Source organism: Paramormyrops kingsleyae, chromosome 12 (assembly GCF_048594095.1).
Source record: "Paramormyrops kingsleyae isolate MSU_618 chromosome 12, PKINGS_0.4, whole genome shotgun sequence".
Taxonomy (NCBI): Eukaryota; Metazoa; Chordata; class Actinopteri; order Osteoglossiformes; family Mormyridae; genus Paramormyrops; species Paramormyrops kingsleyae.
The window spans coordinates 656480-728568 of record NC_132808.1 but is presented as its reverse complement, the minus strand read 5'-3'; the positions used below and the strand labels follow the sequence as shown (position 1 = coordinate 728568).

The 72089-nt window shown below is 43.4% G+C and overlaps 1 protein-coding gene and 6 long non-coding RNA genes across 11 annotated transcripts; 5 read left to right on the top strand and 2 right to left on the bottom strand.

Annotated features, from left to right (window-relative positions):
• Positions 1–5532: 5532 nt before the first annotated feature.
• Positions 5533–10651, bottom strand: LOC140593579 (uncharacterized). Of its 2 annotated transcripts, XR_011993980.1 has the most exons (4): positions 9780–10651; positions 7567–7788; positions 6277–6327; positions 5533–5927 (listed from the first exon to the last, which is right to left on the bottom strand). It is a non-coding gene; the product is annotated as an uncharacterized lncRNA (long non-coding RNA). The 2 variants fall into 2 exon arrangements; XR_011993981.1 differs by lacking the exons at positions 5533–5927; positions 6277–6327 and adding an exon at positions 6479–7428.
• Positions 10652–13544: 2893 nt separating this feature from the next.
• On the top strand, positions 13545–15462 carry LOC140593582 (uncharacterized). Its single transcript, XR_011993984.1, has 3 exons — positions 13545–14585; positions 14767–14878; positions 14983–15462. It is a non-coding gene; the product is annotated as an uncharacterized lncRNA (long non-coding RNA).
• Positions 15463–15671: 209 nt separating this feature from the next.
• On the top strand, positions 15672–60164 carry LOC140593578 (uncharacterized). Of its 4 annotated transcripts, XR_011993978.1 has the most exons (6): positions 15672–15736; positions 57940–57982; positions 58322–58417; positions 58742–58934; positions 59088–59159; positions 59953–60164. It is a non-coding gene; the product is annotated as an uncharacterized lncRNA (long non-coding RNA). The 4 variants fall into 4 exon arrangements; XR_011993977.1 differs by lacking the exon at positions 15672–15736 and having other exon boundaries at positions 57862–57982; XR_011993976.1 differs by lacking the exon at positions 15672–15736 and having other exon boundaries at positions 57862–57987.
• On the top strand, positions 15714–18070 carry LOC140593565 (THAP domain-containing protein 6-like). Its single transcript, XM_072718482.1, has 5 exons — positions 15714–15803; positions 16138–16232; positions 16557–16749; positions 16903–16974; positions 17768–18070. Exons 2-5 carry the CDS (start codon positions 16153–16155, stop codon positions 18068–18070), a joined length of 648 nt encoding a protein of 215 aa, XP_072574583.1. The 5' UTR covers positions 15714–15803; positions 16138–16152.
• Positions 47720–49858, bottom strand: LOC140593572 (uncharacterized). The gene is made up of 3 exons (XR_011993970.1): positions 49754–49858; positions 48464–48514; positions 47720–48114 (listed from the first exon to the last, which is right to left on the bottom strand). It is a non-coding gene; the product is annotated as an uncharacterized lncRNA (long non-coding RNA).
• On the top strand, positions 55752–57571 carry LOC140593581 (uncharacterized). Its single transcript, XR_011993983.1, has 3 exons — positions 55752–56769; positions 56951–57062; positions 57167–57571. It is a non-coding gene; the product is annotated as an uncharacterized lncRNA (long non-coding RNA).
• A 768-nt stretch (positions 60165–60932) lies between the features above and the next one.
• On the top strand, positions 60933–61855 carry LOC140593558 (uncharacterized). Its single transcript, XR_011993948.1, has 3 exons — positions 60933–61329; positions 61469–61612; positions 61755–61855. It is a non-coding gene; the product is annotated as an uncharacterized lncRNA (long non-coding RNA).
• Positions 61856–72089: the final 10234 nt, after the last annotated feature.

The following is a 72089-nucleotide window of genomic DNA, read 5'->3' as shown; positions in this document are numbered from 1 at the left end:
TGTGGCTAGGATACAGGAAAGATTTTCTCCTGCCGACTCTACCATGAAGGTTACATTTGTTCAGGTGTCGCTGCACAGTAGAACGGTGAACCACCACTCCAGAGTCTGCTAAATCCTCCTGGAGGTCGTTTGCGGTCAAATGGGGCTTTTTATTTGCCTTCATAGCAATTGAATGAGCAGTTCTTTCAGAAAGTTTTCTTGACCTCCATCATTCCTGTTAACTGCCATTTCTTAATAACATCATGAACTGAGGAGACATCTATCTGGAAACGCTTTGCTATCTTCCTGTAGCCTTCTCCTGCTTGGTGAGCATTAATTATTTAAATTTTACAAGTTAAACTTAAACGTTATCTAAGGGCTGATCTTGGACTGGCCAAACTTTTGCTTCAGACCCTTTACATTTTTTGTTATTTTGTACCTGTGAACGATGGAAATAAAATTTAATCTTGCTTAAAATATGAAAGAAATGTGTCATCATTAACTTTATGATTATACTTTTGGTGATCAGTTCATCTTCTGCTGACTTAACAGACATTTTAAGCCCAAACTTTTGCATGCCACTGTATGCTTTTGAAACAAATAACCTCAGAATTTCCTCATTTAAAATTTTTGGAAAACAAGAACAGGATGAGCTAAGAACATCAGAGAGCGCTGAGCCAGAAACCAGGGGCACCAGTGAAGCTGAGGTTGACCAAGAGGTTGGAGATGAGCTGTTGCACAGCGAGATGTTTGATCAGAAGGAAACAGGAGTCCCACCTCCTAACTAGGCAGACACTCTCGGGTGAGGAGAGCCTTCGCCAGGCAGAGTTGGAGTGGCAGGTCCTCCAGGCCCGGAAGCAGGAGGTGGCAGGACCAGCGTTGGCCTGGCATCTGGGCAAGGAATCTGCAAAGGCCCAGATGGAGCAGATCCAGGCAGCCGAGCGGCACAAGGAGAAGGAGCTGGCGCGTGTGCGTCTGGAGAACATCAAGCTGAAGGCGGCATCGCCAAGGGTGAGAGAGCACTGTCTGCCAAGAAGGGGCTGGCGGAGGGGCTGCACATCCTCGACTTCGAGCAGCTGAAGCTGGAGAACCAGACGTACAGCGGTAAGGTCGAGCGAGTCGCAGAGATTCTGTTGCTGCGCGACAAGATCGCAGGTGCGTGCACGTCACAGAGAAGCTGCGATGGGTGCAGATGGCACTTGCAGCTGACCTGGCAGAGATGGAGGTGGCGGTGGCACGGTCACGTGACTCTCTGACATGCGGCAAGCGGACTCGGGACAGGGTGCGGGCAGACAACCTGCGGCTGCGCCAACGAAGCGAGCTGCTGGGGAACAGCGTGCTGCTGCGAGACATGGAGGAAAGGGTGGGCGATGTCATGTCGCTGGAGCTCAGGCTGGGGGCGCTGAAGAGCAGGAACTGCAGAGCTGAGAGGAAAGTGGAGCCGGTCTGGGACACACCGTAGTGGGATGAACAGGCAGGCAGACAGATAGACACACACACACACACACACATGTAAACTGTCACACATGCAGGCTTTCAGATCTATTAGTGATGGACTAATATTTAGCATCATTACGGATGTCATTAGAGATTTTGGGCCCCTAACCCAGACCAATTGCATTTCAGGGCCCCTGTAATCATCCTAACTGCAACCCCCCCCCACCCACCCCCCTTTTTGGTGTCCCTGAACATCACCATACTTAAATATGAAAAAGGTGATTTGTAATTTAATGCAGTTTATTTTAAAAATCAGTTTTTGTAACAGATTGAGTGGTAGCTGAATCCTCAGCAAAGATGGATTCCTTTGCAGTACATTGCAGTTTAACACAGCAAACAGCATGTTCAACAGTGAGATTTCCCCCAGATGTGTAAGACAGTTACAAGATGATTATAGACGAATAAAAGACAAACTTGTGTCTCTCACTCTGCATGGTTCTCCCTCGATTCCTTTGTGTGAAAGTTTCAGGTTTTATTGTCACAAGTGTGCAGAGGAACACAGTGAAATTCTTATACCACAGTTGCAGGGGGGGGGGGGGGTTGAGCAGTGGGACAAATAGCAGTGTGATGCAGGACAAGACAGTGCAGTATGAGAGTGAGCAAACATGTAAGAAGTGCAATGGGGATGGAAACTGGCTGCAGTGTAATAAATACTAATAAAGTGCAGAAGTGGAATTTTAACAACGTGCAGTACAATGCAGTGGGGGGGACAGATGCAGGCCACTCTCTTGGTCACTGTCTTGAGTAGAGAAGCTGTCCCTGAAACAGGTGGGGGGGGGAGGTAATGCACCGGTAGTGTCTTCCAGAGGACAGGAGTGTTAAGGGGGTGTGAGCTGGGTGGCTGACGTCCCAGATGATGGATCCCCTTCTGTCAGTCTCACTGGACGCCAAATGCCAGAGTGGCTGATCGGCAGGATCCATGAGACACACAGACACATATATGCAGCTGAGCGTAAGCTTGGGGGGTCACAGCACAGGGTCAGACAGTGTACAGTGTGCAGTGCCCCTGGAGCAGGGATACTTTATTTGCCATTTGCACAAGTACAGGATCACTGGAATCCCTTAGTCTCCACATATCTCACCTTGCTCTGTTTGGGGCACAAACGCAGATCAAATGTTAGAGTACAAACGCAGGGTCAGTCATTTATTTTGGGGGATTAAGGACCCAACAGATATGCCAGTGAATTGTCTAGGATTCAATCCAGCGACCTTCTGTTCACTGATACAACCTCCTTATACTTGTAACACACAGTGTTGGAACCATTTTTAAATTGCATATCTTTATTTTATTTGATAAGCTTGTAATAGACAAAATATAGCCTGTTTTGTATATATAATGATGCCTAAATGTAATCTGTCTTTCTAAATGCCTGTATATTGCTATATCGTATATACTGTAGGTCCCAAACCTTATTTAAATATGAATTCATTTGTCATATTGGGGAGGGGCATGTTTTTCTGGCGGAGGGGGATACAGTTTTTGGACCATTACTGACGATCGCTTAGAAGTTTGTGTAAGTGCCCTTTTCCAGGAGGGATCTACGCTTCCAAAGATCTCGGAGTCGAAATTAAGTAGCCACTCGGTAAATTTAAAGCAGCTTCGGGTAAGACACAGTTAACGCAAACTGCGTCGCCTATAGCTTATACATACAGGTATAATGAATAAGTTTGTTTGTAAAGGCTATTTAACCAGGAGTTAATAATGAAGGCTACGCACCTGTTTATGAGTAAGTTACACGGAAAAGGCCGAACTCAGGCAGACGGTTCCGTTGCCTGATGTCCAGGACAGAGAGACTCAGGAAGAGTTTTTTCCCCCAGGCCATAAGGCTTCTCAACTCAAACTAACTCTGGTCCTTCTGTACACTACGTTCGTTTGTACTGGAATGCACATATACTGCACATGTTCACTTTACTGTACAAATAACTTTAGTCTGTACATCCTCGCCATTACACTCACCATTACACTATATTTTAGATTTTAGATTGTATATTTGGATTGTATATTTTAGATTATGTACTTGGTTCCATAGAAAACAGCCCGAATGTGCAGGTAGCTCTTGTCACACACGCAGCATTCTACAGCACCAATGCCATGATTTCAGGGAGGTTAATGTAACACTTTGGTTTAATTGTAAAATTTGCAGGAGAAAATTCAAGCTTAGTGTGAGAGAATGAGATTGGACCCAGTTGTGAGTGTCTCACGGTCAGTTATGGGACGTTTGACAGCCCTGGAGTCATTGGTTCTACAAAAGGCATTGGATTAATTTAATCAAGTGCATGAATCTGTTCAAATACTGCTGACTGACGATATTATAGAAAATGAGAGGATCGATCGGAATGAGTCCATAATGGTCACTTTTAAGGGCCTTGAAACTCAGGTTCATCCACATGTACTGGTAGATCCCTCTGTGCTTTCAGTGTTTCAAAAGGATCAAATCTGTGAAAGTCAGCCAAGTGTAGCTGTAATGTATCCTGTTCTATATCATCTGCTCCTGTGGCAGTTCTGGGTGGGCCGGGGGGGGGCACCTGCATTTTATAGCTTCATGACTTGGACCTACTGTAGGTGTTCATTACAAAGTGATTTGTAATTTTGAAAAAAACATCTAGAGTCCTCATTACACATTAACGGTTCATTTTAAAATGCAAAAATCTAATTGATGTCCCCCCCATTCAAATGGACCAGAACCTCCAGTGATGTGCTTGTGAAAGACAATGCAGCCTTAGAAGCGATGGACGACTTAGACTGTCTGAAGGGTAGGGGTAAAAAAATAAAACGGGCACCTTCCCAACACCCCACCCCCCCCCCACACACACACAGACACACACACACACAGACACACACACACACACTAGTAGAATCGTACGCTATGTGTGGTGAAGTAATGTTAGTCCCTGATTAAGATTATTCAACTAGAGTTTTGTCGGCTAAAGGAGACTGAAACTGCGAGCCCTTGGAAAATGTACCTGGGGGATCAGTCAGCTGAGCTCATGGATGCTGACCTGTCATCCTTACATTTTGTGACAATAGGAACAATCTCTAAAACGCAGCTTTGAAGCAGTGGCAGCTCCTGCCAAATCTCTCTCGGGGGTGATTGTTAAGATGATGACTAAGGTGACCCTTTTAATAGGTAAATTAACAGCTAACTAATCAGGCAAATGTTACATTGCATTGTTCAAATTAGTCAGCTAGCTAACATGATATTTTCACGCTGCACTGAACAATTAATATTTGTTTTGGTCATCTCAGTGAAACAATACCACCAGTAACCACTAGATGTCAGAATAACACACCTGCTCCTGGTATTTACTAGTGTGGCTCATCAGAAGCCAGGTAGGATAGAAAACTTGCTGGATAGTAGCTCTCCAGGACCGGAGTTGGTGACCCCTGCTGTACAGTGATTGTGGACAGCTATGTCCAAAATTTATAATTATTATCTACATTGACTGACCAATCTACTGTGGTTATAAACAGATAAATTGTCATCTATCAGTTTGCACTCAAAAAAACCTTCATCATGAAGAGCGATACCTGCTTTTCTGTTAATTGCATAAAATTGAGTGAAGTCCTTGCTCTCACAATAATCTGATTCGGTCTTCATCAATTTTTTCTGATTACTATGACCAGGGCCGGCCCAAGCCTTCAGGGGGCCTTAAGCAGAATTTTATTTGGGGGCCCCTCTGTGCCACCAATATGACTAATTATTGTCAATCCTTTATTATTCGCACACTATAAATCTAACACACCCAATATAAATTTTATTTTTTTGTAGCTGTGTTGCTTACATCATACCAATGTTTTTACCCTTGCTATGATCTTCAATTGTAACAGTAGCAAACCCACAGGAGCAGTCAGGTGTTAATTTGCACTTTAACATTCAAAGTCTTGCAGTACCAGTTGGCATACTTAATGTGGTGTACTGAAAAGTGGCAAAATAAACTAGTAGACAATGCTCTTACTGTAAACACTTTAACCACTTTAATTTTTTTTTGTTACAACATGTAAAAAGTGCAATACAATCAACACAAATAAAATAAATAATAAAATATAAGGCTAACGTTAACCACTTTAATTACTTTTGATCAGAAAATTTTGCAACATTTAAAAAGTGCAATACAATCAACTACAATATAATAAATAATAAAATATAAAGCTAAATACCAAAGAACTACAAATTAGTCAAATACAAACAGGATATTTTTATATGAAAAGACAAACTAACTCAACTTTACATTCCACCTCAATATTCCACTTTCCTTAGAATTTGTGTTTCCTTGCTTTTCTGGAGGCAAAGTCGTTTATGATATCATTATAAGATATCTAATGGGCAATTATGTTATTAATACTAATTAGTGCAGGTCCACTCAGTCTTTCTTGGGCCATGGAAGATCTCAAATAGTTTTTGATCAGTTTGAGTTTGGAAAAGCTCCGCTCTGCAGATGGAGAGTGCAGGCTATCCGGAGATAACACCAATAACAACAAACAACAGTTATTTTAACATCAACCTATATGGCACCGCAGCGAGCCATCTGTACACCTAAAACATTAAGACATAATGATATAATAACACAGACCCCAAACTTAGGCCAGTCCAGTGTAAGTAATGTTAAACTGTTATCAGTACCAAAGTTATAAAACAGAAGCTTATTTTTTATTACTCATCGGTAATTTTTGTCCGTCTCATCCTTTGCACGAGCATGAATTGACGAGCCGTTAGCTGCCGCTGGTGATCGCTAAGCGGAAGAAGCAACATTAGCTTGCAATTTAGCCTCGTTTAGTTTATACTCATTTTTTTAACTTACCTTTATCTTGCTGTTTTTTCTCTTCCTCGGATTTCTTCCGTTTTCTTTTCTCTGCACCAGAAAGATATGTCCTTTTTTGTGACATTATTAGTTGTTTTGCTGCAGTGACGCTGCTTCTTCAATGAATTTAAGTTAACTTAACTCAGGCATCGTACGGCTGTCATACTCCAACTGTGCATGCATCCTGCAGCAGCCAGTTAAAATATTATTGCGTTGTTTTTTTTAATTGAATAATGGATTTCATTACCAATATGATATCAACTGAAATATTACACATATATAAATGAAAAAAATTCAAATAAAAAAACGATGTAATTTCATGTACTCTTGGGGGCCCCGTGGCCACCAGGGGGCAGCCGCTTAGTTCGCTTATGCCTTGGGCCGGCTCTGCTATGACGACCAATAGCAGAGCCAGAAATCACAGCGTGGGTGGGTCAGCAGAAAATCAGGCCAATTCACATCATAATCACACTACAGACTCAACTACCATACATTTACAGTATTTACAGTTTTTAAATGACCTGTGGCATCACTAAGACCACATTAATAAAGAGAGAGAAAAATCTGCTTGTCTCTTAACAGCACATTTCCTCCAACTGATCTAACGACACACACATGTATCTGTCTGTCACAATCATTGCATTGTACTGTATGGCTCGCTTTGAGTGCTGAGGTGGGCCTGAGTTCCACATGGCTGCACCCAGGACTATCTGTGCCAGCATGGTAGGTGACAGCTGGACATGTTTCTATTAATGACATGATCAAGTCATTAAGTTCAATCAAGTCATTTGAGTTGAGGTAACGTTAGTCATGTTGACCTTGAATGTGACAGATTGCAGGCTGCCCCAGTTATAAAGCAGATTGCATTTGATAAAGCCAAATTAGTGCAAACCCTTCTCGAACCCATACAGAGTACAATACAGTGCCTGCAGTTTGAAAAAAAATGCCTTAACATGACAGAGTACTCCACAGAACATGGCCTGATGCTGATTGGACTATGATATTCAGATGCAAGGCAAACTGTCTACGTTAGAGTAACTGTCTACGCTAGAGTAACTGTCTACATTAGAGTAACGGTGTGGTAGATAATTCCCTCCCTTTCCCACTCTGGTCGTGCGTCGTCTGGTCGCCCTAAGGAACAGACTGCCCCTGCTTTAAAGGATGATACATGAATATGAAAATCACCAAATACATGCGTTAAATCAAACAGCACATAATATACTGGGTTCACCGTCCAATCAAACAAACAATTACTGCAGTCAGCTAAGAGCTGCTAATGATCGTACTTACAGCAGTAATAGCAGTTATCCAGGTACAGAATGACTTCCTGCAGGTACTTGCACTCTGCATGTTCTCCCCATGTCATGTGAGTCTCCTCTGGTTACTCCAGGCCTCTACTGGGTCCAAAAACGTGGACAGGTGCCTTCTGGGATGGGTTTGACCCCATAGTTGATAAGTGATTGAAATCTTGTTTCCTGTGTCTTTGTAACATATGACAATGGATTCTCTGACCTGAAACAAGAGTTAACACAACTTATTCAAACATGTCATCCATGATACCATAAGTATGCTTTCCCGATTAAAAATGTGCCATTTTAACAGTATGATTTAATATTTCTAGCTAATTATTGTTCCTTGTTCTGCTTCTACAAAACTATGAGAGATTTGTATCCACTAATCGCTTGACGTGCATTAAGTGTTGAATATCTGGATGAGGTGTTCAATTGAATGCTGTGCCTGTGATCAGAAGGTTGTGGGTTCCAATCCTAAGATTATGAGAGTCATTTCACCATTGGGTACTTAAGCCAGTGTCTCTCGAATCAGTGAATCGAGTCCATGTTTTTGCTCTCTCTCAGTTCACTGAGAGTTGGGAGGGAGCAAAAACCTGGACCGTCTCAGTCATTGTCATCATCATCATCTCGACTGGTCAGCTGTTTGGAGGAGATAAAGGAGTGGATGGGCCACAATTTTCTCCAGCTAAATAGTTCTAAAACTGAGGCCATCATGATAGGTACCCCCCACCAGGTTAAATCTTCATCCATAACCAGTATCACTTTCTCCGGTCATAATATTCCTCTTTCCTCATCAGTCACTAACCTTGGTGTTAAACTGGACTCCCACCTCACCTTTGAATCTCATATAAATCACCTTTGCAAGGTCTCCTTCCACCATCTTCGTAATATTGTCAAACTCCGACCTACTCTCACTCTACCAGATGCTGAAAAGTTGACCCATGCTTTTGTTTCCTCCAGACTGGATTATTGCAATGCTCTTCTCATTGGGATTCCTAACAAGAGTCTCCAGAGGCTTCAATACATTCAAAATTCTGCAGCCAGGATCCTGATGAGAGTACGGAAATATGAACATATCACTCCCATTCTGCATTCACTTCATTGGGTTCCCGTTTCCACCAGGATTGAATATAAGATTTCTCTTCTCACCCATCAATGTATCTATGGAAATGCCCCTCCCTACCTCAAAGAACTACTCATTCCACAAACCACGACTCGTTCCTTTCGCTCTTCCTACTCAAACCGACTTCAAATACCCAGAACCAGATTAAGCACCATGGGGGATAGGGCTTTCTGTGCTGCTGCTCCTCGTCTGTGAAATGCTCTCCCTGACACTTTGAGGGCATCGCAATCTACTGACAGTTTTAAAAGTTATTAAACCTTCTCATAGTAATTGTTTTTTTAATCTTCTTTCTTTTAAAATCTTAGTCTTGATAAGTCCTTTTTGTTTCTTTTGCTTTTTGATTCTGTAAGCACTTTGAGATTTTTGGTAATGTAAAATGCAGTATAAATAAAATGTATTATTATTATAATTACCGTCTGGGGGGCCCCAAGGACTGGCTTGAGAAACACTGACTTAAGCAAGGCTATTAACTCTAATTGCTCATGGTGCTCTGCTTTCTCAAAGAGTTATTGTTATTACTTATGTAACTCCTGCACTGCCAATTTTGCAATAAAAAAGGACATGGACGCCTTGCAAACCTTATATTTCAACCCCTGTATTAGCTTAGTCATATCATCTTCTTTGTTTGACTCATCTGAGTTTTTCCTTTGGCTTACTCAATGGGGGGTCCTTACGAGGCAGAAATGTAAAGCGCATTGAGACAATGTAATGTTGTGATAATGCGCTATATACAGGGTTCGAATTACAAAGTGGCTTTCGGGGAAGCCGTATTTACCGATCCTCCCTGACTGACTTTAACGCTTTTGGTGCATGTTCGGGCATTTAAAACAATAGGTTTACAGTAAACCTATTGTTTACTTAGTAAACCGTTTACTTCAAAACGCAAGCGTCAGTCAGTGTTGTCAGTGTTAGGGCAAACAGCTCTGTCCACGGTTCTGAATCAACCGCGCTTAGGCCTACATCATGCAAATCATGATGAAAACAGAATAACTCACATAACAATCATAAAAAAATACATCAATATTAAATAGGATTAGGGCCAATCCTCACAAACGCACAGATCAAGTAAGTAATTCCATGATTCTTACCTTAAATCAGAAGTGACCACAGAGGCCTGGGGTCTTCTGTCTTTGCTTTCCGTCCTGTAACCCAGGATGTTGAGGGTCGGTGACTGTCCCGATGCTTGTAAATCTTTTTCCGCAGGTTATTCTGTGACTCGCTGCTGACCTCTCCATTCATCCATTCCTCTGACAGATGTACTCCCGTTGCTCTTTCGGCGAGCAACAGGCTTTTTGCCTCCATGCATACTGTACATCCTAACTTCTGATTTTTGGAGTAGAGCCATGTATTCCTGATTCTCCACTCACTCCATTGCTTTGTTGTCCAGTTGAAAGGTGTTGCATGATCGCCTGGTCCGCTGCAGGTCGCAGCGGTGGTTTCTGGCGCCAAAGTCTCGCTATCCTCGGTGCTGGTGCTGTCACTAGAAGCAACTTTTAGCGGCGGCAGCGGCGGTAACACCGGCAAGCTAGTTGTAGCTGGTGCAAATGAAGAAAAAAAAATTCTGAACCAAATAGTGTCCTAAAATATTTTATGTCAACCATCCTTACCTGGCCACATCCCTCCCCCCTTTTATGGCGCTGATGGGGATGTATCTAGATCGCGTTTCACCGCTGCGTTGTTCAGCAAATTACCATGCGAATGCGATTTGAATACGCGCTAATGCGGCTATTTAGAATGTGAATAGCGATCTTCGGGTGACAGCGGTACTACACGCCCCCGATGCAGGTAAAACAAAGTAAGGTGACATGGTTTGATTTTTTTTATTTATTTTTTTATTTAACGTAATTTTGAAAAGACAGAAGCCAGCGTTTTTTCATTATTCTACATTAAGATTTCAGTGAGATATAAACTGAAATAGACGCGAAAAGTACGCTGTACAATGCACTCGAACCCAGAAGGTTAAAGCATGTGAGCAGAGCAATATTCGGACCATAAGACGCAGGGACTTTTTCCACCCACTTCTGGGGGGAAAAAAGTGCGTCTTATGGTCCGAAAAATACGGTAATTTCAGTGCAGCGCCGCCACGCATGGATGGTCACAGCAGGAGACAGCGGAAAATAGTGTTCGGAAATAGTACTGTAATGAGCGAATAAACACACAACATTGACACATTTTTAATATCATCATTTATTTCAGGAACCTTAATGTACAGAAAATCAAAATCTATATGCGACACAAAAAATGGAAAGTGTTTTAGAGCTCCCCCTAAATGTCTCAAAGTAGGCTTTCAGGGGAGCCCAGGTCCCCTTAGCTCCCCCGTAATTCGAACCCTGGCTATATAAATAAAATTGAATTGAATTTAATTGAATTGAACTGTTTAATAAGGTTGTCTGTAGGCTATTCAAAACGCAGGGAGCAGCCAAACTGTGATTTCATGGAAATTTTCAAAAAGGCATCAAGAAGGTAAAATACAAATATTCAGAACTACATCTGAACAGCAATCTCTGCTAAGTCTGTCACAGACTAAAAATGCAACAGCTCTCCACCCTCATCCAAAGGGACGCCCCAGTGCGTGAGAAATACAACAACTTCTTTGCTCACTTTGATAGAGGAAGCAGTGAACCTGCCAGCAGGACCTCAGCATCTGAGAGCTGGGCCAGTCAATCATACAGGCTGTCTGAGAGTGAGCAGATACTGAACCTCCACACCAGTCAGACACACACTGCACAGGCTCAGTGAGTCAGGCTGGATGGAGTTTGGACTAATTGGACTCTTCCTCCCCAGAGACGTCTTACTGTATGTGGAAAAACTGCTATCTGGCAAATGCTGCCCAAATGACAAGCCTAAAAAAACTTTTCCCACACAGCTGTAGCCAGACTGTCTCACTTCTCCGCCAATGTTTGGTTACTTATGGTTAAGGTTAGGGCTGGGTAGGGGTTAAGGTTGTCATGGTCGGAATTAGGGTTTTGCCCATAGAAATGAATGGACGATCTCCACAAAGATATGAGTACAGGTTTGTGTGTGTGTGTGTGTGTGTGTGGGGGGGGGGGGGGGTGTTGGGGGGATGGGGGGGGGGGGGGGGGTGGGGAAGAAGCTGTTTCTCTGTCTATGTCCTGATGGTCTTCAATCTCTTGGCCGATGGAAGGGGGACAAACCTTAGTGGGTTAAGTCCTTGATAATTTTGCTGGTCCTCTTGAGTTGGCGGCTGATATAATCTGTATCTAGGTTCAGGAGCCAGGCTTCCACAATCCTTGGTTTCCTGGCTCTCTTAAAGTCCACAACGATCTCCTTTGTTTTAGTAGCGTTGAGGACCAGGTGTTGACCCTCCACTCATCATCTCCTGATATCAGTCCCACTATGGGGGTGTCATCAGCGAACTTCACTGTAGTGTTAGAGGAGTGGATGGGTGTGCAGTCGTGAGTGAACATGGTGAATCAGAATCAGAATATCTTTATTGTCATTGTAATATGTACAAAGAAATTAGGTGCAGTCCTTGCGGTGTCAAAGAATTATACAATAAATTACATATGTGGCATATGGACTGAAGCAACGAGCAATGGTGGGCCTTTGATAACAGAAGGGATTGGCCTATGAGAAGGAGTGTCTGTCAGGGAGGGCACTAGATCAGGAAAGCTTGGGTGGTAGGGCCAAGCTGGGGGGCTGTAATGACACAGGTGAAGCTATGAGGGGAGATGGTGAGTGTGTCTCTGACACTCCAGATGGGGTTTTATTCACTGGCAGCTCGAGAGAAAGCTGAAGACAAAGTTACAAGTTACACATTTATCTACCAGACATTTACAAGAATTATTTCCAGTCAGCTGCTGGGATGTTCATCCCAGTCAGCAGAATCATTCTGGGCCGGATGTAGCCTGCATACACCATTTTCATCTGGCCCTCTGACGACATGGAATGAGCAGATCATTGCTGGTTTCCACTGGGACACTTCAGCCAGAAGAGGCACAAATGCAGATGCAGTTTCTGAATCTCACACAGAAATAATGCTTGTTAGGGCCACTTGACAGCCAGACCTCTCTGCAGTTAATTCCCAGCCCTGGTCAGGCTTCATTCATTTTTATATCACATTCACCTAACCGCCTGAATGTCTTTAATTATTAAGGCTCAGTTTGGCTTCAACACAGACTACGGTAGAATCTACCAAGTATAGCTTAGTTAGAAGGTTAGTTACCCCTGATTCAGTCAGGTGGCTCCATTTGGTTTGAAAAACAGCCAATAGCAAACATGCAATGCGGCCAATGTTAATATCTGCTGTTCTGTATAGGAAACACCCAGTATGGGGGGCGCCCGGTGCCTCCTTCCCTGCCTTCCTTGGGTGGGCGCGCAGCCGTCCGGTGGCGGGGGCCCGGGTACCTGGCAGCTGTGGGGCGGCTGGGTCCGTGACCCGTCGGGGCTCTCCCGGCCGTCTGCGGGCCCCAGGGCGGTGTTGTTGTGGCCTCGCACACACACTGGGAATCATTCCATATTAACCTGCACACTCATACATACACTCACAACACACAAACATACACACATACACATATGCGTACACACACACATACACGTATGCGTACACACACGCACATACACGTACATATGCACACGCACACACATACACACACTTTCATATCAACACACATACACTTAGAATGCACACACACACAGACATGCGGCACACACACACACTCACATACACGCACACACACAAGAGAGCCTAGGGCTCTCTTCCCCTATTTTATCCCTCTTTCCCCTTGTCTGGGTGTGTGTGTGTGTGAGAGTGTGTGTGAAAGTTGATGTGTGGCTTCCACTCCCTCCTCTCTGATGCAGATATGGGTACGACGATATTTAGACAGTGTTCCTGGTGGTCTGCTTATGCATATATATTTATTTTCTTTCATTGGTATTAACGTATTTAATTCCAGAAGCAGATACTGGCACAAGCACATTCCCATGTCATAATGGTACCACTGGTTTCTTTGTGTGTATACTGTTTGTGTGTGTCCCTGGATCTTATCTTTCAGATACAGCAGCTGGTGTGATGATACGGTGTAAAGCAGCAAGATGCAGAAGCTGTCCTCTTATTACTCTTTCCTTTTTGTTCTACTGTTTGTTATGTATTATTTCTCTTTCCCTGTCTCTCTCTCTCTCTGACCCCCCTCCTTATTTTATTTTTATTTTTATTATGTATTTATTTATTTTTCTACTTCCTCTGTCTCTCACCCCTTTCTCTCCTTTCTCACTTTCTCTCTCTATCTCTTTCCCACTAACCCCCCCTGTCAGCTCAGTCTTTGTGGCGCATTGACATAAAAATGATTAATAAAGAGTATACCTCAAGTAACAAGAGGAGCTTAAATCCGAAGCTCCACTTGGCAAAATAAAAGTGTTGGCACAATAAGGCACCCAGACTAACATCCTGCTTGCTAAACTGCCGGACACGACAAGGGAGAAAATGCATCCCAGAATGCATCCCTAGATTTGTCATTGATGTAGTGTCACGTTTGATGTCTTGCCCACGTGTTCCTGCCTGCCTGTTGTGGAATAAACCCCGTCTGTCCTGAGTCATGGCTCTGCGTGCCGACTTGACCGCCAGCTCGCTGCCCGGACGTGACACCATGTGACGTCAGTCCCAGAAAATTCTGTCCCGTCGTCTTCTTTGTGGTCAGTCTCATTTTGGTGCTTTAAATGCTAAATGTTTCTTCTTTAATCTTCCATCCACCCCCTCTAGCCACCTGCAGACACACAACCCCTATAAAAGGTCGTGGTTCAACTCTGCTGGCCTCAGTTTAGCTGCAGAAGCGACGCTGATCTTCACAAACGTCCAGTGGAATCATGAAGTCCTGATCAGATCTCTGCCTTCTTCCTCCTGATGACAGTGCTGCTGTCCTCCACTCTGGCTCCTAGTAAGTCTGCAGCATCTCACAGCTTTTATCAGGACTTAAGATTCATTAAATGGGAACCAGGTAACAGACCCAACTATGAGTTTTTTTGGTGTGCATTATTTTTTATGTTTATATTCAGAGTAGCTGTATATATTTTGTATGTAGCCTATACATACATTTTCTGTTCTTCATGTCTATCCAGAAGCCAAAACACCAGAAAAATGTTGTTTTACATACTTTTCTGGAAGACTGAGGATGGACCTGATAGCTGGATATGAAGAGACCAGAGGGGACTGCAGTAAACCTGGAATTAAGTAAATATTTACTTTATTCATGTACTGTTTTGAAGTATTACTGCTTTGGAATTTAATGTTTGTTGTGTGCAAAATGTCTATAACAGAATTGACTTGTATTTCAGGATCAGATATATATGGAGAAGGATTCTAACAAGTGACAAACAGACCCATGTCATTTTTTTTTCATTTTCGGATTTCACACCAAAAAGGGCAATGAAGTGTGTGTCGATCCCGGAGCTCACTGGGTTCAGGGGGTGAAGAAAAGGCTGGACCAGCGCTTCTTTCAGTAATGCCTCCTTCCTGCCTGGCAAAATATGAAAAACAATTTTATGAAATTACATTTCAGCCACTTTTTTATTCTCCTATAATATTTTTTCCTGTCATCTTTTGCTGCATAATATACCTCAGTATCTTTAATTTGTCATTTTTTAAAACAGTAGCCTAATTCTCCTGTAACTTTATTTCCTATCTTCCAAATCGTATATATTTTAACTGCATATTATTGTTTAATATCTAAAGTTTTATTTAGCCAGTAGTTAAATTTGAGTTGCACATATACTGTATTGCAAGCTTTTTACTAAATAAAGACTATTGAAAGGTTATGGTTCAGGTTTTTCATTTAAATCGTTTAATTTGCAAAAAATAACATTCTTGGTTGGGGAGCATGTGGAAAAAACAGTAAGAGAAATATACAATGTAAAAATGAATAATGTAAATGTATGCATGGAAAACAGACACATAGATCAAAAAAAATCATCAGGAGGAGGCTTCTGGGATTGCTGTAGAGGCTGCTGGGATTGCTGGGATTGCTGTACTCATAGATATATATATAGAATGACTAGATGTGTTATGACGAGGTCTAGAGCGTCCGCACAGGTCGGCCATCTTACCACAGGCTGGCTTTCTGGCGGGATCATTCGAACCTGAGGTAAACGGAGGTAAGGTAAGTGACCTGCACAAACGTTAATACTCTTATCTCGCTGAAATCTTGATGGATTTACAAACTGTGTGTTTTCTTACAAACATTATTAACGTGGTTATAGTTCTGGATGCTTGAACATGTTGAAATCGCAGCTTTTCTCCTCGAAAAAAAAAACTGACTTAATCGTGCAGTTTAGTTGTGTATCACGCCTAGCTAGGCTACTAGCTATCCAGTAATTTGGGGCGAGGCAGAATTACGCTTTCTTTTCAATATAATACACACATTATAAACATGATTTAACTGAATTTACTGTCTGGTTGGTTTGTTAAAATGTCTTACATTATGATTTCTACAGGAAATTGCTGACAAGATGCCAGACTTTTGTGCCGCCTATGGCTGCTGTAACCGCCGTTGTCTCGAAACGAGAACCCGAGGGATCACCTTTCACCTGTAGGATGTTACAATATTATGAATTATTTTTAGGATAATCGTTAGTTACTTAGTGGAAGTATGTACATATTACATAATAGTATTGCTAGATTGTTGTTGACACAAGGTTTAGAATATTTTATTTAACGTACATAATCACTGAATGTTTGAATATAGTTTGTGTGTTTATCTTATTCTTGAAGTACATACATACATGCTTACATACAGTTACCCCAACATATGATAATCTAGGTGTTTACTTGTGTCCTTGGCCTTAAATGGAAAGATGGATTTAAAATGTTGACAATAATTGATATATCTGGGTACATTTCTCACTTTTGTAAGGTTTCCCAAATCCAGAGAGAGGAGGAGGAAGTGGGAAGTTGCCCTAAGAAGGGACGGTTTTGCTGCCACTGACAGGACACTGATCTGCAGTGAGCACTTCAAGACCGAGGACTTCGACAGGACCGGGCAGACTGTGCGGATTAAAGATGGTGTTGTGCCATCCATTTTCAGCTTCCCAGCATATCTTCAAAGGGTATGTCCATCACTGACCAAAAATAATTTAAGGTGTATAAGACTGATATATCAATATACACGTGATTAAATGTGATCCGTTTTTGTTTCTGCAAGGTATACAATTTGTTGTTTATTACAGCACATTTAGACACTCAAAACTACTTTATTTTAGTCAGTAGCAATAAGAAGCACAACAACTTCAAGACAACTAGAAGACAACCTGCCAATGGACTTGATGCCTGATGTAAGTATTTGCAAGTGAAATGTCACAACTAATGATAGCATCATATAGGTAAGGGATAATGTATAGAATGCCGGTCATTATTGGGAAAATAAGTCCCGACAGGGTGAACAGGACCCCGACACACAGCGGAGGGACTTATTCCCAATAATGACCGGCGTTCTATACATTATCCCGCTTATTACACGGCTACTTTCCAAAACGAAACAATAAACTCTCCACGATATGACTCTTTAGCCTACATAGCCTAGGCTATAGCCTATTTGTTACCATTCATCGTGGCTTTTGCTGAGAAACAAATAGATTACAGATTTAACATAGGCTTGAATGTTGGGAAGGCCCATTCAAGTGAATGGAACTTTCTGCAGCCCTCTGAAAAGCCGTGTAATAACTTGTAATATTAAATCCTTTATCTTGGTGGTACCCAGAAAGGTCTATGATGGTGTTAGTAGTCTATGAGCCCAGTATTATTTGAGGTGGTACTCTGTTAAAAAAAAGTTTGAAAACTACTGGCTATCTCACTTTCTCTGTCACTCCTACACTAGAATGAATAAACATTTGTGAACATCGAAACTACACCCAGGGGTAGACAACCTTTACATTTTGTGTCCAGAGCCACAACACATATTTTTGCCTTACAAGTGGAGAAGCCTATACAATTTCTTAAAAGTATGCTGTTGTGTTGTTTGTTGAAGAACTGTAGAACCCAAAAATGTATTCAGGCTCGCAGAATTGAGATTGAATTGAAGATTGAATTCTTGAAAAAAAAGTTGTTATTATTTTGCCAATACAACAGGGAGCAACTGCAGAGAGGAGAGTGAGGAGGTTGAGGCACAAGCGGGAGCGCAAGCTGCAGGCCACTGAGCACTTGTATGCATTGCCTGCTTCCCCTAAGGCTATAAAGGCCAAATTGCAACAGGCCTTAGTGAGACAGAGGAAACTGCAGCGGGAGAAGAGTAATGCCTTGAGGAGAGAGAAGAGGGCCAAGAACAACATGCAGGCTCTTCTGGAGGAACTGAAGGAGAAAAATCTCATCAACGAAGAGCTAAAAGACAGGCTTGAATGCTACTCAGGTAAAGAAAAATATATATTCCATTGAATATTTTGTGTATTATATGTTATTTTTTGACTTCCTAGTTACTTTTAATAGACCTACTGAATCACTTTTGCTAATTGAATTTCAGATCTTCCGGTTCATCTCCTGTCGAGGCAGGGTGTAGAGTACACCAAGGCCCAGAGAGATTTTGCCCTTACGCTCCATCTGCATGGTCCAAAGGCATATAACTACCTGAGAGAGACTCTACATATTCACCTGCCACATCCCAGTTCAATGCAAAGGTATTCTATATGATGTCTACATTAACACTGAATTACATAAAGCACTACATACAAAATGATCATGAATGGTTAAATCACAGGCTGGCAATGATGATTAAAGGTGTCAAATATGTTGTTTAAAGGGGCGAACTGGGGAATGATCGGGTGAAAGTTACCCAAAGTCAAATGGGTGTTACCATAATCATATTACAGATATGTTTAGTATGTCCAGTGTCCACCATAGGGATGCTTGGGTAAGTGATTTAAATGTCTACATGTCTACTTTTTAATTATACAAGGTGGCTGAGCTCTCTTGACGCCAGACCTGGTCTCAATAAAATGATGTTGGACATGCTGGAAAGACGGCGTCAGGAAGATGAGGACAAATACGGACGTGTCACTCTGATGCTGGATGCCATGTCCATAAAACATCACGTCCAACATGATCCTCAGACACAAACAATGTTTGGATATGTGGACATGGGGGATCGATTGAATGAGACTGACATTGCTTCCGAGGTTCTTGTGTTTATGGTGGTTGGGCTTCAAGGTTATTGGAAAGCTCCAATCGCATATTATTTGACCAAGTCCCTCACACCAGAATCACAGAAAGTGTTAGTAGAACATGCATTAGAAGAGCTGCATCATCGTCAGATAAGGGTGGTGTGCATGACAATGGATGGTCATGCATCAAATGTCAGTATGTGCACCAAACTTGGGTGCGACCTAAAAGCAGACCCCTGTGAGCCCTTGAAGACCCATTTCCCACATCCAGTAACCCATGACAAAGTTTTTGTTATGATGGACGCTTGCCACATGCTGAAGCTGGCATGCAATATGTTGCAGGTACATGCTCATTATTGCCTATCTGCTCAGGTTGACTGTTCTGCTTTTTATACATTTTGATTGTGTTTACATAGTTATGCAGAATATGGTGCTTTACAGTTGACGTGTGCAGTGAAAAAAAAAAAATCTGATTCTGCAGGCATACAGCCCAATAACAAGCATAAGTGGCTGTATAAATTGGAAGTACATTGTTCAGCTGAACAATGTCCAAAAGAAAAGTGGTCTACATGCTGCCAACCGAGTCACAGACAAGCATGTGAACTTTGCTAATCAGAAGATGAAGGTATGTCTGCATGATGATTTATGTATAGAGGGCTGCAATAGAAATGGGCTCTAGGGCTTTATTGTGTTTTTATACTTTTTGATGATGTTTGTATCTTGTAGCGCTAATGTGCCCTTTATTTCTCCTTATAAACTCAATCAAGGTCTCCCTGGCTGCTCAGACTTTAAGTAACTCTGTGGCAGTGGCGCTCCGCACCTTGCAGGAAGTGGGCTATGCAGAGTTCAAAGACTGTGCGGCTACTACAGAATTTATTAAGGTAATATAGCTAGGGATTGGACCAAAATATTTCCCAACATTCTACTGCTCTTGCCAACATTTGAGAGATTCAACCCCTTTAACCTAAATGTGAATGCCTCCGGGATTAACCCGTTAACATTTTATTTTATTTTCATAAATGTGATCTGAGAACAGTGACTCCACATTGAAGTGAGACTGATTCAGTCTAATTTAGTGTGGAGTAACTGTTCCTAGGTCACGTTTAGGGTTCAAAGAGACCAAGTGTGAATCCACTCTAAGTTATAGTGATGTTTTCAGTGCTTTCAGTTAATTTAGATATTTCTTTATAGATAACAGACAGGCTGTTTGACATCTTGAACAGTCGCAATCCCAGAGCCAAAGGGTTCAAAGCCCCCCTTGGTTCTTGGAATTGGACAAGCACCAGGGAGTTCTTGATAAAAGCCAGGGGGTACTTGCTCACGTTGAAGATCGAGGATGGCACACCCCTTTACCGAACAAAGAGGTCTTTTAATATAGTGACTGTTCAATTAGTGATGCACTGACACCATTTGTAGTCACCAATACCCAGTACAAATTCTTAATTATAATTAAATTACAATTGCTGATTTAGAAAATAAGGGTTTATTTTAGTCTTTGTTAGATGTGTACAAGTTGTCAATTTACAAATCATTAAACTATCTAAGGTAAAACTCTACCGGTTTCAGTGCATCCCTCAAGTCCATGACCTAAGTTCAACAGATGTTCTGTTTTCTTCTGTATCTATTATCTTCTGCATCAAGTTCAGATGCTCTGTCCTCTTGTCTGCATCAAGTTCAGAAGATGCTCTTTTCTGTCTCTGCCAGGTTCATAAAGTGGTACGTATTATGTATTATTCATATGATGCTATCTTTCTCCAATGTGTTCAAATTTGCAAATTTGTCTGTGTTCCAATTCTCTTGTATTCAGTTTTTTTAATTTTCATTGTGTCACGCCCCGCTCCGTCCGCTCCCGATGTGTGCCACACCCACCTCGTTACCTTGTGTTCAGTCCTAATTGTGATCGCCTGTGTCCTGTTAAGTCTAGCTTGTCTTGTGTATTTAGTCCTCGTCTGAGTCAGTCTTCCCCAGACTTGTCATTGTGGTGTCCGTGCCTCCATTAAAAACCCACGTTTCCCTAACTCCTGGCTGCTATTCGCCTGCTTCCTTGTTCGCCTCCCCGTCTGGCGTGACAGAATGACAAGTCTCCTGAATAAGCTCAGCGCTACCGGGGAGGTTCTCCCTGTGGAGAACGAAGTGATCGCCTGGACGAACCGGCTTGATCGCCACCCGGATCCCGTAGCCCGCCGGCTGGTGGATAGCTGCTGGGAGCTCCTCGACAGGAGGTTCCACACCGGCGAGGAACAGCTGCTCCAGCAGGTGGGTGAAAACCTGCAGCAGCTGAGGGAGAAAGCGGCTGTTTGGCTACCCCACCCGGGGTATGCCACCCGGGAGCCGCCCCCCGACTCGCTACCGGCCACCTTCCCGGTCTCCAAAAGGGCTGGGAATAAGACGCGCAACCCTGAGCTTCACGCGGCTACGGCCGCTCTGCTTCCCCGCTGCGGGGAGCTGCCCTGGGTCCCAGAGGGCTCCGCTCTCCCCCACGCCAAGAAGAGACGCCGTGGAAAGGGGAGGAAAGCCCATCCGACGACGCTCTTCTTGGGAGCGTGCTCCCTTCTCCCCGCCTTGGAGGACGCCTATGTTACCGGTGAGCCCCATGACGAGGAGACCCTGCCTCCTTTAGAGGCTGGGGATGACCGGCCAGAGCGCTGTCCCGGAAGAGGGATCAGCGCCGTAAGAGACGCAAGTCCCCGCGTCTCAAGAGCCCTTAAAGGGACAGCGCCGACGTGCTCGGCATCCCTCCTGCCGGCTCCGGACCTGCCCGCGGCACCGCCGGCTGCTGCTGCTACCGCCTCTCCGCCCGCGGCACAGCCTGCTGCTACCGCCTCTCCGCCCGCGGCTGCGCTGCCTGCTGCCGCCGCCGCGAAGCCAGCAGCACCGCCTGACCCGCCTGTCCTGCTTGATCCGCCTGTCCTGCTTGACCCGCCTTACCTGCCTGCTGCAGCTGCCGCCGCTCTGCCCGCGGCACCGCCTGCTGCAGCTTCCGCCGCTTTGTCAGCGGAATCGCCTATCCTGCCTGTCCCACCTGACCCGCCTGTCCTGCCTGCTCTGCCTGCAGTCCCTGCAGCTGCCACCACTCTGGCTGCGGCACCCGCCGCGGTGCCCCCTGCTGGCCGCGTGATGGCGGCACCCGCCGCAGTGGCCCCTGCTGGCCGCGTGATGGCGGCGCCCCCTGCTGGCCGCGTGATGGCGGCGCCCCCTGCTGGCCGCGTGATGGCGGCGCCCGCTGCGGCGCCCCCTGCTGGTCGCGTGATGGCGGCGCCCGCCGAGGCGCCTCCTGCTGGCCACACGCCCGCGGCCCCGTCCGAGGCCGCCTCTCCCGTCCTGCCCGCGGCACCGCCTGCTGCAGCTTCCGCTGCTTTGTCAGCGGAATCGCCTATCCTGCCTGTCCCACCTGACCCGCCTGTCCTGCCTGCTCTGCCTGCAGTCCCTGCAGCTGCCACCACTCTGGCTGCGGCACCCGCCGCGGTGCCCCCTGCTGGCCGCGTGATGGCGGCACCCGCCGCAGTGGCCCCTGCTGGCCGCGTGATGGCGGCGCCCCCTGCTGGCCGCGTGATGGCGGCGCCCCCTGCTGGCCGCGTGATGGCGGCGCCCGCTGCGACGCCCCCTGCTGGCCGCGTGATGGCGGCGCCCGCTGCGGCGCCCCCTGCTGGCCAAGTGACTGCAGCGCCCGACGAGGCGCCCCCTGCTGGCCGCACGCCCAAGGTGCCCTCCAAGGTGCCCCTTGCTGGCCACGTGACGGCGGCGCTCGTCCTGCCGGCTCTTGAACTGCCTGTCTCGCCCGTCCTGCCGGCTCTTGAACTGCCTGTCTCGCCCGTCCTGCCGGCTCTTGAACTGCCTGTCTCGCCCATCCTACCCGGCCAGCCCTGCTCACCTGCAGCTGCACCGCCGGAGGAGGACGCCGATTTGCCCGCGGCGGCCCCTGCTGGCCGCACGCCGGTGGAGGAAGACGCCGCTCTGCCCGCAGTGGCCCCTGCTGGCCACTTGCCTGAACTGCCTGTCTCGCCTGTCCTGCAGGCTCCTGAACTGCCTGAGGTGGCTGCGGTTGCACCCCCTGCTGGCTGTGTGATGGCGGCGCCCGCTGTGACGCTCCCTGCTGGTCGCGTGATGGCGGCGCCCGCCGAGGCGCCTCCTGCTGGCCACACGCCCGCGGCCCCGTCCGAGGCCGCCTCTCCCGTCCTGCCCGCGGCCCCGCCCGAGGCCGCCTCTCCCGTCCTGTCCGCGGCCCCGCCCGAGGCCGCCTCTCCCGTCCTGCCCGCGGCCCCGCCTGAGGCCGCCTCTCCCGTCCTGCCCGCGGCCCTGCCTGAGGCCGCCTCTCCCGTCCTGCCCGCGGCCCTGCCTGAGGCCGCCTCTCCCGTCCTGTCCGCGGCTCTGGCTGCCACGCCCGCGGCTCTGGCTGCCCCGCCTGCGGCCGCGCCCGAGGCTCCGGCTGCCCCGCTGATTGCCTCCCTCCTGACTCCCTTGCCCTTACCCCGGCAAGGCCGACGCCCCCCAGGACCCCGCCTTTCGGTGTCCCGTAAGGGACGGGGACATAGGCGTCAGGCCCGGGTCCCGCCCGCCCTGCCCCCTGGCTCGCCCGTTCGGCCCCTGGCTGTGGCTCGGTGGCTGCCTGCGGGTCCTCCGGCTCGGGGTCGGCGGTCGCCGCCGGGTCCCCCCCTGGATCCTCGGTGCCGGTCCTCGGTCCCGCCTCCGGCTCCATGTCGGTCGCCTCCGGGCCCCCCTGCTCCGGCTGGGCGTCGGACGGCGCCTTCCCCGGCTTCGGCTGCGCCTCCGCCTGCCGCGGCTTCCCCCTCCTGCCTGCCTTCACTGGTGTTCCCTCCTGCTCCCTCCGTGTCCCCTCCGTCACTCCCTCGTCCCGTTCCCTTGGCCCCTGGGTGGTCCCCTCCTGCTCCCTCCTTCCTCTCCCCTGCGGCCCCTCCGGCCGCTGCCCGTCGCCCGCCTGGGCTCCCTCGTGCTCCCCTTTTTCCTCCTCCCTTTCCCTTTGTCCCGCCTGTCTCTGCTCCTCGTCCCTTTGTTCCTCCTCCGTTCACTCCTGGCCCTTTTGTTCCGCCTTTCTCCCCTTCTGTGTCTCCCTTCCAGGTCTGTCTGTCCGCTTTCCCTGTTCTTTGTCGGGTTCTGTCCTTCGTCTCGTCCCTGTTCCTGTTTGGTGTCTCTGTCTTGTTCCCTGTTTTTGGTTGATGTTTTGCTTTGTCTTTCAGGTCCTGTTCCCCGGTTCCGTCTCGTCCGTCGCCTCCTCTCGGGCGCGCCCGGTGTGCGCGCCTTTGGGGGGGGGTTATGTCACGCCCCGCTCCGTCCGCTCCCGATGTGTGCCACACCCACCTCGTTACCTTGTGTTCAGTCCTAATTGTGATCGCCTGTGTCCTGTTAAGTCTAGCTTGTCTTGTGTATTTAGTCCTCGTCTGAGTCAGTCTTCCCCAGACTTGTCATTGTGGTGTCCGTGCCTCCATTAAAAACCCACGTTTCCCTAACTCCTGGCTGCTATTCGCCTGCTTCCTTGTTCGCCTCCCCGTCTGGCGTGACACATTGCAGGTAATGTTTTGAATTAGTTCAAGAAGGTTTAGTGTCCTAAAAGTAATTTTAAGGATCCTAAACCTCACACTGATTTTATTTTAAGTCGGGATTCAAACGAGTTAGCTTAAAGCCCCCCAGATTTGTTTCTGCCCTGAGAAGTGCTGCTTTGGGAGCATTCACTATTTTTACTTTATACTGTTAGTTTGCATCCCTACTTTCTTGTGTCCTGTTTTCGCAGAATCATCTTAGTAATACAATATTTGCTTTTGAAGGTACCTCTCTGTCCTGGGCTTCATCATAAACATTGACACGTTGATATCGATGGTTCCTGTGCTGCTTGAAGGCCAGCGATATGTCCTGACCTACAGATTCAGCCAGGACCACTTGGAACTCCTGTTTAGTGGCATCATGCCTTCAGTGTGCATATTGTATGTAGTTCTCTGCAAACCTATGGTGGCATCATGCCTTCAGTGTGTCTTGAACAACCACACATTAAAGGTTGCGCACATTATATTGGTATTTTATCGTATTTGGCTGTAGATAGATTTATGAGTAAAGTTACCAACACAATAGATTGGCCGTAACACACTCACCCATTTTAAAATCACATTCCCTCTCTCTGTCTCTCTCTCTCACTTTCTCACAAACACCCATACAGACACAGGGAGAGAATGTTAACTTTTATCTATTATTTTGTCCGAATGCACCAGAATGCTCCGTTTGTATGTGAAAATGACACATTCACCAGCCGCCACTGATCATGAGTTATAGTAATGCTAACCCACTCTTATCAGGCCCAGCTGGATGAGGACCAGAACCAGCACCACTGGGACACCTTTGTTACTTCGCTAAATTTTTAATGAAAATGTAAAAAAAAAAAAAATCCATCAAATGTCTCTAACACCTCTGTCTAAACATTGATTTTAATAAATCTTCAAAAATCTTTGAAAAGTGCCTTTATAATGTCTAAACAAACTGTTTACTACCATTTTATGTGTAAAAATATTTTTATTAACAATTTGGAAATATGGACTTTAGTTCTTTGTGCTGTGTTATAGTCATCACTGTACAGGGTGGGGATTTTAACATGCAGCGTTTCTTGATGTATATTTGGTAAGGGAAATCTTGTAGGCTTAGTCTACCTATTCTAGAACATTATTCTATTTTTTAGAACATAAGATAATTATTCAAAAGTATTCAGTGTCATAACTACATATTTGACGTTTATAATAAATCAAACCGTTTGAAAATCGGTTAAAAATTGAGCACGTTATGGCTATTTAAAAATTACATGTTTTACTATCAACACAATATTTTGGGTGAGCGAGCAGCCTGTGGTAAGATGGCCGCCATATGCGGACGTTCGACTCCGTTGGCCAGCAACGCAGACGAGACATCTAGTCATTCTATCTAGTCATTCTATATATATAGAAAGACGTGAGTCTTGGGTGGTAGTTCCCAGATTTGACCTACATTTGAAGGGGGGATATGATTCAGGTCTATAAGATTCTAACGGGTCTGGATGCTGTTCAGCCAAATGACTATTTCAATATTAGTCTAAATACTAGAACTCGTGGCCATAAGTGGAAATTAGCGGGAGAACATTTTAAAACAAATTTGAGGAAGCACTTCTTTACACAGCGTGTAGTCAGAGTATGGAATAGTCTTCCTGCTATTGTAGTGGAAGCTAAAACCATGGGTTCCTTTAAATCAGAGCTAGATAAGATTTTAACAACTCTGAGACATTAGCTAAGTTCTCCCCAAACGAGCTTGATGGGCCGAATGGCCTCCTCTCGTTTGTAAATTTCTTATGTTCTTATGTTCTTATGTTCTTATATCAGTGTCCATGCTAACCCCATTCAGAGGGTCCATGCTAACCCCATTCAGAGGGTCCATTCTAACCCCAGTCCACTGTCAAAAGAGCCTACAATGGCCATGCAAATGGATAATAATAAATACTTTATTGATCCCTGTGGGGAAATTGTCTTTATGTCCCCCTCAACTTGCACTTTGTAAATTAAGTTGTCCACAAAGGGCAGCCACCCATAGCAGTACCTCGGGAGCTTGGGTTTAAGGGCCTTGGGTTAAGGGTTTGAACCAGCAACCTTGTGATGCAAGACACACAGGCTTAGCCCACTGAGCCACACACAGCTCCAGTTACGCTTTGAGGAATGACTTCTACTCACTTGTAACACAACATAATGACAGTATGATGAGCTGCTTAGCAGCCAGTGGTTTGATCACAGGCTCAGTTTGCTGTTTATCACACCTGAATCAGGCACCTGAGACAGGAACCAGGGCAGCCATGTGGGACTCAGCATGGAAAGATTAAGCACTCAGAGCCACTTCAGTTAGCTATATATTTACAGGGTTTTATTTAATAAAACAATATTTACACATCTACCGGCATATTTCCCTTTGGAAATAGTATAATTACACACAGACCCCAAGGGAATGCAGAGCACACAGAAGCACGACACAAAAACAGACACTCAGACAATACCAGTGTTATAGGTTGGCACCTCATCCTGGGTTATTCCCTGCCTTCTGTCCTTGTGCTTTTTTAACTGTATATATGAGGGAGTTAATTAGTAAAGTGATGGATGGGTTAAACCCTGCTGAAAATAGCAGGAATGAACAACAGATGAAGGCAGAAGAAGGTCCAGAAGAGACACAAACTGCAGAGAAGTTTGATGATAAATCACCAGGCAGCAGTGGCAGTGATGACAGAATAGAAAGTGCACTTGGCTACTGTAAGGAACCTTCCTTACAACAGGCAGCTGACCAGTGACTGTCCTGTCCTGACTGTCCCCCTGAACACTCTGCGGACCGGGTTGAGTAACTGTAGCTCCATCTGCTATTTCTGACACCAATGATTCTATGAGGATCCGCAGAGAGTCTGTTACTCCTTGTATTAATCCATTCATACTCGTCATTTTATTGTTATATTTTACACACAGGCTCCTCAGTGTGTTGTATCTGAACTATCGGGGACAGTATTATTCAGGGGAAAGTGGCATAGCCTACAACAGGAGGGAATCAATGAGATCTATCAGAGTTATTTCTATTTTTAACCCATTAATATGCAAGTTTAATTTAAATACACGGTGTCTGCAAAATCAAAGCCGGCGCTCCACCTTCTAGTCATTGGAAGGTACTGCTCCCCCCACAGGTGTGCGCCTATTACATACGTCTCGTGACTCAGCAAAAGAGGAAAGGCATTTTGTGGTATCTTTCGTGATTAAGCAAAAGACAAAATGCATTTCATGATTCCACAGAATCAGTTTCATCCATGAAATGTAGGCATGTAACGATGAATCGCGAATTGGTTAAAAATCAAGGTAAATGTATGATTTAAACCGGCTGATATGGAAATTGAATCGCTTCTTTAGGAGTACTTCATGGTAGTTTACTTAACAGGAAAAACTGGTGTAATATTACATTTGATTTCGTGGCGTCAGTTCGACATCAGATGTCACTGCGTATTCATGTTGACGTCATACGTTAGTTTGTGGTTTTGACCGAACGCGAGATGGCGAGTGAATTCGAAACTGAGGACATCCCCCCCATCTTAAATCGGCGGTGTGGCAGCATTTTAGCTTTCCGGTAATCACAAACGAAAATAGTGAGAAAAGCACAGACAAGATAAAACTTGTGCAAACATTGTAAAAGATTGATAAAATACACAAAACAGCACAGCGAACATGCTTCAGCATGTCTACCAGTGTTCTGTCGATTTATGCTGCCTTGTCGAAAAATGCTACCGTAGTGCTAATCGATAGCCCTAACCTTAACTCTTACCCTAAACCCTAAAACCTAACCCTAATCCCTAGACGGTGGAACTGCATATACGCGGAAAGGCTCGATAGCACGTCTCGATAGGTAGGATTTTATGACAGAACACCGGCACCACAGTGAGCTCAATTCACCACTGCAAGAGCGAAGGTTATTAAAAGGGCAAACTACGCTAAAAAGCTGCACATGCAAGCCTTAGTTTACTTGGTAACGCTTTAAATTAAGTGCTTCTTCATAATGCATTCATAGAACATTCAGGGCACCTTCATAATGCATTCATAGAACATTCAGGGCGCCTTCATAATGCATTCATAGAACATTAAGTGCACCTTCATAATGCATTCATGGAACATTAAGTGCACCTTCATAATGCATTCATTATGCATTTATAGAATATTCAGTGCACCTTTATAATGCATTCATGGAACATTAATAAGCAGCATGCAAGTACACTTCAACATCCTAACATCCCTTAACAGCTATAATATACATAAATAACAAACATTATATAATAATAACAAACATTATAATTGTATAATCATGTAATGTTTGTTATTAATGTATATTAAAGCTGTTAAGGGATGTTAGGATGTAAAGCATGTATACATGCATGATGTTTATGAATGATTTCTAAATACTTAATGAATACATTATGAAGGTGTACTGAACGTTCTATGAATGTAATATAAAATAATTATGAAGGTGCAATTAATGTAAAGCGTTACTGTTTGAAATCTTTTTTATTATTATTATTTCGGGTTTTTTTTTTAAGTATTTTATTCAATTTCAGTTGCACTGTTAAGAAAAGGACACGTTTTGTACAGTTTAGAAAGAAAAATAAAGGAATATTTTTAAATAAATTTGTCTGCAGCTCATTTTGTTAAAAAATCAAGAGAAAATCGTATCGTATCATGGCTATCAGTCTCAAACTCACAGAGGGCCATGTCGTCTGGTCAATGGGGGGGTGGATGCTGGGGGAGGACAGAGAGCCATGGCTCCCAGCACACCTAGATCCGTGTTAGAGGAACGGTCTCATTGTGACGGGGCGCTGCAGCATCCATACTAAAACTTTAAGCTTTTAAGATTTAAACCCAACACATTAGCAAGATAAAAAGTAAGTCAGACTCCAACAGTAAATACTCTTTCTGTATTTGGTTGTTATTGATTGGGGGCGGGGGGTTACGATGTGAGAACGTCGAGACCATAACTTCATGGGACATCGTGGAAAAACTATCATGCAATGCACTTCCTGTACAGCATAAATGGACAAAAGGAGGGAAAACAAGCCAAAAGTGATGTGGAGTGTCACTGTGCTGGCAGGCTGATTTCCTTACATTACCCAATAAGAATGGGGGGTGTATAAAACGTCTGTATCTGGAGGGGCAGTGAAAGCCCGTCAGGAAGGATCAGCCCCCACAGGTTAGGAGGCCACTTCCTAATATAATCTGGAGCTGCTAATAATTCCAGTTTCCTGGCTCTCACTTTCCACTGCTCTCACTGGGGGATGCAGTCGGGACTCTAGGGGTTTAGTGCACAGATTTTTCTAATACCCCAACCCCCCATCACGTATCATATTTTCCATACTTGGCCAGATGTCCCAACTAATCATTTAATAAAAGTTCATCTATTCATCATACATGGCCAACAGCCAAGCAAACACTTTTCACTTCGTCATTATGGGGTATTGTGTGTAGAATTTTGAGGTAAAAATTGAATCTAACCCATTTTGGAAAAAGGCTATAACAAAATGTGGAAATAGTGAAACCCTGTGAGTACTATCTGGATGCACTGAAAACTGTGAAAAGCAATGTAAATGATACGATAAGCTTAAGGCATGTATCTGATCTTTCAAAATCTATGAACCAGCAACCATGTGGTTACCATGTCCAAGAGAGGGACCGAAGTCTCTTCACTTCTGGGGTTGTGTAGTTCAGCAGTGAAGTAGGTGGGGGTCGCTGCTCATGCTTCAGTGAAGGTCTCGGAAACCACAGGGGCACCATGGCTGTAGACCTGGTGTGCAGAGAGGCGTGGGCTGCTCAGAAGGACAGGGACTGGGCTGCTGACCATTCACACGGGGTCTGCTCCTCAGGGTTTGCACCGGTGGTGTTTTCCTAGCAAAGTGTATTTAGGTGATGATGCCCTCTTGATGGTACAGTCGAACTTCGTTACAACGTACCTCGGGGGAATTAAGAATTTGTACGTTATAACCATAGTACGTTGTAACCAAGTCCCTCAAAATGAATGATAGAACACAAAATGTATATAAAAAAACTTTTAGAAAACACCCCTCAAGTTGACACTATGACATACAGCTTGTGTAGTTTGAAGAATATAATAGGAACTATATTCTTCAAACTAGGTTAATATCAGTTACTCATAGACAGCCGACATAACGCAAAATCCACTGCCGGCTTATCGTTCAAATCGCCTTACTGTAACCTAATGTCAAACCGAAATTATGCACCTGTATATGATTCAATTGGCTGAAATAAATTTCGATACATGTGTTAGATATCAGTCTTTTGTTAATTTCTTTCACTATATGTCACACAATTACCCCAATAACCACACAGTTTCAGAACTTAGTTCGCGTCGGCAGTATAAGGCTGCCATGTATAATTCTGAATTATTTCCACCTTGTCGGTCAGCAAAATCCGTTTCCTTTTAGCAGGCATCTTGCTTGATATGCGACAGCATGACACCATGCAAAACCATGAAAAAACGGGGGCTGCATGCAAGGAGTCCGGCCGGCGTGGAATGCTTCGTGAGGATAGGTTCATACAGTTAGGCGTTGTAGCGATGTAGATGGCCGGCAACAGCCGATTCTGAATTGTGCGCGTGCTCGGAAGATGAGGCTGTACGTTGTAACGAAGGTCAATTTGCCTATTTTCCTCTGAAAATCATACGTTATATCGAAGTTTACGCTGTAAAGGTGTACGTTCTAAGCGATACCGGCAAATGGAATAATGCATTACGCGAATTCGGGACATCGAAATTTGAACGTTGTATTGGTGTAAACGTTATAAACGGGGTACGTTGTAACGAGGTTCGACTGTAATACTTTTCTCAAAGACCTCATATGTTTCAGCATGTTTATAGATCTGTGTCAAGATTGCAAAACCCTGAGGACCAGGCCTGCCTCAACACCTGATTTGATGTTTGCTAAGGCATGAGCTTTTTTTGAAAGTGCCAAACTGGCATTTACTGTAGCTGGCCGTTCTGTCTTGGATTCACTCAAGCCCCTTTCAGTCATTGCACTTTTGTGCTTCTGGATCAAGACACAACATTGGGTTCTTTCACAGATATGAAGATGCTTCTGGTCTCGTGCTGGAGCAGTGCTGTGATAATTATGATCAACTTAATGTCTTGATGGCTCCACTTGGGTCATGTGACCCATGTTTCAGAAGTGAGGTTTGAAACCATTGGACCCCATGGTGATGATGATGAGGTTCTGTTTAACTTCCTGCCCAAATTAATATGCTGAATCCACCTGTGAGGGCTGTGGTACTCTCATGCGAGTCCATGGGCTGAGAACCACTGGGGCGCCATGATCTTCTCTGGCAGTAACAGAAATGAGTTTCTCCTGACTGATTGGACTGTGGATGTCTTTCTGCGGCATGGATTAAATTCAAGATCTGGCCAGACTGCGTGTTTTTGCCATGGTCTGTCTGCCCCCCCGTTCCGTGACCTGCATGTTTTCCCCCTGATTGCCAAACCCCAAACACCCCCCACCCAATATGTGGCCTGCATGTTTTTGTCTCGGTTTGACTCTGCCTGCCCCCCCGATCAGTCGCCTGCGTGTTTTTGCTCCGTCTGACTTCCTCCCCCTCGCAGGTAAAAGCCACCACCTGCAGCAATGGTGGTACCTGCTACAAGCATGAAAACGCTTCCTGCAGCGCCTGCCTCCTGCAGGGTTAAAGGTCATGTCCACCAGGGGGCCAGATATTTCGTCATAGTAATTTGTAATTCAGCTGCATGACACTTGAAAATATCAATTTCTGCAATAAGAATTGCAGTATTTATAATGAAAAAAGTTGTAAATAAAGCAATTTCCCACAAACATGTCTATTCATGAGTGATTTAACAAGCAAGGATGAAAATGATGAGGAATGGCCTGAAGAGCCATGCAGAGCTCATGCAAAAGTAGCGGCGGTGAACTTTACAATAATGTTAAACCTGTAGTAGATAATCCCGAAAAGGAGCGTCATTAAAGTTGCACGGCTTGCTAAGTTTTGTTTCTTATAACAATATAAATGTTCTAGCGAAACGTAAACCCCACGCTCTAGGTGAATTTTGTAACCAAGATTTATAAATACCGGACCTGTTTTGAAAAATAACATTGCTTATGAAAGCAGGCAAGTCAGAATTTCAAGTTAGAATTTCATTGTACTTCATACACATAATGCCGCTTTCTTACAATCTTAACCTGCCATTAAATTTTGAAGACGCTGTACACAGACGGACACAATAGTGCTCTCAATTTTCTCTTGCCTCTGAAAATATACAGCTCTACCGGCCATTCAGTCTTAAACAATCAGATGTTACTTTAATACTAACTGCCGTATATAAACAGATAATCCCGTGACAAAAGGTGACCGTAATGCCACCCCAGTTTTTGGTGGGATTGCATCTCGTGTACATGCATCTATGACGTGTGGAATGAACACAGAAACCATGTGGCAGCCATGATGCACAGGCGTATGTGTTGTGAGAGCAAGGTATAAATCAGCCCTTATGCTCCCTTCCAGATCCTACTGCAGGATTCCAGCCAATCTGCTGCAGTGGCATGTAGTGAGATTGGGGGGTTGGGGGTCACAAGACAAGAGCTGCAGAGATGACATTACTTCTTGTCCAGAAGATGGTTCCCTGGTAGATGCAGAGTAGATGCAGAGGGTCCTCCCATCTGCTGTATGTGTCCAGGTTTTGGGGCTCCTGAGAGACATCACTGTCCCCTTTTAGCCTGAATCTGCACTTTATTAACATCTGAAAGCCTCGTGTGTGTCTGACTCTAGTCTGGAGTTGCATCACTGAAGCGCTTGAACTGGCGACTTCCAAAAACAGCAAAGCAGAAATCCAGGCTATGCTGATGATGTCAGCATAGCCCACACTAGCAGAGCTGTAATGGACTGACTGCCGTCAGTGTATTCCTGCATCCTGACCCACAGCTCGGATGTTCTGCCACCAGCTTGTGTTTCCTGTGTACGGGGGAGGGTGTAGTAACATCTTGTTTTCCATTTCCCCCCACAAACACAAACCCTCATTCCTGGTAAGTAAAGCTCTCATCAGTGGCGTCTCTGACTACCCTCCCCATAGTAGCCTTTCCTTTTGGTGGGATGGTGACCACAAGCTGCCTGAGTTAATAGGAGTCTGTCAGGCTTTAATGGGATCTGTTTATGAGTTGGGTTATTTTTGAAAAAGTCTGGATGTTGGGGCAGGTATGAGCATGTGAAAGGTCATTAATCATTATCCATGTCTAAGTGTACTAGCAGGATTGAGTCTGTAGAGGGCACTGTAAAGAACTTTGTCCTCGGCGGGCATGCATGGTAATGTGAGGCTTGCAGATGAGTCCCTCCGCAGACTGTGGCTTGGCTATCAAACTCGCCCGTGATAATGGAGCACGGCTTTCACTGCCACCATAACTGGTCTGAGCCTCCCTGCCTCAGGATAGCTCCATTTCATCACCTTAGGTTTCAGCAGGTGGGATGTGGTTTCAGGCTGAGGGTCCTCACAGTCAGGATGGCCCCATCTGCTGTCCAAATGGCACAACAGCAACCTCATGCTGGCCATTATCGAGGTCAACGTTGAGACGCAGGTGTTCCCCAAATTAGCAGGTGAATTGGATCTGTGGGAGGCACAGTGTCAGCTAGTTGTGACTTCATGCTCAATTCAGCCTTCTCCTTTGGCAGAATCATGGTCTGTAGCTGCCTTTGTTAAATAAGTGATCCAATATTTTGATATGTATGTAGTAGAACAGGGCTCACCAACTCCGGTCCTGGAGAGCTACTATCCAGTAGGTTTTCTATCCTACCTGGCTTCTGATGAGCCACACTAGTTCTCAGGTAAATACCAGGAGCAGGTGTGGCTCATCAGAAGCCAAGTGGGACAGAAAACCTACTGGATAGTAGCTCTCCAGGACCGGAGTTGATGACCCCTGTAGTAGACTGACACACTGGGAGAACAAATGTGTGATCATTGTGTATGTCTGTGTAGGTCCAGTAGTATTGTTTACCTTTGTAAACAAGTCGAGCAGTTCTGTCTGTAGCCATCTGCCGTAGAGAATTCCGTTTCAAAATACTCTTACTCGTCTGCCTATATGAGTGCGAGCCTGCTTCCCTGTAGACTGTAACTGGAATTCTTGTGAGCCACTTCAGCCAATGGGCTGTGCAGCACGGGCTATAGTGTGTTCTGATTGGCTATCCTCCTGGGAAGAGTACCTGGTACCGGCCCTGAGCACATTCTTTTACATGCTGTCATTCTCCTGCCTGGTGATCTGCGTCTGGTGGAGGAACAAATGGATAAAAGAGTGGGATTGGCAGCAGCCAGCACGGCTAGACAAGAACGTCACCAACCAGTGGGAGGCGCTGTGGCCCATAGTGCAGCAGCAGGACAAGCTCAACAAGGAGGTGCCGCAGGAGTGCAAGAAGCTCATGTTCTCCCCTTATAGGATATGCAACAGGGAGGAGGAAGAGGAAAAGGGCGATGGACCAGTCACTGTAGAGGTGAACAAGTACTCCGAGTAGCACGCGTACCCTTTGACTGTACCCCTGGTGTGCACCATGCGCAGCTTTGCCCGTAAGCAGGCCTCCGGGACACTCAGCCCCAAGGACAACCACAGGAAGAACATCAACCGCATCAGCGAGAACCTCAAAGAATAGAGTGACTCTGCCCGGCCAAAAAAAAAGTTGCCATTTGAATTTTTCATTGGACCTCCTTTAGCTGTGATTATGGTGCACATTTATCATGGCATTGTTTCCACAGGCTTATGCAACATCTCACCCTTTTATTTTCATCCAGATTTGCATTCATTTCTCACCGATAGCCTGTATACGCCATCGGGGGAGGTGTGGTGGTGCGGGTCCAGGGTTTGAGCCTCTTCCTCAGCTCCACTTGTGTGGAGGTCTTGTGTTCTTCCTGTGTCATCATGGTGTTACTTCTGGTCTCCCCCCCAGTCAAAACACATACCAAAGTGAACTAAAGCCAAAATATCCAAGTATGGGTGCCCATGGCCTCTGGGATACGCTCCGCCCTTTTGTGAGATACCAAAACTTTTTGTAATGAAAAGTAAAAAGGCAAACCTTGTTCTGGGGGGCAAATAAGTTTCTAGATGGGCTGGATCTGGCCATTTGCTGACCTTTAATAGAGGGCAGGCTGGTTTAGAAGATGGATGGAAAGGCATACAGCTACAGTTTAACCTTTTCCTAAAGCAGAGTATAAATTCCAAAAACAAGAAGGAAGAGGTGGTTCCAGTATTTTGTGGGAAGAACACCATACAACACTGGTAATGCATATAATCAGAGATCCCCAGTCAGATGCTTTCCAGTATTTCTGTTCTTTTACTGAACATCGGACTCCTGTTAACTCTACTGGAGGTTGGACCATACATAGTTAGGTTTTATACACATATGTAACTGAAGAATGCGTTATGATTGGCTCGTGAAGTGTTTTCATAAACCACGTTACCGTACACACACACACACACACACACCAGACAAACAATAATAAATAGACAATAATAAATATTAAAATCCCTCTGGGTTAAGAATAAAAAGCCAATAGACAATAATCACAGTAAAAAAATCACACTGATTTATTTAAGACACATATGACAGCCAGGACAAATGAACATTTAAATTTGATTGGGGAGAGGGGCATGATATAAACACATTAAATTATTAAGCATAATTATAATTTATTGACCAGATGTGATTGATTGAACAAAAGATACAAAAGAGATGAGCCCATACATAGCTGACATCTAGTAAGTTGGCCCAGCCCTCGGAATATTTTTCCGTATGTGGCCCTCACTAAAAAAAGTTAGGACACCCCTGCTGTAGACGAAAGGGCCGCTGTTCTCTCTGCTGGTTTTCATGTTCAATTCACAGTGGGGCATATCTGCAAGAAAACATGGGAAAACCAGGTATCTGAGCCTGATGAACTGAGAGATACTGGACTAGCAAGGTTTGTGTTGAAGGAGCTTACTTACCTTTGGGTCTCCTTTGTCCAAATATGCGGCGGAACAGCCTGACGAAGAAGTGCTTTACGCGTTTCACTGCTCTGAATCTTGGCACCTTGTGGTAGCTGTTTGATGGAATTTCCTCCGGAGTGAAGCCCTAGGGTTGTAGTTTAAGATGTTTCGGTTGAGCAAAGCAATTCCTCAGGACGCATGAATACTATTGAACTCAGCAGACCAGCAGTTTGCATGTACCTTAGTGAAGAACTTATGGTTTAGGATTTGCTCCAATGTGGGCCGATCCTGTGGATTCTTTTGCAGGATCCAAGAAATCAATTTCTTGGCTGATGAGGAGAGGTACTTGGGTAGAGTGTACTCTCCTTGAGTGACACGCAGCTTGATTTCTTCAGCGTCGCCATCAAAGGGGTATGCACCAACAAGCATCGTATACCTGTATCGAGAAAGTCAGCAACGGCATTTGAGTTTCATTTGCATATAACAACATTCTGCATTGGTGCATTTCAGATATCATTCTTGACTCTGGCTCTGACTGTGAGGACGATTGAGAAGGTATACATACATGATACACCCCAGCGCCCAGACATCTGACTCTGGCCCTTGTCCCTCCATCTTCCACACTTCAGGAGCCGCATATTCTCTCGTCCCACAAAAGCGTCTACAACACACCCAAAAGGAAAACAGTATACATGTGCTTCAGCCTGCTGCATGAGCAATTTGAAAGATTTGCTGGAGAATCTAAGAAAAAGAACCCACTTCTGCCTCCTTTCCAGTGGCTCCAGCTTGGTGGCCAGTCCAAAGTCGGCCACTTTTAATCCCAAGGCCTATATAATAATAAGTTCTCTGAAAGACCAATGACTCAAATATTTCACCTAATAACACCAGACATTAAACAGTTGCAGAATACAACAGCAGGCAGCAATCATATAAACCACACAGGAAATGCCATGTAAAATGCCAACACTAACATGCGAAGAATTAAACAAATCACGTGTGCATGCACACATACCTAATTTGAGGTCCCTGTGGACAATGCCTTTGCCATGGATGTGTCGTAATGCCCCAATGAGCTGCCTCATGTAATAGCGCACTTCTGGCTTGCTGAGGATTTCACGTTCTTGAAGGAGGTCTAGCATCGACTGGAATGGGAAAAGAAAGGATGGCGTGAGTCGACATAGAGTCTTAACCTTAACAAACTGTCTGCAAAGGCCAGAAACAGCTGGGCTCACCCCCCTACTGCACAGCTCCATGAAGATATAGAAGAATTTCTCATCTTCTACATGATGGGAGAAGTTTACAACTTGCTGGTGTTGCAGCAGCTTCAGCAGCACCACTTCTCGGAGACTCTGAAATGTCAGACGTGTTACCACAATGAGCATAAGGGAAATGCAATTTAACTATGGAGGGGGCTGACTTCAAGCAGGATTCAGACCACATACCTCTTTTATTCCATCAGAGTGCTTTATCGGAATCACCTTCACTGCAAATATCTCTCCAGTGAAAATGTCCATCATCTTGAAGCATTGGGCAAAACCTCCCTAAAAACACAAGTACAGTAGAGGTCAGCGCGGGACTGATTTTTCATCCTGATCCCGCAGAAATGTGTAATATTTCGACCCGCTCCCGCCCACATCTGTTATGGTTTGTCCAGCTCCCACCTGCTGAATCCCACAAGCAAGGCTGGTGTAGTATAGAGTGTGCCAAAAATACCGGACACATTTTAAATGCTATAATATCTTGGCTTATAAAAATTAAATAAGGTACCAAATTTTTTTTTTATCTAACTAGGCTACAGACCTGAATTACAAAATATCTAAACAGTCTCAATAGAAACATTTCACAGTCAAAATGACAGAAATATAGGGAAACATTGAAATTTGTGGCGCGGCTCTGCGTTTATTTCAACTAGAGGTCTGCGCAGCACTGATTTTTCATCCCGCTCCGGTACAAGAAACTCTCAAATGTAGACCCGCGCCGCATCCCAGGAGTCCCGCGGGCGTCCCGCCCCGTTGCAGAGCTCTACGCTACAAGACAAATTGCAACTTAATTATCTACGGTATCTTTATAGTACATACTTCTCCCAACAGTTCGAGTCTGCGGTAAAATCACTCATTTCTGTGATCAAAGATGATCTCAGGAACTTCGTGTCTCCGCTGAGGACAAGCCATGTTGCAGTAAGACAGAAACCGACGAAGTGGCGTCCAGTAACTAGGCAACGGAACAAGGTACGTTCCATACTTACGTAACGCATCGGAAATTCGAACGAAAACATGAAATAACTTTTTTTCCCCTCCAAGAAATCACAGGTATTACATAAAACTATTCTGCAAACACACCCACTGGCATTAGTTCGACCAAAAAAAAAATCAGTTTCAATAACTCACAATATACACCTCTAGTTTTCATGAGAATATTAAATCAGCCATCCTACACGCTTTTAATGTCAGGTACCCAAACCCAAGGGAGGGAAACAAACACCACGCGCAGCGGCTGTAAATGGCGCATGGAGCGCTGCGCAGAGAGGAAGCCGGCAATTAGCCAATGTAGCTATTGCCACGATATTATTTTTTAAAGGGGAATCTAAGTTGCATTTAGTTAAGTATATTTATAATTTAATTTAGTAATCGCACTCTTATTGTACTGGCGTAATATATTTAATATACGATTAATAACAAAAAAAGAAAGGTGAATAAAATATATATATATGCGATTCCTATGATAAGCAAGTCGCAAACACGGACATCGTTGAACTCTGGAAATGAAAGTTAGTTACAATAACGTAGACCGACAATTTCCCTTTGTGGCATGCAGCGAAGGATGTATTTAATGTTTCTTTGCAGCTTGTTTTACTAAAATGTAATTCCGCAAGCTGTGCATTCTATTGATTTGTGTGTGGAGTTTGCATGTTGTCCCTGTGTCATCATGGGGCTTCTTCCAGGTTTCCCAGTTTCCCCCCACAGTCCAAAAACATGTGAAGTTATTCAGAGTTACCAATCAGCCCATAGTGAGTGACTGTGTGGCCTTGGTGATAGGTTGGAGTCCCATCCTGGATTGCTCCTTCCAGGGCAGGGTGTGCCAGTGCTTTTCCTGGGTGCTGCCTCACAAAAAAGATCTTGACCTGGTTTCATTTTGAGACAAATTGGCCCAAAATTGAAACAGCAGCACTAGGTGGCAACAAAGGAAGGATTGGACGGCTATAGACGACAATTGACCTTGTGAACACAGAACCTCTAAAAGTATTCAATGGATCTTTTCCAAACTCCCCATGAACATTGTGGGGCCCAAGAATTTATCTGTAACAATCTGTGAGAAGGTTGGAAAAAATTATCACGGGAAACCCCCCCCCCCCCATTAAGTCACACAATGTTGGGCTTTAGGTGTTGCAGGTATTTTATACCTCCCTTTGTAATTAGATTGATAATCAGGTACTTTGAGGCAGCATTCAATGATTTTTCTAATCTGAGATAATAGTTAAAACATACTGTATTAATTGTCACCCAAACATCTGAACATGTCATCAATGAATATGCTTTCCAAGTTAAAAGTGTGTCATTTAAGTCTGAGGTAATATTTCTTCCTAGTTATTGTTCTTTGTTCTGCTTCTATAAACACTGTAAGAGAGATTTGTGTTTACTAATCTCCTGACAAAGTGAGTGAAGATCATGTCTGTGGTCAGAGTTTGTTTCACGTGCATTAACTGGTGATTGTGTGGCTGCAGTGTGACTCAGTGGGTTACGGTGCTGTGTCTGTGAGCCTAAGGTTGCCTGTTTAAATCCTACGACTTCACAGTTGGGCCCTCGAGCAAAGACCTTAACTCCAATTGCTCCAGGGACTCTGCTTTTTCAAAAAGAAGTTTGTTGCTTTGGATAAAAGCGTCTGCTAATACATATAAATGTTTATTCCTTTTATCTATCATCCACCCCCACCTCAGACACACAACCCCTCTAAAAGGACGTGGTTAGACTCTGCTGGCCTCAGTTTAGCTGTAGAAGCGGCGCTGATCTTCAGAAACGTCCAGTGGAATCATGAAGCCCCATCAGATCTCTGCCTTCTTCCTCCCGACGACAGTGCTGCTGTCCTCCACTTTGGCTCAAGGTAAGTCTGCAGCATCTCACAGCTTTCATCAGGACGTTGTCAGTATCTTGGATTTTAATAAAGATCATGGACCCAATTGTGAAACATGAACACAGTTTCTCTGGGCGTATTTCTCATGTATGTATGTATGTATGTATACATGGCTGTATATACTTTGTATATAGATTGTGTATACATTTTCCGTTCTTCATGTCTGTCCAGATGGCTGCAGACCATTTAAGTCTAGGACTTATAGGATTCTTTAAATTTCTTTGATACAAGCAAGGTTACTGACCCAATTATAAGTTTTTTCGCTGTGCATTTTTCATGTATATATTCAGTGGTGGCTGTATATATTTTGTATGCAGGCTGTACATATATACATTTTATGTTCTTTATGTCAATCCAGATGGCAATCTGTCGGTGTATTGCTGTTTTATGTACTTTCCTGGAATACTGTGGATGGACCAGATAGTTGGATATGTAGAGACCCGTAAAAACTGCATTAAACCTGGAATTATGTAAATATTAACTTTACTCATGTATTGTTTTGAACTATTACTGTTTTGAGATTTAATATTTGTTGTGTGCAAAAAATCTATAACAGAACTAATTTTTAGTTCACGGTAAGATGCATATGGAGACAGATTCTAACAAGTGAGAAGCAGAACCATGTCATTTTTTTCCCTTCAGTTTTCAGACTTTACACCACAAAGGGTAAAGAAGCGTGTGTTGATCCCAGAGATGACTGGGTTCAGCAGGTCAAGCAGAAGCTGGATCAGCAGTAACGCCTCCTGTCCACCTGGCAAAACATGATGAATGAATTTTATTACACTTGAGCTTACTTCCATCCATTTTCCAAACCGCTTATCCTTCTGGGCCGCCGGGTCGACTTTAATTCATTTGTAAAATTATTTTCTGTCATTTTCCAAGTCATATAAAATGTTACAGCGTATTATACTTGAATATATTGAGTTTTAATTCTTTTATCAGTATTTTAATTATAAAACAACATTCTGGTACTTGGTGGGCATCTGAAAAAGACTATTAGAGAATCATGCAATTAGCATAATATAAATGTATCCATTCTCTATGTGTGTGTCACGCCCACATCAGACCCCGACCACACCCAGCCTCACCAGAACAGCCCCTCCTACATACAGATCACCTGAAAACATTTAAGTAATCAAACTTTTAAAGTAAATTCTTGCCAAAAAATATGTTCAGTTCAGCACTTAAAAGATATGAATTTGTTATATTTGAACTACACTCAAATATTATGCTCTGATGTTCTTAGATCTTCATCTACACTCAATCCTTCAATATTTCAGTTCTTATTTGGGGGATTTTCTCCCATTCGTCCTTGCAAAGGGCTTCTGATTCTGCATGATTCTTGGGTTGTCTTGCGTGCTCTGCTTTTTTGAGATGTATCCGCAGATTTTCAGTGATGTTTAAGTCGGGTGACTGAGGGCCGTGGCGAAACCTTCACCTTGAGGTATTCCATTGTAGATTTTGAGGTGTGTTTTAGATCATTATCTTATTGTAGGACCCATCCTCTTTTTAACTTCAACTATTTGCTGCTGGAATTTGCTGCATGATATTTATTCAAATCCATTCTTCCCTCTACCAATGACATGTTCTCTGTGCCACTGGCTGCAACACAAGCCCAAAGCATGATCGATCCACCCCCATGCTTAATAGTTGGACTGGTGTTCTGTTCCTGGAATTTGGTATGTGGCCAAAAAGTTCTATTTTGACTTCTTCAGTCCACAGGTCTTGTTTACAAAATGCATCAGGCTTGTTTAGATGTTCCTTTGCAAACTTCAGATGCAGAATTGTGTGGCTAGGATACAGGAAAGATTTTCTCCTGCCGACTCTACCATGAAGGTTACATTTGTTCAGGTGTCGCTGCACAGTAGAACGGTGAACCACCACTCCAGAGTCTGCTAAATCCTCCTGGAGGTCGTTTGCGGTCAAATGGGGCTTTTTATTTGCCTTCATAGCAATTGAATGAGCAGTTCTTTCAGAAAGTTTTCTTGACCTCCATCATTCCTGTTAACTGCCATTTCTTAATAACATCATGAACTGAGGAGACATCTATCTGGAAACACTTTGCTATCTTCCTGTAGCCTTCTCCTGCTTGGTGAGCATTAATTATTTTAATTTTACAAGTTAAACGTAAACGTTATCTAAGGGCTGATCTTGGACTGGCCAAACTTTTGCTTCAGACCCTTTACATTTTTTGTTATTTTGTACCTGTGAACGATGGAAATAAAATTTAATCTTGCTTAAAATATGAAAGAAATGTGTCATCATTAACTTTATTATTATACTTTTGGTGATCAGTTCATCTTCTGCTGACTTAACAGACATTTTAAGCCCAAACTTTTGCATGCCACTGTATGCTTTTGAAACAAATAACCTCAGAATTTCCTCATTTAAAATTTTTGGAAAACAAGAACAGGATGAGCTAAGAACATCAGAGAGCGCTGAGCCAGAAACCAGGGGCACCAGTGAAGCTGAGGTTGACCAAGAGGTTGGAGATGAGCTGTTGCACAGCGAGATGTTTGATCAGAAGGAAACAGGAGTCCCACCTCCTAACTAGGCAGACACTCTCGGGTGAGGAGAGCCTTCGCCAGGCAGAGTTGGAGTGGCAGGTCCTCCAGGCCCGGAAGCAGGAGGTGGCAGGACCAGCGTTGGCCTGGCATCTGGGCAAGGAATCTGCAAAGGCCCAGATGGAGCAGATCCAGGCAGCCGAGCGGCACAAGGAGAAGGAGCTGGCGCGTGTGCGTCTGGAGAACATCAAGCTGAAGGCGGCATCGCCAAGGGTGAGAGAGCACTGTCTGCCAAGAAGGGGCTGGCGGAGGGGCTGCACATCCTCGACTTCGAGCAGCTGAAGCTGGAGAACCAGACGTACAGCGGTAAGGTCGAGCGAGTCGCAGAGATTCTGTTGCTGCGCGACAAGATCGCAGGTGCGTGCACGTCACAGAGAAGCTGCGATGGGTGCAGATGGCACTTGCAGCTGACCTGGCAGAGATGGAGGTGGCACGGTCACGTGACTCTCTGACATGCGGCAAGCGGGCTCGGGACAGGGTGCGGGCAGACAACCTGCGGCTGCGCCAACGAAGCGAGCTGCTGGGGAACAGCGTGCTGCTGCGAGACATGGAGGAAAGGGTGGGCGATGTCATGTCGCTGGAGCTCAGGCTGGGGGCGCTGAAGAGCAGGAACTGCAGAGCTGAGAGGAAAGTGGAGCCGGTCTGGGACACACCGTAGTGGGATGAACAGGCAGGCAGACAGATAGACACACACACACACACACACATGTAAACTGTCACACATGCAGGCTTTCAGATCTATTAGTGATGGACTAATATTTAGCATCATTACGGATGTCATTAGAGATTTTGGGCCCCTAACCCAGACCAATTGCATTTCAGGGCCCCTGTAATCATCCTAACTGCAACCCCCCCCCACCCACCCCCCTTTTTGGTGTCCCTGAACATCACCATACTTAAATATGAAAAAGGTGATTTGTAATTTAATGCAGTTTATTTTAAAAATCAGTTTTTGTAACAGATTGAGTGGTAGCTGAATCCTCAGCAAAGATGGATTCCTTTGCAGTACATTGCAGTTTAACACAGCAAACAGCATGTTCAACAGTGAGATTTCCCCCAGATGTGTAAGACAGTTACAAGATGATTATAGACGAATAAAAGACAAACTTGTGTCTCTCACTCTGCATGGTTCTCCCTCGATTCCTTTGTGTGAAAGTTTCAGGTTTTATTGTCACAAGTGTGCAGAGGAACACAGTGAAATTCTTATACCACAGTTGCAGGGGGGGGGGGGGGTTGAGCAGTGGGACAAATAGCAGTGTGATGCAGGACAAGACAGTGCAGTATGAGAGTGAGCAAACATGTAAGAAGTGCAATGGGGATGGAAACTGGCTGCAGTGTAATAAATACTAATAAAGTGCAGAAGTGGAATTTTAACAACGTGCAGTACAATGCAGTGGGGGGGACAGATGCAGGCCACTCTCTTGGTCACTGTCTTGAGTAGAGAAGCTGTCCCTGAAACAGGTGGGGGGGGGGAGGTAATGCACCGGTAGTGTCTTCCAGAGGACAGGAGTGTTAAGGGGGTGTGAGCTGGGTGGCTGACGTCCCAGATGATGGATCCCCTTCTGTCAGTCTCACTGGACGCCAAATGCCAGAGTAGCTGATCGGCAGGATCCATGAGACACACAGACACATATATGCAGCTGAGCGTAAGCTTGGGGGGTCACAGCACAGGGTCAGACAGTGTACAGTGTGCAGTGCCCCTGGAGCAGGGATACTTTATTTGCCATTTGCACAAGTACAGGATCACTGGAATCCCTTAGTCTCCACATATCTCACCTTGCTCTGTTTGGGGCACAAACGCAGATCAAATGTTAGAGTACAAACGCAGGGTCAGCCATTTATTTTGGGGGATTAAGGACCCAACAGATATGCCAGTGAATTGTCTAGGATTCAATCCAGCGACCTTCTGTTCACTGATACAACCTCCTTATACTTGTAACACACAGTGTTGGAACCATTTTTAAATTGCATATCTTTATTTTATTTGATAAGCTTGTAATAGACAAAATATAGCCTGTTTTGTATATATAATGATGCCTAAATGTAATCTGTCTTTCTAAATGCCTGTATATTGCTATATCGTATATACTGTAGGTCCCAAACCTTATTTAAATATGAATTCATTTGTCATATTGGGGAGGGGCATGTTTTTCTGGCGGAGGGGGATACAGTTTTTGGACCATTACTGACGATCGCTTAGAAGTTTGTGTAAGTGCCCTTTTCCAGGAGGGATCTACGCTTCCAAAGATCTCGGAGTCGAAATTAAGTAGCCACTCGGTAAATTTAAAGCAGCTTCGGGTAAGACACAGTTAACGCAAACTGCGTCGCCTATAGCTTATACATACAGGTATAATGAATAAGTTTGTTTGTAAAGGCTATTTAACCAGGAGTTAATAATGAAGGCGAGGCACCTGTTTATGAGTAAGTCACACGAAAAAGGCAGAACTCAGGCAGACGGTTCCGTTGCCTGATGTCCAGGACAGAGAGACTCAGGAAGAGTTTTTTCCCCCAGGCCATAAGGCTTCTCAACTCAAACTAACTCTGGTCCTTCTGTATACTACGTTCGTTTGTACTGGAATGCACATATACTGCACATGTTCACTTTACTGTACAAATAACTTTAGTCTGTACATCCTCGCCATTACACTCACCATTGCACTATATTTTAGATTTTAGATTGTATATTTGGATTGTATATTTTAGATTATGTACTTGGTTCCATAGAAAACAGCCCGAATGTGCAGGTAGCTCTTGTCACACACGCAGCATTCTACAGCACCAATGCCATGATTTCAGGGAGGTTAATGTAACACTTTGGTTTAATTGTAAAATTTGCAGGAGAAAATACAAGCTTAGTGTGAGAGAATGAGATTGGACCCAGTTGTGAGTGTCTCACGGTCAGTTATGGGACGTTTGACAGCCCTGGAGTCATTGGTTCTACAAAAGGCATTGGATTAATTTAATCAAGTGCATGAATCTGTTCAAATACTGCTGACTGACGATATTATAGAAAATGAGAGGATCGATCGGAATGAGTCCATAATGGTCACTTTTAAGGGCCTTGAAACTCAGGTTCATCCACATGTACTGGTAGATCCCTCTGTGCTTTCAGTGTTTCAAAAGGATCAAATCTGTGAAAGTCAGCCAAGTGTAGCTGTAATGTATCCTGTTCTATATCATCTGCTCCTGTGGCAGTTCTGGGTGGGCCGGGGGGGGCACCTGCATTTTATAGCTTCATGACTTGGACCTACTGTAGGTGTTCATTACAAAGTGATTTGTAATTTTGAAAAAAACATCTAGAGTCCTCATTACACATTAACGGTTCATTTTAAAATGCAAAAATCTAATTGATGTCCCCCCCATTCAAATGGACCAGAACCTCCAGTGATGTGCTTGTGAAAGACAATGCAGCCTTAGAAGCGATGGACGACTTAGACTGTCTGAAGGGTAGGGGTAAAAAAATAAAACGGGCACCTTCCCAACACCCCACCCCCCCCCCCCACACACACAGACACAGACACACACACACACACACACACACTAGTAGAATCGTACGCTATGTGTGGTGAAGTAATGTTAGTCCCTGATTAAGATTATTCAACTAGAGTTTTGTCGGCTAAAGGAGACTGAAACTGCGAGCCCTTGGAAAATGTACCTGGGGGATCAGTCAGCTGAGCTCATGGATGCTGACCTGTCATCCTTACATTTTGTGACAATAGGAACAATCTCTAAAACGCAGCTTTGAAGCAGTGGCAGCTCCTGCCAAATCTCTCTCGGGGGTGATTGTTAAGATGATGACTAAGGTGACCCTTTTAATAGGTAAATTAACAGCTAACTAATCAGGCAAATGTTACATTGCATTGTTCAAATTAGTCAGCTAGCTAACATGATATTTTCACGCTGCACTGAACAATTAATATTTGTTTTGGTCATCTCAGTGAAACAATACCACCAGTAACCACTAGATGTCAGAATAACACACCTGCTCCTGGTATTTACTAGTGTGGCTCATCAGAAGCCAGGTAGGATAGAAAACTTGCTGGATAGTAGCTCTCCAGGACCGGAGTTGGTGACCCCTGCTGTACAGTGATTGTGGACAGCTATGTCCAAAATTTATAATTATTATCTACATTGACTGACCAATCTACTGTGGTTATAAACAGATAAATTGTCATCTATCAGTTTGCACTCAAAAAAACCTTCATCATGAAGAGCGATACCTGCTTTTCTGTTAATTGCATAAAATTGAGTGAAGTCCTTGCTCTCACAATAATCTGATTCGGTCTTCATCAATTTATTCTCATTACTATGACCAGGGCCGGCCCAAGCCTTCAGGGGGCCTTAAGCAGAATTTTATTTGGGGGCCCCTCTGTGCCACCAATATGACTAATTATTGTCAATCCTTTATTATTCGCACACTATAAATCTAACACACCCAATATAAATTTTATTTTTTTGTAGCTGTGTTGCTTACATCATACCAATGTTTTTCCCCTTGCTATGATCTTCAATTGTAACAGTAGCAAACCCACAGGAGCAGTCAGGTGTTAATTTGCACTTTAAGATTCAAAGTCTTGCAGTACCAGTTGGCATACTTAATGTGGTGTACTGAAAAGTGGCAAAATAAACTAGTAGACAATGCTCTTACTGTAAACACTTTAACCACTTTAATTTTTTTTTGTTACAACATGTAAAAAGTGCAATACAATCAACACAAATAAAATAAATAATAAAATATAAGGCTAACGTTAACCACTTTAATTACTTTTGATCAGAAAATTTTGCAACATTTAAAAAGTGCAATACAATCAACTACAATATAATAAATAATAAAATATAAAGCTAAATACCAAAGAACTACAAATTAGTCAAATACAAACAGGATATTTTTATATGAAAAGACAAACTAACTCAACTTTACATTCCACCTCAATATTCCACTTTCCTTAGAATTTGTGTTTCCTTGCTTTTCTGGAGGCAAAGTCGTTTATGATATCATTATAAGATATCTAATGGGCAATTATGTTATTAATACTAATTAGTGCAAGTCCACTCAGTCTTTCTTGGGCCATGGAAGATCTCAAATAGTTTTTGATCAGTTTGAGTTTGGAAAAGCTCCGCTCTGCAGATGGAGAGTGCAGGCTATCCGGAGATAACACCAATAACAACAAACAACAGTTATTTTAACATCAACCTATATGGCACCGCAGCGAGCCATCTGTACACCTAAAACATTAAGACATAATGATATAATAACACAGACCCCAAACTTAGGCCAGTCCAGTGTAAGTAATGTTAAACTGTTATCAGTACCAAAGTTATAAAACAGAAGCTTATTTTTTATTACTCATCGGTAATTTTTGTCCGTCTCATCCTTTGCACGAGCATGAATTGACGAGCCGTTAGCTGCCGCTGGTGATCGCTAAGCGGAAGAAGCAACATTAGCTTGCAATTTAGCCTCGTTTAGTTTATACTCATTTTTTTAACTTACCTTTATCTTGCTGTTTTTTCTCTTCCTCTGATTTCTTCCGTTTTCTTTTCTCTGCACCAGAAAGATATGTCCTTTTTTGTGACATTATTAGTTGTTTTGCTGCAGTGACGCTGCTTCTTCAATGAATTTAAGTTAACTTAACTCAGGCATCGTACGGCTGTCATACTCCAACTGTGCATGCATCCTGCAGCAGCCAGTTAAAATATTATTGCGTTGTTTTTTTTAATTGAATAATGGATTTCATTACCAATATGATATCAACTGAAATATTACACATATATAAATGAAAAAAATTCAAATAAAAAAACGATGTAATTTCATGTACTCTTGGGGGCCCCGTGGCCACCAGGGGGCAGCCGCTTAGTTCGCTTATGCCTTGGGCCGGCTCTGCTATGACGACCAATAGCAGAGCCAGAAATCACAGCGTGGGTGGGTCAGCAGAAAATCAGGCCAATTCACATCATAATCACACTACAGACTCAACTACCATACATTTACAGTATTTACAGTTTTTAAATGACCTGTGGCATCACTAAGACCACATTAATAAAGAGAGAGAAAAATCTGCTTGTCTCTTAACAGCACATTTCCTCCAACTGATCTAACGACACACACATGTATCTGTCTGTCACAATCATTGCATTGTACTGTATGGCTCGCTTTGAGTGCTGAGGTGGGCCTGAGTTCCACATGGCTGCACCCAGGACTATCTGTGCCAGCATGGTAGGTGACAGCTGGACATGTTTCTATTAATGACATGATCAAGTCATTAAGTTCAATCAAGTCATTTGAGTTGAGGTAACGTTAGTCATGTTGACCTTGAATGTGACAGATTGCAGGCTGCCCCAGTTATAAAGCAGATTGCATTTGATAAAGCCAAATTAGTGCAAACCCTTCTCGAACCCATACAGAGTACAATACAGTGCCTGCAGTTTGAAAAAAAATGCCTTAACATGACAGAGTACTCCACAGAACATGGCCTGATGCTGATTGGACTATGATATTCAGATGCAAGGCAAACTGTCTACGTTAGAGTAACTGTCTACGCTAGAGTAACTGTCTACATTAGAGTAACGGTGTGGTAGATAATTCCCTCCCTTTCCCACTCTGGTCGTGCGTCGTCTGGTCGCCCTAAGGAACAGACTGCCCCTGCTTTAAAGGATGATACATGAATATGAAAATCACCAAATACATGCGTTAAATCAAACAGCACATAATATACTGGGTTCACCGTCCAATCAAACAAACAATTACTGCAGTCAGCTAAGAGCTGCTAATGATCGTACTTACAGCAGTAATAGCAGTTATCCAGGTACAGAATGACTTCCTGCAGGTACTTGCACTCTGCATGTTCTCCCCATGTCATGTGAGTCTCCTCTGGTTACTCCAGGCCTCTACTGGGTCCAAAAACGTGGAAAGGTGCCTTCTGGGATGGGTTTGACCCCATAGTTGATAAGTGATTGAAATCTTGTTTCCTGTGTCTTTGTAACATATGACAATGGATTCTCTGACCTGAAACAAGAGTTAACACAACTTATTCAAACATGTCATCCATGATACCATAAGTATGCTTTCCCGATTAAAAATGTGCCATTTTAACAGTATGATTTAATATTTCTAGCTAATTATTGTTCCTTGTTCTGCTTCTACAAAACTATGAGAGATTTGTATCCACTAATCGCTTGACGTGCATTAAGTGTTGAATATCTGGATGAGGTGTTCAATTGAATGCTGTGCCTGTGATCAGAAGGTTGTGGGTTCCAATCCTAAGATTATGAGAGTCATTTCACCATTGGGTACTTAAGCCAGTGTCTCTCGAATCAGTGAATCGAGTCCATGTTTTTGCTCTCTCTCAGTTCACTGAGAGTTGGGAGGGAGCAAAAACCTGGACCGTCTCAGTCATTGTCATCATCATCATCTCGACTGGTCAGCTGTTTGGAGGAGATAAAGGAGTGGATGGGCCACAATTTTCTCCAGCTAAATAGTTCTAAAACTGAGGCCATCATGATAGGTACCCCCCACCAGGTTAAATCTTCATCCATAACCAGTATCACTTTCTCCGGTCATAATATTCCTCTTTCCTCATCAGTCACTAACCTTGGTGTTAAACTGGACTCCCACCTCACCTTTGAATCTCATATAAATCACCTTTGCAAGGTCTCCTTCCACCATCTTCGTAATATTGTCAAACTCCGACCTACTCTCACTCTACCAGATGCTGAAAAGTTGACCCATGCTTTTGTTTCCTCCAGACTGGATTATTGCAATGCTCTTCTCATTGGGATTCCTAACAAGAGTCTCCAGAGGCTTCAATACATTCAAAATTCTGCAGCCAGGATCCTGATGAGAGTACGGAAATATGAACATATCACTCCCATTCTGCATTCACTTCATTGGGTTCCCGTTTCCACCAGGATTGAATATAAGATTTCTCTTCTCACCCATCAATGTATCTATGGAAATGCCCCTCCCTACCTCAAAGAACTACTCATTCCACAAACCACGACTCGTTCCTTTCGCTCTTCCTACTCAAACCGACTTCAAATACCCAGAACCAGATTAAGCACCATGGGGGATAGGGCTTTCTGTGCTGCTGCTCCTCGTCTGTGAAATGCTCTCCCTGACACTTTGAGGGCATCGCAATCTACTGACAGTTTTAAAAGTTATTAAACCTTCTCATAGTAATTGTTTTTTTAATCTTCTTTCTTTTAAAATCTTAGTCTTGATAAGTCCTTTTTGTTTCTTTTGCTTTTTGATTCTGTAAGCACTTTGAGATTTTTGGTAATGTAAAATGCAGTATAAATAAAATGTATTATTATTATAATTACCGTCTGGGGGGCCCCAAGGACTGGCTTGAGAAACACTGACTTAAGCAAGGCTATTAACTCTAATTGCTCATGGTGCTCTGCTTTCTCAAAGAGTTATTGTTATTACTTATGTAACTCCTGCACTGCCAATTTTGCAATAAAAAAGGACATGGACGCCTTGCAAACCTTATATTTCAACCCCTGTATTAGCTTAGTCATATCATCTTCTTTGTTTGACTCATCTGAGTTTTTCCTTTGGCTTACTCAATGGGGGGTCCTTACGAGGCAGAAATGTAAAGCGCATTGAGACAATGTAATGTTGTGATAATGCGCTATATACAGGGTTCGAATTACAAAGTGGCTTTCGGGGAAGCCGTATTTACCGATCCTCCCTGACTGACTTTAACGCTTTTGGTGCATGTTCGGGCATTTAAAACAATAGGTTTACAGTAAACCTATTGTTTACTTAGTAAACCGTTTACTTCAAAACGCAAGCGTCAGTCAGTGTTGTCAGTGTTAGGGCAAACAGCTCTGTCCACGGTTCTGAATCAACCGCGCTTAGGCCTACATCATGCAAATCATGATGAAAACAGAATAACTCACATAACAATCATAAAAAAATACATCAATATTAAATAGGATTAGGGCCAATCCTCACAAACGCACAGATCAAGTAAGTAATTCCATGATTCTTACCTTAAATCAGAAGTGACCACAGAGGCCTGGGGTCTTCTGTCTTTGCTTTCCGTCCTGTAACCCAGGATGTTGAGGGTCGGTGACTGTCCCGATGCTTGTAAATCTTTTTCCGCAGGTTATTCTGTGACTCGCTGCTGACCTCTCCATTCATCCATTCCTCTGACAGATGTACTCCCGTTGCTCTTTCGGCGAGCAACAGGCTTTTTGCCTCCATGCATACTGTACATCCTAACTTCTGATTTTTGGAGTAGAGCCATGTATTCCTGATTCTCCACTCACTCCATTGCTTTGTTGTCCAGTTGAAAGGTGTTGCATGATCGCCTGGTCCGCTGCAGGTCGCAGCGGTGGTTTCTGGCGCCAAAGTCTCGCTATCCTCGGTGCTGGTGCTGTCACTAGAAGCAACTTTTAGCGGCGGCAGCGGCGGTAACACCGGCAAGCTAGTTGTAGCTGGTGCAAATGAAGAAAAAAAAATTCTGAACCAAATAGTGTCCTAAAATATTTTATGTCAACCATCCTTACCTGGCCACATCCCTCCCCCCTTTTATGGCGCTGATGGGGATGTATCTAGATCGCGTTTCACCGCTGCGTTGTTCAGCAAATTACCATGCGAATGCGATTTGAATACGCGCTAATGCGGCTATTTAGAATGTGAATAGCGATCTTCGGGTGACAGCGGTACTACACGCCCCCGATGCAGGTAAAACAAAGTAAGGTGACATGGTTTGATTTTTTTTATTTATTTTTTTATTTAACGTAATTTTGAAAAGACAGAAGCCAGCGTTTTTTCATTATTCTACATTAAGATTTCAGTGAGATATAAACTGAAATAGACGCGAAAAGTACGCTGTACAATGCACTCGAACCCAGAAGGTTAAAGCACGTGAGCAGAGCAATATTCGGACCATAAGACGCAGGGACTTTTTCCACCCACTTCTGGGGGGAAAAAAGTGCGTCTTATGGTCCGAAAAATACGGTAATTTCAGTGCAGCGCCGCCACGCATGGATGGTCACAGCAGGAGACAGCGGAAAATAGTGTTCGGAAATAGTACTGTAATGAGCGAATAAACACACAACATTGACACATTTTTAATATCATCATTTATTTCAGGAACCTTAATGTACAGAAAATCAAAATCTATATGCGACACAAAAAATGGAAAGTGTTTTAGAGCTCCCCCTAAATGTCTCAAAGTAGGCTTTCAGGGGAGCCCAGGTCCCCTTAGCTCCCCCGTAATTCGAACCCTGGCTATATAAATAAAATTGAATTGAATTTAATTGAATTGAACTGTTTAATAAGGTTGTCTGTAGGCTATTCAAAACGCAGGGAGCAGCCAAACTGTGATTTCATGGAAATTTTCAAAAAGGCATCAAGAAGGTAAAATACAAATATTCAGAACTACATCTGAACAGCAATCTCTGCTAAGTCTGTCACAGACTAAAAATGCAACAGCTCTCCACCCTCATCCAAAGGGACGCCCCAGTGCGTGAGAAATACAACAACTTCTTTGCTCACTTTGATAGAGGAAGCAGTGAACCTGCCAGCAGGACCTCAGCATCTGAGAGCTGGGCCAGTCAATCATACAGGCTGTCTGAGAGTGAGCAGATACTGAACCTCCACACCAGTCAGACACACACTGCACAGGCTCAGTGAGTCAGGCTGGATGGAGTTTGGACTGATTGGACTCTTCCTCCCCAGAGACGTCTTACTGTATGTGGAAAAACTGCTATCTGGCAAATGCTGCCCAAATGACAAGCCTAAAAAAACTTTTCCCACACAGCTGTAGCCAGACTGTCTCACTTCTCCGCCAATGTTTGGTTACTTATGGTTAAGGTTAGGGCTGGGTAGGGGTTAAGGTTGTCATGGTCGGAATTAGGGTTTTGCCCATAGAAATGAATGGACGATCTCCACAAAGATATGAGTACAGGTTTGTGTGTGTGTGTGTGTGGGGGGGGGGGGGGGGGGGTGTTGGGGGGATGGGGGGGGGGGGGGGGTGGGGAAGAAGCTGTTTCTCTGTCTATGTCCTGATGGTCTTCAATCTCTTGGCCGATGGAAGGGGGACAAACCTTAGTGGGTTAAGTCCTTGATAATTTTGCTGGTCCTCTTGAGTTGGCGGCTGATATAAACTGTATCTAGGTTCAGGAGCCAGGCTTCCACAATCCTTGGTTTCCTGGCTCTCTTAAAGTCCACAACGATCTCCTTTGTTTTAGTAGCGTTGAGGACCAGGTGTTGACCCTCCACTCATCATCTCCTGATATCAGTCCCACTATGGGGGTGTCATCAGCGAACTTCACTGTAGTGTTAGAGGAGTGGATGGGTGTGCAGTCGTGAGTGAACATGGTGAATCAGAATCAGAATATCTTTATTGTCATTGTAGTATGTACAAAGAAATTAGGTGCAGTCCTTGCGGTGTCAAAGAATTATACAATAAATTACATATGTGGCATATGGACTGAAGCAACGAGCAATGGTGGGCCTTTGATAACAGAAGGGATTGGCCTATGAGAAGGAGTGTCTGTCAGGGAGGGCACTAGATCAGGAAAGCTTGGGTGGTAGGGCCAAGCTGGGGGGCTGTAATGACACAGGTGAAGCTATGAGGGGAGATGGTGAGTGTGTCTCTGACACTCCAGATGGGGTTTTATTCACTGGCAGCTCGAGAGAAAGCTGAAGACAAAGTTACAAGTTACACATTTATCTACCAGACATTTACAAGAATTATTTCCAGTCAGCTGCTGGGATGTTCATCCCAGTCAGCAGAATCATTCTGGGCCGGATGTAGCCTGCATACACCATTTTCATCTGGCCCTCTGACGACATGGAATGAGCAGATCATTGCTGGTTTCCACTGGGACACTTCAGCCAGAAGAGGCACAAATGCAGATGCAGTTTCTGAATCTCACACAGAAATAATGCTTGTTAGGGCCACTTGACAGCCAGACCTCTCTGCAGTTAATTCCCAGCCCTGGTCAGGCTTCATTCATTTTTATATCACATTCACCTAACCGCCTGAATGTCTTTAATTATTAAGGCTCAGTTTGGCTTCAACACAGACTACGGTAGAATCTACCAAGTATAGCTTAGTTAGAAGGTTAGTTACCCCTGATTCAGTCAGGTGGCTCCATTTGGTTTGAAAAACAGCCAATAGCAAACATGCAATGCGGCCAATGTTAATATCTGCTGTTCTGTATAGGAAACACCCAGTATGGGGGGCGCCCGGTGCCTCCTTCCCTGCCTTCCTTGGGTGGGCGCGCAGCCGTCCGGTGGCGGGGGCCCGGGTACCTGGCAGCTGTGGGGCGGCTGGGTCCGTGACCCGTCGGGGCTCTCCCGGCCGTCTGCGGGCCCCAGGGCGGTGTTGTTGTGGCCTCGCACACACACTGGGAATCATTCCATATTAACCTGCACACTCATACATACACTCACAACACACAAACATACACACATACACATATGCGTACACACACACATACACGTATGCGTACACACACGCACATACACGTACATATGCACACGCACACACATACACACACTTTCATATCAACACACATACACTTAGAATGCACACACACACAGACATGCGGCACACACACACACTCACATACACGCACACACACAAGAGAGCCTAGGGCTCTCTTCCCCTATTTTATCCCTCTTTCCCCTTGTCTGGGTGTGTGTGTGTGTGAGAGTGTGTGTGAAAGTTGGTGTGTGGCTTCCACTCCCTCCTCTCTGATGCAGATATGGGTACAACGATATTTAGACAGTGTTCCTGGTGGTCTGCTTATGCATATATATTTATTTTCTTTCATTGGTATTAACGTATTTAATTCCAGAAGCAGATACTGGCACAAGCACATTCCCATGTCATAATGGTACCACTGGTTTCTTTGTGTGTATACTGTTTGTGTGTGTCCCTGGATCTTATCTTTCAGATACAGCAGCTGGTGTGATGATACGGTGTAAAGCAGCAAGATGCAGAAGCTGTCCTCTTATTACTCTTTCCTTTTTGTTCTACTGTTTGTTATGTATTATTTCTCTTTCCCTGTCTCTCTCTCTCTCTGACCCCCCTCCTTATTTTATTTTTATTTTTATTATGTATTTATTTATTTTTCTACTTCCTCTGTCTCTCACCCCTTTCTCTCCTTTCTCACTTTCTCTCTCTATCTCTTTCCCACTAACCCCCCCTGTCAGCTCAGTCTTTGTGGCGCATTGACATAAAAATGATTAATAAAGAGTATACCTCAAGTAACAAGAGGAGCTTAAATCCGAAGCTCCACTTGGCAAAATAAAAGTGTTGGCACAATAAGGCACCCAGACTAACATCCTGCTTGCTAAACTGCCGGACACGACAAGGGAGAAAATGCATCCCAGAATGCATCCCTAGATTTGTCATTGATGTAGTGTCACGTTTGATGTCTTGCCCACGTGTTCCTGCCTGCCTGTTGTGGAATAAACCCCGTCTGTCCTGAGTCATGGCTCTGCGTGCCGACTTGACCGCCAGCTCGCTGCCCGGACGTGACACCATGTGACGTCAGTCCCAGAAAATTCTGTCCCGTCGTCTTCTTTGTGGTCAGTCTCATTTTGGTGCTTTAAATGCTAAATGTTTCTTCTTTAATCTTCCATCCACCCCCTCTAGCCACCTGCAGACACACAACCCCTATAAAAGGTCGTGGTTCAACTCTGCTGGCCTCAGTTTAGCTGCAGAAGCGACGCTGATCTTCACAAACGTCCAGTGGAATCATGAAGTCCTGATCAGATCTCTGCCTTCTTCCTCCTGATGACAGTGCTGCTGTCCTCCACTCTGGCTCCTAGTAAGTCTGCAGCATCTCACAGCTTTTATCAGGACTTAAGATTCATTAAATGGGAACCAGGTAACAGACCCAACTATGAGTTTTTTTGGTGTGCATTATTTTTTATGTTTATATTCAGAGTAGCTGTATATATTTTGTATGTAGCCTATACATACATTTTCTGTTCTTCATGTCTATCCAGAAGCCAAAACACCAGAAAAATGTTGTTTTACATACTTTTCTGGAAGACTGAGGATGGACCTGATAGCTGGATATGAAGAGACCAGAGGGGACTGCAGTAAACCTGGAATTAAGTAAATATTTACTTTATTCATGTACTGTTTTGAAGTATTACTGCTTTGGAATTTAATGTTTGTTGTGTGCAAAATGTCTATAACAGAATTGACTTGTATTTCAGGATCAGATATATATGGAGAAGGATTCTAACAAGTGACAAACAGACCCATGTCATTTTTTTTTCATTTTCGGATTTCACACCAAAAAGGGCAATGAAGTGTGTGTCGATCCCGGAGCTCACTGGGTTCAGGGGGTGAAGAAAAGGCTGGACCAGCGCTTCTTTCAGTAATGCCTCCTTCCTGCCTGGCAAAATATGAAAAACAATTTTATGAAATTACATTTCAGCCACTTTTTTATTCTCCTATAATATTTTTTCCTGTCATCTTTTGCTGCATAATATACCTCAGTATCTTTAATTTGTCATTTTTTAAAACAGTAGCCTAATTCTCCTGTAACTTTATTTCCTATCTTCCAAATCGTATATATTTTAACTGCATATTATTGTTTAATATCTAAAGTTTTATTTAGCCAGTAGTTAAATTTGAGTTGCACATATACTGTATTGCAAGCTTTTTACTAAATAAAGACTATTGAAAGGTTATGGTTCAGGTTTTTCATTTAAATCGTTTAATTTGCAAAAAATAACATTCTTGGTTGGGGAGCATGTGGAAAAAACAGTAAGAGAAATATACAATGTAAGAATGAATAATGTAAATGTATGCATGGAAAACAGACACATAGATCAAAAAAAATCATCAGGAGGAGGCTTCTGGGATTGCTGTAGAGGCTGCTGGGATTGCTGGGATTGCTGTACTCATAGATATATATATAGAATGACTAGATGTGTTATGACGAGGTCTAGAGCGTCCGCACAGGTCGGCCATCTTACCACAGGCTGGCTTTCTGGCGGGATCATTCGAACCTGAGGTAAACGGAGGTAAGGTAAGTGACCTGCACAAACGTTAATACTCTTATCTCGCTGAAATCTTGATGGATTTACAAACTGTGTGTTTTCTTACAAACATTATTAACGTGGTTATAGTTCTGGATGCTTGAACATGTTGAAATCGCAGCTTTTCTCCTCGAAAAAAAAAACTGACTTAATCGTGCAGTTTAGTTGTGTATCACGCCTAGCTAGGCTACTAGCTATCCAGTAATTTGGGGCGAGGCAGAATTACGCTTTCTTTTCAATATAATACACACATTATAAACATGATTTAACTGAATTTACTGTCTGGTTGGTTTGTTAAAACGTCTTACATTATGATTTCTACAGGAAATTGCTGACAAGATGCCAGACTTTTGTGCCGCCTATGGCTGCTGTAACCGCCGTTTGTCTCGAAACGAGAACCCGAGGGATCACCTTTCACCTGTAGGATGTTACAATATTATGAATTATTTTTAGGATAATCGTTAGTTACTTAGTGGAAGTATGTACATATTACATAATAGTATTGCTAGATTGTTGTTGACACAAGGTTTAGAATATTTTATTTAACGTACATAATCACTGAATGTTTGAATATAGTTTGTGTGTTTATCTTATTCTTGAAGTACATACATACATGCTTACATACAGTTACCCCAACATATGATAATCTAGGTGTTTACTTGTGTCCTTGGCCTTAAATGGAAAGATGGATTTAAAATGTTGACAATAATTGATATATCTGGGTACATTTCTCACTTTTGTAAGGTTTCCCAAATCCAGAGAGAGGAGGAGGAAGTGGGAAGTTGCCCTAAGAAGGGACGGTTTTGCTGCCACTGACAGGACACTGATCTGCAGTGAGCACTTCAAGACCGAGGACTTCGACAGGACCGGGCAGACTGTGCGGATTAAAGATGGTGTTGTGCCATCCATTTTCAGCTTCCCAGCATATCTTCAAAGGGTATGTCCATCACTGACCAAAAATAATTTAAGGTGTATAAGACTGATATATCAATATACACGTGATTAAATGTGATCCGTTTTTGTTTCTGCAAGGTATACAATTTGTTGTTTATTACAGCACATTTAGACACTCAAAACTACTTTATTTTAGTCAGTAGCAATAAGAAGCACAACAACTTCAAGACAACTAGAAGACAACCTGCCAATGGACTTGATGCCTGATGTAAGTATTTGCAAGTGAAATGTCACAACTAATGATAGCATCATATAGGTAAGGGATAATGTATAGAATGCCGGTCATTATTGGGAAAATAAGTCCCGACAGGGTGAACAGGACCCCGACACACAGCGGAGGGACTTATTCCCAATAATGACCGGCGTTCTATACATTATCCCGCTTATTACACGGCTACTTTCCAAAACGAAACAATAAACTCTCCACGATATGACTCTTTAGCCTACATAGCCTAGGCTATAGCCTATTTGTTACCATTCATCGTGGCTTTTGCTGAGAAACAAATAGATTACAGATTTAACATAGGCTTGAATGTTGGGAAGGCCCATTCAAGTGAATGGAACTTTCTGCAGCCCTCTGAAAAGCCGTGTAATAACTTGTAATATTAAATCCTTTATCTTGGTGGTACCCAGAAAGGTCTATGATGGTGTTAGTAGTCTATGAGCCCAGTATTATTTGAGGTGGTACTCTGTTAAAAAAAAGTTTGAAAACTACTGGCTATCTCACTTTCTCTGTCACTCCTACACTAGAATGAATAAACATTTGTGAACATCGAAACTACACCCAGGGGTAGACAACCTTTACATTTTGTGTCCAGAGCCACAACACATATTTTTGCCTTACAAGTGGAGAAGCCTATACAATTTCTTAAAAGTATGCTGTTGTGTTGTTTGTTGAAGAACTGTAGAACCCAAAAATGTATTCAGGCTCGCAGAATTGAGATTGAATTGAAGATTGAATTCTTGAAAAAAAAGTTGTTATTATTTTGCCAATACAACAGGGAGCAACTGCAGAGAGGAGAGTGAGGAGGTTGAGGCACAAGCGGGAGCGCAAGCTGCAGGCCACTGAGCACTTGTATGCATTGCCTGCTTCCCCTAAGGCTATAAAGGCCAAATTGCAACAGGCCTTAGTGAGACAGAGGAAACTGCAGCGGGAGAAGAGTAATGCCTTGAGGAGAGAGAAGAGGGCCAAGAACAACATGCAGGCTCTTCTGGAGGAACTGAAGGAGAAAAATCTCATCAACGAAGAGCTGAAAGACAGGCTTGAATGCTACTCAGGTAAAAAAAAAAATATATATTCCATTGAATATTTTGTGTATTATATGTTCTTTTTTGACTTCCTAGTTACTTTTAATAGACCTACTGAATCACTTTTGCTAATTGAATTTCAGATCTTCCGGTTTATCTCCTGTCGAGGCAGGGTGTAGAGTACACCAAGGCCCAGAGAGATTTTGCCCTTACGCTCCATCTGCATGGTCCAAAGGCATATAACTACCTGAGAGAGACTCTACATATTCACCTGCCACATCCCAGTTCAATGCAAAGGTATTCTATATGATGTCTACATTAACACTGAATTACATAAAGCACTACATACAAAATGATCATGAATGGTTAAATCACAGGCTGGCAATGATGATTAAAGGTGTCAAATATGTTGTTTAAAGGGGCGAACTGGGGAATGATCGGGTGAAAGTTACCCAAAGTCAAATGGGTGTTACCATAATCATATTACAGATATGTTTAGTATGTCCAGTGTCCACCATAGGGATGCTTGGGTAAGTGATTTAAATGTCTACATGGTTAAATGTCTACTTTTTAATTATACAAGGTGGCTGAGCTCTCTTGACGCCAGACCTGGTCTCAATAAAATGGTGTTGGACATGCTGGAAAGACGGCGTCAGGAAGATGAGGACAAATACGGACGTGTCACTCTGATGCTGGATGCCATGTCCATAAAACATCACGTCCAACATGATCCTCAGACACAAACAATGTTTGGATATGTGGACATGGGGGATCGATTGAATGAGACTGACATTGCTTCCGAGGTTCTTGTGTTTATGGTGGTTGGGCTTCAAGGTTATTGGAAAGCTCCAATCGCATATTATTTGACCAAGTCCCTCACACCAGAATCACAGAAAGTGTTAGTAGAACATGCATTAGAAGAGCTGCATCATCGTCAGATAAGGGTGGTGTGCATGACAATGGATGGTCATGCATCAAATGTCAGTATGTGCACCAAACTTGGGTGCGACCTAAAAGCAGACCCCTGTGAGCCCTTGAAGACCCATTTCCCACATCCAGTAACCCATGACAAAGTTTTTGTTAAGATGGACGCTTGCCACATGCTGAAGCTGGCACGCAATATGTTGCAGGTACATGCTCATTATTGCCTATCTGCTCAGGTTGACTGTTCTGCTTTTTATACATTTTGATTGTGTTTACATAGTTATGCAGAATATGGTGCTTTACAGTTGACGTGTGCAGTGAAAAAAAAAAAATCTGATTCTGCAGGCATACAGCCCAATAACAAGCATAAGTGGCTGTATAAATTGGAAGTACATTGTTCAGCTGAACAATGTCCAAAAGAAAAGTGGTCTACATGCTGCCAACCGAGTCACAGACAAGCATGTGAACTTTGCTAATCAGAAGATGAAGGTATGTCTGCATGATGATTTATGTATAGAGGGCTGCAATAGAAATGGGCTCTAGGGCTTTATTGTATTTTTATACTTTTTGATGATGTTTGTATCTTGTAGCGCTAATGTGCCCTTTATTTCTCCTTATAAACTCAATCAAGGTCTCCCTGGCTGCTCAGACTTTAAGTAACTCTGTGGCAGTGGCGCTCCGCACCTTGCAGGAAGTGGGCTATGCAGAGTTCAAAGACTGTGCGGCTACTACAGAATTTATTAAGGTAATATAGCTAGGGATTGGACCAAAATATTTCCCAACATTCTACTGCTCTTGCCAACATTTGAGAGATTCAACCCCTTTAACCTAAATGTGAATGCCTCCGGGATTAACCCGTTAACATTTTATTTTATTTTCATAAATGTGATCTGAGAACAGTGACTCCACATTGAAGTGAGACTGATTCAGTCTAATTTAGTGTGGAGTAACTGTTCCTAGGTCACGTTTAGGGTTCAAAGAGACCAAGTGTGAATCCACTCTAAGTTATAGTGATGTTTTCAGTGCTTTCAGTTAATTTAGATATTTCTTTATAGATAACAGACAGGCTGTTTGACATCTTGAACAGTCGCAATCCCAGAGCCAAAGGGTTCAAAGCCCCCCTTGGTTCTTGGAATTGGACAAGCACCAGGGAGTTCTTGATAAAAGCCAGGGGGTACTTGCTCACGTTGAAGATCGAGGATGGCACACCCCTTTACCGAACAAAGAGGTCTTTTAATATAGTGACTGTTCAATTAGTGATGCACTGACACCATTTGTAGTCACCAATACCCAGTACAAATTCTTAATTATAATTAAATTACAATTGCTGATTTAGAAAATAAGGGTTTATTTTAGTCTTTGTTAGATGTGTACAAGTTGTCAATTTACAAATCATTAAACTATCTAAGGTAAAACTCTACCGGTTTCAGTGCATCCCTCAAGTCCATGACCTAAGTTCAACAGATGTTCTGTTTTCTTCTGTATCTATTATCTTCTGCATCAAGTTCAGATGCTCTGTCCTCTTGTCTGCATCAAGTTCAGAAGATGCTCTTTTCTGTCTCTGCCAGGTTCATAAAGTGGTACGTATTATGTATTATTCATATGATGCTATCTTTCTCCAATGTGTTCAAATTTGCAAATTTGTCTGTGTTCCAATTCTCTTGTATTCAGTTTTTTTAATTTTCATTGCAGGTAATGTTTTGAATTAGTTCAAGAAGGTTTAGTGTCCTAAAAGTAATTTTAAGGATCCTAAACCTCACACTGATTTTATTTTAAGTCGGGATTCAAACGAGTTAGCTTAAAGCCCCCCAGATTTGTTTCTGCCCTGAGAAGTGCTGCTTTGGGAGCATTCACTATTTTTACTTTATACTGTTAGTTTGCATCCCTACTTTCTTGTGTCCTGTTTTCGCAGAATCATCTTAGTAATACAATATTTGCTTTTGAAGGTACCTCTCTGTCCTGGGCTTCATCATAAACATTGACACGTTGATATCGATGGTTCCTGTGCTGCTTGAAGGCCAGCGATATGTCCTGACCTACAGATTCAGCCAGGACCACTTGGAACTCCTGTTTAACTCCATCAGAGCATCCAGTAGGGTTCATAATTTATATTTACCAGCTGCAACACTAAGTGATACCAAGTTTTAGCAAATTGTTGTATTATTGCATTGTATGATTTTTCAGTTTGTCAGTCCATATGTTTTTTTTTTTTTTTGTTTGTTTTTTCATTTCTGGTAAAATATGTTTTCTGAAGACATATACATTATCTGAAAGTGTCACAAACTACTTTGAGTATTTAGAAAAATGTGTTTTACTATCTGTTTGCAGAATTTATACTGCATTTACACTGATACAGTCTGAATTGTTTGATAATACCTGTATATCGTGTATTAATTTTTTTTTAAGGTGGCTGGAATAACAACCCCAATGCCAGCCAGTTTAAGTATATATTTAGAAAGCTGATGGCCCGTTGTGGAGTTGTGAAGCCATGCAGAGGCAATGTTACAGCACAGGATGAAACCGAGACCCTACCAGCGGTTATCGACACCTCTACAAGCCTGTCAGCTGTAGATATGTCCTCTGCAGCAGGAGGAGAAGAAGATCTTCCCTCACCGTTTGCTGACATTCCTGCATTGGTACATGACCACAGTTACCTTCCCGTCCGCTTCAATGGTCTTGTGGACAATGCTCTCGTATACATTTCAGGTAAAGGCTGACTGAAAGTCGATTTAGCCTATAACCGATAGTGCCAATAGTCAAATCAGTGGGAAAATAATCTGACCATAGTTCAAAAAGAGAGTTGTCCCCTTAATTTCCCCATTCTTATTGATTGTTGTTGTTGTTGTTGTTGTTGTTGTTATTGTTATTATTATTATTATTATAAGTTACGATGTTATTATACTAACTCAAATTTCAGGATTTGTTGTGCGAAGGGCTCTGAAGAAGCTGTCCTGTGATGTCTGCCGTGCCAGCCTGGTGACAGATGCTGCATCTGCCATCAAGGACCAGAGTTACCACCTGCTGTCTCTGAAAAACAATGGAGGCCTGGTGATTCCCTCAGAGGGAACAGTGAGGGTCGTCAGGGCAGCAGAGTGGGTCATTCGCCAGGCATCAGCGAGTTTCAAACGATCACAGCCCATCAAACAGCTGGAGGTCATGTACATTGTACGGAAGAGGATTGGGTCAGAGGATGTGTTTGCGCTCGGGGAGCACATCAGTGAAACACAGTATGGCATAGACAGCCACCACCATAAACTGTTGACATTAGTTGTTTCCCTGTTTTTTAAGCTAAGGCTACACCACATAGCGAAATTGACTACACTTAGCTTACAAAGCAACAACATGCGACAGAAACTCAACAAATCAGTCCTTTTCAAAGGGTATTAGTCCAATGTGGGTCTCTGGTGGGTCTTCCAGTGAGGATGGACACTGGTTACAGTGGCCCTCACAACCCACCCCCACCCCCCTTCCAGTGAGGATGGACACTGGTTACAGCGGCCCTCACAACCCACCCCCACCCTCCCCTTTCCCGTGAGGATGGACACTGGTTACAGCGGCCCTCACAACCCACCCCCACCCTCCCCTTTCCCGTGAGGATGGACACTGGTTACAGCGGCCCTCACAACCCACCCCCACCCTCCCCTTTCCCGTGAGGATGAACACTGGGTTACAGCGGCCCTCACAACCCCACTCCACCACCCCACCCCTTTCAAGTGTGCATATTGTATGTAGTTCTCTGCAAACCTATGGTGGCATCATGCCTTCAGTGTGCATATTGTATGTAGTTCTCTGCAAACCTATGGTGGCATCATGCCTTCAGTGTGCATATTGTATGTAGTTCTCTGCAAACCTATGGTGGCATCATGCCTTCAGTGTGTCTTGAACAACCACACATTAAAGGTTGCGCACATTATATTGGTATTTTATCGTATTTGGCTGTAGATAGATTTATGAGTAAAGTTACCAACACAATAGATTGGCCGTAACACACTCACCCATTTTAAAATCACATTCCCTCTCTCTGTCTCTCTCTCTCATTTTCTCACAAACACCCATACAGACACAGGGAGAGAATGTTAACTTTTATCTATTATTTTGTCCGAATGCACCAGAATGCTCCGTTTGTATGTGAAAATGACACATTCACCAGCCGCCACTGATCATGAGTTATAGTAATGCTAACCCACTCTTATCAGGCCCAGCTGGATGAGGACCAGAACCAGCACCACTGGGACACCTTTGTTACTTCGCTAAATTTTTAATGAAAATGTAAAAAAAAAAAAAATCCATCAAATGTCTCTAACACCTCTGTCTAAACATTGATTTTAATAAATCTTCAAAAATCTTTGAAAAGTGCCTTTATAATGTCTAAACAAACTGTTTACTACCATTTTATGTGTAAAAATATTTTTATTAACAATTTGGAAATATGGACTTTAGTTCTTTGTGCTGTGTTATAGTCATCACTGTACAGGGTGGGGATTTTAACATGCAGCGTTTCTTGATGTATATTTGGTAAGGGAAATCTTGTAGGCTTAGTCTACCTATTCTAGAACATTATTCTATTTTTTAGAACATAAGATAATTATTCAAAAGTATTCAGTGTCATAACTACATATTTGACGTTTATAATAAATCAAACCGTTTGAAAATCGGTTAAAAATTGAGCACGTTATGGCTATTTAAAAATGACATGTTTTACTATCAACACAATATTTTGGGTGAGCGAGCAGCCTGTGGTAAGATGGCCGCCATATGCGGACGTTCGACTCCGTTGGCCAGCAACGCAGACGAGACATCTAGTCATTCTATATATATATCTATGGCTGTACTGATCGGGAGTGGTGTAGTTGCTGTGTGCACTTGTGTTGTGTTGTGTGCCTGTTGAAGCGGTTGATTTGATTTGAATTATCTGTAAAGTATATTTGAGCGTTTGTGTGCCAGCACGGTTACGTGGGTGGTTGTTGTTGTTTTCATTTTTTACTCTTATTTTTACGTGTGTACTTGTCTGTCCTTGTGAGTGTTACCGACAGCTGCGGGTGCGAGCGGCGTTTCTGTTTGCGTCCTTCGCATCAAACACCCGCGGGTAATATTATCGAACATCGGTAACATTAACTCTAAAAGGTCAGTTGCTCCGGAGCTTTGCTCGGTCGCCGGTCGGGGCCGGGAGGACATTTTCCACTTTTTTTCCCGCTCCGGCAGTAGCCTGCTTTGAGAGGGTTTTTGTGGTGTTTTGGCCTCCCTAGAGCAACTTCGCTTTAGTTTAGCTAAACGTGGTTCAGCAGGAAGTTAATCTCGGGTAAGTAATTGTAAATTTGGTTATTTTAAAAGTAAAATTTAAAGGTTGTTATCGCTGACGCTGCCGGATAATTTATAATAAAGTACCGATTTAACGCAAGTGTTAATTTAGTGTTTTAGTGTACTCGGCACTTTGTTTTAACTAAACGTTAATTAATTAGATCAACTAAAAGTTTAAATATTCTCTATTAATATACTGGGCTGGGAGTAAAGGACGGGGACATAGTGAGTTAGGTAATTATGGGGCCAGCTCAGTGTTGTGTTTGCAAGATGTTTGCCCTTCTGGATGCTTGCGTCCAGTCGGACTTCGTCTGCGAGCGATGTGGGTTAGTTGACTCACTCATGGTCCAGGTTCGTGACCTAGAGGAGCGACTGGCTCTCATCCAGCATAGCAATGAGTTAAAGGAGAGAGTTAATACGCCTTCTAGGGAGACTATGTGTACGTCACAAGCGGGGAGGGGGGAGAATGACGAACAGGTAGGTCGAGAGAGCTGGGTGAACGTAGGTCGTAGACGTAGAAAAGGGCGTACACAGTTCACAGAGGCGGCATCACCTGAAGTAACGGTTTCTAACCGCTTTCAGGTGCTTCCAGCTTTAGAGCCGGAAGAGACTGGGGAGGCAGGTGGGCCCTTGGGCACCAAGGAGCCACCTAACCCCAGTAGGAGGGAGGTTGTGGTAGTAGGGGATTCAATTATAAGAGGTGTAGATAGTTATGTGTGCACCCGTGATAGAGGGTCCCGTACGGTGTCTTGCCTGCCTGGTGCCCAGGTAGGGGACCTTCCAGATCGAGTGGACAGGCTTTTTGCCCCAGCCGGGGTGGATCCAGTGGTCGTGGTGCATGTTGGCACCAATGACATAGGAAAGGGCAGAAGGGCTGTTCTGCAAGATAAATTTATAGAAGTCGCGGATAAGCTTAGAAGCAGAACATCCACGGTGGTATTCTCTGGAATACTTCCCGTGCCACGTGCAAGTCAGGCAAAATTAGCTGAGATAAGGGGATTAAATGCGTGGCTAAAATGGTGGTGTAGGAAAGAGGGGTTCAGGTTTATGGGGCACTGGAAGACCTTCTGGAACAGGTGGGACCTGTTCAAGCCGGACGGGTTGCATCTGAACCATAGGGGAACCAGTGTATTGGGGAGGCGTATGTGCAGAATAGTTGAGGAATGTTTAAACTAGGGACTGGGGGGGCAGGGAGGTCAGTTATGAATTTATGTGGGGAGAGACGGAAAGCCCAAATAAATATTAAAAGTAGACACTGTAAAAGGCCTACCATTAGTGGTCTGTATTTGAATGCTAGGAGTATTAGAAACAAAATTAATGACTTAGAGGCTTTAATTTCTTCAGACAATTACGACATTATAGGAATAACTGAAACATGGATGAGTGACAATGATGGTGATGAATATAATATGGATGGTTATACGTTGTTCCGTAGAGACCGGATAGGCAAGAAGGGAGGTGGTGTTGCAGTATACGTAAAAGAAACCTTGCAGGCAAGGGATCTCACTGATAAAAATAAAAATTCAGAAGCTGTATGGATCAAACTTGATGCTAAAGATTCAAATGGCCTAATTGTCGGGGTTTGTTATAGGGCACCTAATGTAGCTGTAGAAGAAAGCAGAATATTATATGATGATATCAGGATTATGAGTAATAAAAATGATGTGGTGGTTATGGGTGATTTTAATTTACCTGGGATACAGTGGGACACAGTCTCTGGCTCTTCTGTAAATGAACTTGAGATGGTGGAATTAGTACAGGATTGTTTTTTTACTCAGTTTGTTAATACTCCTACCAGGGGAGAAGCCCTTCTTGATCTCGTTTTTTGTAATAACCAGGATAGGATTGGAAAATTAGAGGTTTTAGACCCATTGTACGGTAGTGATCATAACATGGTTAAATTCGAGGTTAATTTTAGTGTCCGAAGAGCAAAGTCTAAATTAAAAGTATACAATGTTAGGAAGGCTAACTTTAATGGTATGAGACGGAAATTAGAAACTGTAAACTGGACAGAGTTAAATAGCAAAACAGTTGAAGAGGCATGGGAATTTTTCAAAAGCACATTGTTGCAAGTGCAAGAGGACTTCATACCTGTTTCCAGCAAAACTAAATCTAGGAAACGACAACCAAGGTGGTTTACTAAGGAAATTAAGTAAGGATGCACCGAAATGAAATTCTTGGCCGAAGCCGAAGCCGAATAATAATGAAATGCTTGGCCGAAGGCCGAACACCGAACGCGGTGTTTCGCATTTTTTTCCATTTATTTTGCCAATTTTTTCACCATTACAATAATTAAATAGTAAAAATTTGCTTTTTACTATTTTGTGTTGCTTTTCAGAGAAATAAATCAAATAACAAAAATACAATTTCAAAATATTTAACACTGAACATTTTTTTTTACATTCCAGCAGATATTATACAAACAAAGCACAATATAACTTAAAATAAATAAATTAGTAAAATAAAAAAATATTTTTATTTGGCCATCTTTGAAGCCCCCCTTCTTGAATAGCTACTTTCCTTTTCGCTGCTGCTGTTGCCGTAGCCGCCGCCGTGTCTTTCTCGTACTCTGCATGATGTTCGGGGTGTCTTGATTTTAAGTGATAAATTAAACTTGAAGTGCTGTACGTTTTTGCAGATGCACCCCCTCTGGACAATTCAGCAGAACAGTGTCTGCGAACGGCCGTTTTTGCCTCTTTCTCTGACACTTTAAAGTGCTTCCACACTGCTGACATGTTTGCTGCATAAAGCGCGCGCCTCTCACTCTACGCGGGTTACTATTTGATCGCGTCATTAAAAACGTCATTGTTCGGCAAAATTTATTCTGCCTTTTTACTTATTCGGCCGAACACCGAAAGTGCTTCTTTTGGCTATTTTCGGCCGAATAATTTCGGTTGCCGAACATTCGGTGCATCCCTAAAATTAAGAATAAAGTCAGGAGGAAAAGGGCTCTGTTCCACAACTGGAAAATAACTAATGATTTCAAAATCAAGCAGGAGTATCTAAGTCTACAGGCAGAGTTAAAAAATGACATTAGGCTATCAAAGAGGGATGTAGAAAGAAAAATTGTATTGGAGGCTAAGCATGACAGTAAAGGTTTCTTCCAATATTTTAACTCTAAGAGAGCACTAAAAGCTGAAATCACTAATTTGCAGGATAGTAAGGGCCTTATAATTGATAATGAAATTGATATGGTAAACGAGTTTAATGATTATTTTTCAAGGGTGTTCACAATAGAGAACACAAGTAACTTACCACCAATTAATACGAATACAGCATCGTCTATAACCAATATATGTATAACTGAGGTTGATGTGATACTAAGCCTAGCTAAACTCAAAATAAATAAATCGCAGGGGCCTGATGGCATCTTACCTTTAGTCTTGAAAGAGATGAGGGATATTATTAGCCAACCTTTGACTTTAATATTCCAGAAATCGTTATCTGCGGGTGTGGTACCATCAGATTGGAAGCATGCTAATATAACACCCATATTCAAAAAAGGGGATAGAAGTAATCCAGCAAACTATAGGCCAATCAGTTTAACTAGCATTACTGGAAAAATAATGGAAGCTATAATTCAAGTGAAAATGGTAGATTACCTAGATGCAAATAACATTATAAAGGATAGCCAACATGGATTTAGGAGAGGTAGATCCTGCTTAACGAATCTGCTTGAGTTCTTTGAGGAAGCTACAAGTGAAATTGATCACAAAAAGGCCTACGATGTGATTTACTTAGATTTCCAGAAAGCCTTTGATGTTGTCCCCCACAAACGGCTCTTGTTAAAGCTTAAAGCTGCAGGAATTTTAGGAACTGTGGCAGCTTGGATCAAAAACTGGCTAACTGATAGGAAGCAGAGAGTAGTTATTAGAGGCACTATGTCACAGTGGGCCTCCGTTTATAGTGGGGTACCGCAGGGTTCAATTTTAGGACCACTATTGTTCCTAATTTACATTAATGATATTGACACGAATACATATAGTAAACTGGTTAAATTTGCAGACGACACTAAGGTGGGCGGGGTAGCAGATACTAATCTAGCAGCAGAGAGGCTTCAACGGGATCTGGATTTAATTAGCGAATGGGCTGATACTTGGCAGATGAAATTTAACACAGATAAATGTAAGGTAATCTATGCAGGGAGCAGAAATATACAGTACAGATATTTTATGGGTTCCACTGAAATAAAGGTAGCTGATTACGAGAAAGATCTCGGTATGTATGTTGATGCTTCCATGTCCCACTCTCGCCAATGTGGGGAAGCAATAAAAAAGGCGAACAGAATGTTGGGTTATATCTCTAGATGTGTGGAGTTTAAGTCAAGGGAGGTGATGTTACACTTATATAATTCCTTGGTAAGACCCCACCTAGAATACTGTGTGCAGGTTTGGTCACCATACCTCAAGAAGGACATTGCTGCCTTAGAAAAGGTGCAACGAAGAGCTACGACAATGATTCCTGGTCTTAGAGGAATGTCTTACGAGGAGAGGTTAGCGGAACTGAATCTGTTCAGCCTTGAGCAAAGGAGACTAAGGGGGGATATGATTCAGGTCTATAAGATTCTAACGGGTCTGGATGCTGTTCAGCCAAATGACTATTTCAATATTAGTCTAAATACTAGAACTCGTGGCCATAAGTGGAAATTAGCGGGAGAACATTTTAAAACAAATTTGAGGAAGCACTTCTTTACACAGCGTGTAGTCAGAGTATGGAATAGTCTTCCTGCTATTGTAGTGGAAGCTAAAACCATGGGTTCCTTTAAATCAGAGCTAGATAAGATTTTAACAACTCTGAGACATTAGCTAAGTTCTCCCCAAACGAGCTTGATGGGCCGAATGGCCTCCTCTCGTTTGTAAATTTCTTATGTTCTTATGTTCTTATGTTCTTATATCAGTGTCCATGCTAACCCCATTCAGAGGGTCCATGCTAACCCCATTCAGAGGGTCCATTCTAACCCCATTCAGAGGGTCCATTCTAACCCCAGTCCACTGTCAAAAGAGCCTACAATGGCCATGCAAATGGATAATAATAAATACTTTATTGATCCCTGTGGGGAAATTGTCTTTATGTCCCCCTCAACTTGCACTTTGTAAATTAAGTTGTCCACAAAGGGCAACCACCCATAGCAGTACCTCGGGAGCTTGGGTTTAAGGGCCTTGAGGTTAAGGGTTTGAACCAGCAACCTTGTGATGCAAGACACACAGGCTTAGCCCACTGAGCCACACACAGCTCCAGTTACGCTTTGAGGAATGACTTCTACTCACTTGTAACACAACATAATGACAGTATGATGAGCTGCTTAGCAGCCAGTGGTTTGATCACAGGCTCAGTCTGCTGTTTATCACACCTGAATCAGGCACCTGAGACAGGAACCAGGGCAGCCATGTGGGACTCAGCATGGAAAGATTAAGCACTCAGAGCCACTTCAGTTAGCTGTATATTTACAGGGTTTTATTTAATAAAACAATATTTACACATCTACCGGCATATTTCCCTTTGGAAATAGTATAATTACACACAGACCCCAAGGGAATGCAGAGCACACAGAAGCACGACACAAAAACAGACACTCAGACAATACCAGTGTTATAGGTTGGCACCTCATCCTGGGTTATTCCCTGCCTTCTGTCCTTGTGCTTTTTTAACTGTATATATGAGGGAGTTA

Coding starts and splice junctions, on each gene's coding strand:
- LOC140593565 (XM_072718482.1), top strand. CDS start 16,153: ATGCCAGACTTTTGTGCCGCCTATGGCTGCTGTAACCGCCGTTGTCTC. Junction 16,233..16,556: donor CGAGGGATCACCTTTCACCT/GTAGGATGTTAC, acceptor CACTTTTGTAAG/GTTTCCCAAATCCAGAGAGA. Junction 16,750..16,902: donor TCCCAGCATATCTTCAAAGG/GTATGTCCATCA, acceptor ACTTTATTTTAG/TCAGTAGCAATAAGAAGCAC.